The sequence below is a fragment of the Gallinula chloropus genome (assembly GCF_964237585.1).
Source record: "Gallinula chloropus genome assembly, chromosome: 22".
Classification (NCBI taxonomy): domain Eukaryota; kingdom Metazoa; phylum Chordata; class Aves; order Gruiformes; family Rallidae; genus Gallinula; species Gallinula chloropus.
In genome coordinates this window covers 7,453,646-7,514,593 of record NC_140107.1, presented here as the reverse complement: position 1 = coordinate 7,514,593, position 60,948 = coordinate 7,453,646, and the positions used below count along the sequence as shown (strand labels likewise).

General features: G+C 60.4%; 5 protein-coding genes across 6 annotated transcripts; 2 read left to right on the top strand and 3 right to left on the bottom strand.

Moving 5' to 3' along the window:
• The first annotated feature begins 994 nt into the window (after window positions 1-994).
• Window positions 995-5,891, top strand: SYTL1 (synaptotagmin like 1). Of its 2 annotated transcripts, none has more exons than XM_084274209.1 (15): window positions 995-1,046; window positions 1,974-2,221; window positions 2,538-2,683; window positions 2,767-2,875; window positions 3,174-3,213; window positions 3,498-3,597; window positions 3,687-3,793; window positions 4,025-4,147; window positions 4,242-4,408; window positions 4,486-4,588; window positions 4,695-4,856; window positions 4,941-5,019; window positions 5,108-5,207; window positions 5,306-5,511; window positions 5,667-5,891. In XM_084274209.1, exons 2-15 carry the CDS (start codon window positions 1,974-1,976, stop codon window positions 5,804-5,806), a joined length of 1,830 nt encoding a protein of 609 aa, XP_084130335.1. In that variant the 5' UTR covers window positions 995-1,046; the 3' UTR covers window positions 5,807-5,891. The 2 variants fall into 2 exon arrangements, with proteins under 2 accessions (XP_084130335.1, XP_084130334.1); XM_084274208.1 differs by having other exon boundaries at window positions 1,010-1,046; window positions 1,925-2,221.
• A 270-nt stretch (window positions 5,892-6,161) lies between these two features.
• MAP3K6 (mitogen-activated protein kinase kinase kinase 6) lies at window positions 6,162-14,404 on the bottom strand (the record flags this gene model as incomplete). Its single annotated transcript, XM_084274144.1, has 27 exons — window positions 6,162-6,240; window positions 6,342-6,418; window positions 6,515-6,761; window positions 6,879-7,116; window positions 7,309-7,414; window positions 7,518-7,703; window positions 7,914-8,079; window positions 8,362-8,524; window positions 8,600-8,780; window positions 8,875-9,032; window positions 9,178-9,283; window positions 9,445-9,581; window positions 9,687-9,814; window positions 9,891-10,024; window positions 10,114-10,198; window positions 10,462-10,566; window positions 10,679-10,728; window positions 10,801-10,908; window positions 11,069-11,219; window positions 11,399-11,558; window positions 11,674-11,786; window positions 11,888-12,058; window positions 12,185-12,291; window positions 12,501-12,669; window positions 12,773-12,960; window positions 13,594-13,733; window positions 14,125-14,404. 27 exons carry the CDS (start codon window positions 14,402-14,404, stop codon window positions 6,162-6,164), a joined length of 3,933 nt encoding a protein of 1,310 aa, XP_084130270.1.
• A 3,291-nt stretch (window positions 14,405-17,695) lies between these two features.
• On the bottom strand, window positions 17,696-21,254 carry CD164L2 (CD164 molecule like 2; the record flags this gene model as incomplete). Its single annotated transcript, XM_084274220.1, has 5 exons — window positions 17,696-17,868; window positions 18,549-18,614; window positions 18,793-18,870; window positions 19,313-19,417; window positions 21,170-21,254. 5 exons carry the CDS (start codon window positions 21,252-21,254, stop codon window positions 17,696-17,698), a joined length of 507 nt encoding a protein of 168 aa, XP_084130346.1.
• A 2,235-nt stretch (window positions 21,255-23,489) lies between these two features.
• Window positions 23,490-24,476, top strand: GPR3 (G protein-coupled receptor 3; the record flags this gene model as incomplete). Its single annotated transcript, XM_084274213.1, has 1 exon — window positions 23,490-24,476. The coding sequence occupies one exon, from the start codon at window positions 23,490-23,492 to the stop codon at window positions 24,474-24,476; it is 987 nt and encodes a 328-aa protein (XP_084130339.1).
• Window positions 24,477-33,978: 9,502 nt separating this feature from the next.
• Window positions 33,979-55,875, bottom strand: WASF2 (WASP family member 2). Its single transcript, XM_084274167.1, has 9 exons — window positions 55,810-55,875; window positions 46,102-46,255; window positions 42,116-42,250; window positions 41,460-41,613; window positions 40,238-40,355; window positions 39,043-39,173; window positions 37,404-37,559; window positions 35,165-35,688; window positions 33,979-34,708 (listed from the first exon to the last, which is right to left on the bottom strand). The coding sequence occupies exons 2-9, from the start codon at window positions 46,229-46,231 to the stop codon at window positions 34,551-34,553; spliced, it is 1,506 nt and encodes a 501-aa protein (XP_084130293.1). The 5' UTR covers window positions 46,232-46,255; window positions 55,810-55,875; the 3' UTR covers window positions 33,979-34,550.
• Window positions 55,876-60,948: the final 5,073 nt, after the last annotated feature.

The window sequence follows — 60,948 nt, the reverse complement described above, 5'->3', positions numbered from 1 at the left end:
GAGCATCCCTCGGGTTTGGGGTCCCCCCCTCCCCCGGGGGTGCTCCCCTTCCGCGCCACCCCTTTCTGGGGAGCCTGACGCCTCCCAGTTTAGCCCAGTTCAGCCCAGTTCAGTCCCGTCCGGCGGGTGCTGCCGGCTCCAGTCCCTGCTTTCCTTCGCGCCCGCGGCTCGCCCGGCCCGGCCCGGGGGAGGGGACCGGGGGCACCGGCTGCGCGAGGGTCCCGTGGGGCGCTGGGGGGGGGACACGAGTGACCCCCCCACACACAGTCTGGCCAGGTAAGGGCGGCCGTGGGACTGACCCCACCGCTCGCCCCGTGGCGGGGCTGGACCGGCACCCTGGGGCGGGAGGTGGGGAGGAGAAGGGGGGGGTTGGGGGGGGGTGGGTCCGGCTGCTCTCGCCCTGCTCAGGGGGCGCGGCCCCCCCCCAGCTCGGTCTGAGCCCCGCGGAGGGGGGGCGGGATGGGGTCTCGGGGACCCGAACTTCAGCGGTGGCTGTCACAGCCCCCTCGCTGTGCCGGTACCGGCCGGGGGGGGGGGTTGGTCGGGGTCTGAGGCCGCGGTGATGGGCTCCGGGACCCCCGGTGCTGGGGCGGGGGGGGCGCTGGGGGTGCAGCCCTGGGCTGTGGTGGGGCGCTTGGGACCTGCCGGTCCCCGGGGGGGCTGAGCCTGGGGGGGGTCTCAGGAGGGCTGAGCCTGGGTGGCTTTTGGGGGGAGAGGTGGGGGGGGTTGTTTCACACTCTCCGTCCCCCCACATCGTGGCGGGCACAAGGGAAGGGGGTGCCCCCCCCCCCCAGCTGTGCTTCACCGGGAGGTCCGACTGGTTTGACCGGTCTGCAGGGGTGGGGGGCAGGTGCCGCCCCCCCCCGCGGGACGGGGGGTGCGTGTTCCCCACCCACCTGCACCCACCTGCCGGGGTCCCCAGACCCGGGTGGCTTTTTTTGGGTGCCGGCTCTGTTCCGGGGTGCGGGGACACCCAGTAAACAGGATACGAGCCCGGCTGCGGCGGGGAGGCAGCGGCAGCAGCGTCCCAGACCCGGCGAGAGCCGGTACGTGTCTCCCGAGACCCCCCCGCCCCAGCCCCGGTGCAGCAGGGTGGGTGCAGGGTCTCCCTGGGTGGGATGCTGGGGGGTGCCCAGGTCGTACAGGGGGAGGTCCCTGGTGCTGGGGTTGAGGTTTCCACGGTGGGGTTGGCACCCATCCCATCTGCACCGTGGTCCCCAGGGGTGGGGGGATGTCTGAGATCCCCCCCTCCCCCGGAGCTGGGACACCCGTGGGGCTGGGGACAGGGTGACCCACAGGGCTGGAATAAGGGCACCTGTGTGTGGGGCTGGGCCAGGAGCCGGGTGTCCGAGCCCCATGGCCGTGCCAGGGTGTGGCTGTGCTGGTGCTCACGTCCCAGGGTGCTGGGGGTGCTGGGGGGGGCAGCAGGACTGATTCTGCCCCAGCACTGCTGCAATTTCCTGCCCTCAGCATCCTGGGCAGCGCTTTCCCAACACCGGGGCCAGGAAGGGCCCTGGTGAGGCAACACCGGGCAGTGGGGCAAGAACCCCCGCTGCACCCTGCGCCCTGGGAGCTGTGATGAGCTGAGTACGGTCTCAGCCTGGCTTGGTCTAAGCCCAACGAGGGGCCAGCCAAGCCCCCTTTTGCCGCCCATCTCGTGCCGTGGCAGCCGGTGGAGCCCGTGGGAAAGCAGGCAGGGGCAGAGCTGGCCCTGAGCAAACACCCTTTGCAAACAGGTCTGCGGGCAGGAACCCCGGCAGCAGCAGGGCTGGGCCTGGCACGGGGCCTGGCAGTGGGAGTGGCAGGGCTGCCAGCAGCCTGCCCTTGGTTTGCCCCTGCTGGGGGTCCCGGGGGTGTTTTGGGGTGCAGGGTGGCAGGGGTTGGGGGTGTGTGCTGAGCTTCCACTCTGTGTCTTTCTCTGCAGAGGGTCAGGATGAGTCCCAGCCCAAAGCAGCCCCGAGCTCTCTCTCCAGATGCTGGTGTCGCTGGTGCATGCCCGGCACGCTGAGCTCCCCCCTGCGCAGCACCCCGCTCCTCAGCACCCCCCCAGGCCAGCGCCCTGGGGTGCCCCTGCCGTGCCCCCCCACCCCACCATGGCGCTGGAGCCGGGGGCTGAAGCGCTGCTGGACCTGAGCTTCCTGACGGACGAGGAGCATCGCGCCATCGCCGAGGTGCTGCGCCGCGACTGGCAGCTGCGCCGCTGCGACGAGGGGCGCGTCAGGTGAGGAGGGGGGGTCCCCTGCTCAGCATCCCCACTGGTGACAGCGTAAACCCCTCAAAGGCAGCCAGCCCTGGGGACCTAACAGCCAGGCTGGGGGTCCCCTTTCCCCCAGGGAGGGGAGCTTGACCAGGGTGCAGCCCCACGGTGGGTCACCCATCACTGGGGGGTCCCACACCCCCTGGATGCAGCGGGTGGTGGTCCCTGTGCCGATCATGGTGGCTCCATCAACCGCTTGGGAAGGGAGATGGGGATGGTGTTGTGGGGGCTGGTGGCAGCCCTGGGGTGGGGGGACCCAGCACCACCCTCCCGCCACCAGCAAGCTCCGCAAGTCGGTGTCGGACCCGGCGCAGCTGCGGACCCTCACCGGGGACTGGTTCTGCGACGCCCGCGCCCAGCGCCACCGGCACCACCTGGGCTCCGACCTGGTCCGGGCCTCCATCCGCCGCAGGAGGCGGCCCCGGGGTAGGTGAGGGATGGGGATACGGGATGGGGGGAAGGACAGGGGGGGCTGGGGCTCAACCCGCTGAGGTCCCCGCTGTCCCCAGGAGCGGGGGACACGGAGTGCAGCCCCAGCCTGGGCGAGCTGGAGGCCATCGGTGAACCGCTGGCAGAGGAGAAGGAGGATGAGGATGGTGTGTCGGAGCCGGAGGAGAGGTGAGGGAGGGCGAAGGGGGGAGCGGGGGTCTCTCCTTGGTGTCTGGCTGAAGGTGGCACAGGCATGGAGGTGGGGAAGCCAGAGCAGAGCCTATGGTGCAGGGGAAGGCACAGCCAAAGCTGCACCGACCCAGTGTCTGTTCACGTCTGTCCACATCCTGGTGTCTGTCTGTCCACATCCTGGGGGTTCAGGATCCTGTCAGACCCCAGCTCTATAACCAGTGGGGATGGGGATGGGGGGAGGGCTCGTTAGCCTGCTGCTGAGTCCAGAGAAACTCGTTACTGTCTCTTCTCACAGCCCCGTGACGGAGGAGGCGCAGGCGGCCACAGAGCCCCAGGTTGGTGCCTGGTGGGGGGTTGAACCAGCACGACAGAGTCTGTGGCTGGGACCTGACACCCTGGTGATGGGCTGGGGCAGGGGGTTGGGGCCCTGGGTCACCCTCACTGCTGTGGCCCTGGAGCTGCAGCATCACCGTGATCCTGGACCCCACGGGATGGGGAGCGATGGGGGATGTCACGCAGGATGTTCCCCACCCTGTCCCCAAGGACCTCGAGGAGGCTGAGGGGAGTGGGGGGTGTCAGGGGTGCCCCTTTTCAGCCTTCCCCACCTGCCACCTCACAGCCCAGCCCCACGGCCCTGGCTCCAGAGGGGACCCCGGTGTCACAGCCCCTGCAGAGGGGTGACAGCCCTGCGAGGGAGCAGCACATCCCGGCCCAGCCTGGTAACCATGGGGGAGGGGGGCGGTGCTGTCAAGATTGGGGGGGTTCAGAGCCCCCCAGCACCGTTCACTAGCCTCCTCCTTCCCCCCAGCCCCCCATCATGCCCCCACTGTAGGGGGGAACCCCTTCAGCACATCCAGCACGGAGGAAGATGAGGAGGAGCCTGACTCGGCACACAGCGGCCCCGAGGCTGGGCAGGTTGTCTGGGGGGCTCTATGGGGCTGGGGAGGGGGTGTGGGTCTGTATGAGGCTGGGGGTGGGGGGGCTCTATGGGGCTGGGAGAGGCTGTATGGGCTGTGCACAGCCATCACAGCACATTCTGTGCCCAAGCACCCGGCACTTGCTGGGAGCTGGGTGCCCTCAGAAGCCCGGGATGGGGATGGGGGGGCTGGGTGGGGGTGCTGACCCCTTTTTGCTTTGCATTTCCAGGGCCCAGGACCCCCTGAGGTGGGTCAGGCATCCCCAGGCCGGAGGTCTCCACAGAACGGCCACACATCCCCCAGCAGCCAGCTGACCGCCAGCTCCTCCGTGTCCAGCCTCAGCTCCTCCACGGTACGGGGCCGGGTGGAGGGGGTGTGTGTATGTGTGTGTGGAGGGTGGGGGGGTCACCTCTGCAGCCCCCCTGACCCTGCCCCCTGCCCCGCAGCTGAGCGGCAGCCTGATGAGCCTGTACAGCGAGGGGGAGCTGGGCAGCGTGGCCGTGCGGGGCTGCGTCCAGTTCTCCCTGCGCTACGACCCGGCCAAGAAGGAGCTGCAGGTCCACGTGCTGCGGTGCCGCGAGCTGGCCGAGGCCAAGAAGCAGCGCTCGGACCCGTGAGTGTCCGTCCCACCCCCCCAGCAGCCGTGCCCAGGGGGGTACCTATGGCACCCACCCCGTTTTTGGGCTCCAGGTACATCAAGACCTACCTGCTGCCAGACAAGTCCAACCGCAGCAAGCGCAAGACCACGGTGCGCAAGAGGAGCTTGGACCCCATCTTCAACGAGACCCTCAAGGTTTGTAGCCCCGCTTTGGGGGGGATCCTCCTGCTTTGGGGGGTTTGGGGATGGGTGGGGTGGCCCCTCACTGTGCCCTCACCCCGGCTGTGACCCTCCCCACCAGTACAAGCTGGAGAAGAGGGACCTGCAGGGACGGACCCTGAACCTCTCGGTGTGGCACCATGACAGCCTGAGCAGGAACCTCTTCCTAGGGGAGGTGGAGATCGCGCTGGGCGCCTGGGACTGGGCCAACACACGCCCTGAGTGGTTCAGCCTCCAGCCCCGGGTGAGTCCCTGCCCCCCCCCCAGCCCACCCCATCCCCATCCCCAGCTCCCCCCCCGTAATCCCCCTGCCCCCCATCCGTTCCAGATGCCCATCTCCTCAGACGGCCTCGCCAGCCGGGGCAACCTCAACTTGGCACTGAAGTTCATCCCCAGCGGCTCAGAAGGTGAGAGGGGCCCATGGGCACTTGATGGGGGGGGAGCCGGGGGGGGTGTCTGGCATGTCAGGGTGCCCCTGACTCCTTTTCCCTGCAGGTGAGGGGCTGCCACCCACGGGCGAGCTGCACATCTGGGTGAAGGATGCTCAGAGCCTCATCCCTCTGCAGAGCGGCACCGTGGATGCCTTCGTGCAGTGGTAGGAAGGGGTGACAGCACCCTGGGGGAGGGGATGGGGGGGGGGGCACCCAGAGGAGCTGGTGTCCCACCACCCCCACCTCCCCCCCCCCTCCCCAGCTACGTGCTGCCGGATGACAGCAAGGCGAGCCGGCAGAAGACGCGGGTGGTGAAGAGGAGCCTCAACCCCCTCTTCAACCACACCATGGTGTACGACGGCTTCCAGGCCAAGGACCTGGCCGAGGCCTGTGCAGAGTTCACCCTCTGGCACCACGAAGCCTTCGCCAAGCGCCAGCTGGGCGGCATCCGGCTCAGCCTGGGCACAGGTGAGGAGGGGGCACCTGGGCACGGGGGCACCCCCCGAGCATCCCCCGAGCATCCCCCTTGCCCACCCAGAGTGCGGCAGGCACCCCTCCAGGGCTTGTAGTGGGGGTGACAGCAGGGGAGTGGCCAGAAGGGTGACAGGGTGGTCTCTCTGCAGGGAGCAGCTACGGGCTGCCGGTGGGCTGGATGGACTCGACGGCGGAGGAGCGGGGGGTGTGGGGGCGGCTGCTCCAGCAGCCCGGGCAGTGGGTGGAAGCGCTGCTGCCCCTAAGGACCAACCTGGTCCCGCGGGTGTAGCCCCCACACCCCACCCCCCCCCACCTCAGAGCATCACCTGGTGCCAGTGGGACTGTGGGACCTGGGGTGGGGGGGACAGGGCCGAGCCCAGAGCATCCGTGTGCAGGGCTGGGGTCTGTGCCCCCCTCCCCTTTCAGCAGCAATGAAGTGGCACTGGAGGGCACATTGGGCAGCTGTTTATTGCTCTGGGCACCGTACCCCAAACTTCTCCAGCCGGCACAGAGCTGGAGCCGCAGCATCTGCCCACTCCTGGCATGGGGCTGTGCCCTCCCTCACCATCCAGCCCCTGTGGAGGCAGCCCCAGGGGTGTGGGGCTGGGACCCCTGAGGCTATGGCACAGCCTTGGGGTAGGGGCTCACTCCACGTCCCCCTGGCCAAGGCTCCGACGATGCTCCAGGATGGCTGCCCAGAGCCGGTACGCTGGACCCCTCCTGCTGGGACATGGAGGGGTGAGAGGGAGGGCACCCAGCGCTGTGCCCCCCAGCACTGCTCCCCTGCCCTCCCCACCCAGGAGGGGCAGCCAGGGTGGGGGTACCTGATGCCCACGTAGAAGAGGTCGTCACGGGTGGCACAGCCCAGCAGGTCCCGCAGGGTGAAGTCATGGGCGAGGAGCTGTGGGAGGCAGCAGGGGTGTTTCGGGGGCAGTGCTGGGGTGGGGGGGGTGTGACCCCCATCCCTGCATAGCTCCGTGTGCCCCAGGGGCCTCACCGTGGCCGTGGTGGCTGGGTCTGTGCCGAGCCGCTGCAGCCACGCGAGGAGGAGGGGGTCAGCGTGTTCCTGGGGGGGCTGTGGTGAGAGAGCCTGCCCTGGGGTGCAGCACCCCGGGGGGACGTCCCTGTGCTCCCCACGGCGCTGGGGGCAGCTGGGGACTGGGCTGGCATCATCCCCCAAGTGAAGCCTCAACTGCACCAGCCGCTGCCACTCCTGCTCCTTCTCGGCCAGTTCCTGGAGCAGCCTGGGGAGAGCAGGGCACAGACTGGCATGGGGGGCACAGATGGGCATGGGGGGGGCACAGACTGGCACCCAGGGGCATGGACTGGCACGGGGGGTATAAGACCCACTGAAGCTCTACCTGCCCGTCTCCGTGCGGAGGTGGCAGAGCTCTGCCACCAGCACTGAGGATGCCTGCAGGGGTGGCACAGGGGTGCTGGGGCTGGTGCTGAGCCCCGAAGTGGTGCTGAGCCCCGAATTGGTGCTGTCCTGCTGGGTTTGGCTCCTGGGGAAGAACACCCTCAGCGGCACGGGGTTGTCCTCACCACTCCTGTCCTTGGTGCCATCGACCCCCAGGCATCCAGCCTGTGGTGCCAGGTCTGTGGGTGGTGGGCACAGCGAGGTGCCCGATGGCGTCAGACAAAACAGGGAGCTGGGCCCAGCCAGGGATGCCCCATTTTTCCCCCTCAGATCCCTTTCCCAGCCCCACAAAGTCCCCTAGCCCCCCTCTTTCCCCTGCCATGGTGGTGGGACCCATCTCTGCACCCTGGCCACCCCCTCGGTACACCCACCTCTCAGCAGCAGGGCGAGAGCCGCCTGCACCGCCTGGCTCACCGCGTCGTCCAGCGCGAACATCCAGTGGGGTTTGATGTGGTGCCGGCGCAGGACACCCCTCACCTGGCAGGACCACAGCCCCTGGGGCATCACAGCACCCCGACACGGCCCACCCAGCACCCCGACACGGCCCACCCAGCACCCCACCGCCCCGCCGGGCACTCACCGCTGCCTGGAAACCGAAGAGGGGAGCCTGGAGGTGGGGGAGGCCCAGCCCCTCCGCCTGCAGCTGGGTCTGCAGAGCCAGCAGGTCCTGGAGCAGCTGGTGCTGGCTGGGGCACTGGATGTAGCTCCGCAGGCAGCTCAGCAGCTGGGAGAGATGCTCCGGGCCCAACCTGGCACCTGCTGCGCTCTGGGTGGGCAGGGGGGGATGCTCAGGGGGTCCCCAGGGATGCTCGGGGGGTGCTTGGGGGATGCTCGGGGGGTCCCCAGGGATGCTCAGGGGGTGCTCAGGGGATGCTCGGGGGGTGCTTGGGGGATGCTCAGGGGGTGCCCCCATGCCAACCCCCTGCCCAGCTGCCAGGCAGCCCCCTACCCCTTATCCCAGGCGCCCAGCACCCACCTGGCTCTCCTCCAGGGCAGCGACGATGGCGGGTGCCTCGGCGCTGAGGACGCGGTGCAGCGTGGCGCGGCGCTTGCTGTCCTTGCGCAGCAGGAACCTGGTCCCACTGTCCTCGGGACAGGATGGGCACGGGCTGCGGTCGGAGCCGGCTGAGTCCTGGGCAGTGCTGGGGGGAGGTGGGAGGGTTGGCACTGCCCCTCCCAGCCCCAGCCTTGGGCATTTAGGAGCGTGGCCTTGGGGTGGACACGGCCATTGGGCTTGGCAGAGGGCAGGGGGGGTCTCCTGCAACGCCCCCCGTCTGTAATGGGGGGATGTGATGCCCTGGCACACTGTGGGCTGTGATGCTGGGACATGGCATCGTGGGAGGCAGAAGCTGAGCACACACACACACACACACACCCCGCCCCCTCCAGGGTCCCTCAGCCCCCCCATGCACAGGGTACCCTACCCCAAGCAGCTGTGGCTGGTGGCTGCATCGCTGGGGTGGCACAGGAGCAGGGGGCTGCCCTCTGTGCCCCTCACCGGGGTGTCCTGCCTGGCTGAGGTACCGCCCCTGCTCCCATCACTGCCCTCCTCATCCTCATCCTGCTGCCCCAGGCTGGGGGTATCGCCTGCCATGGGATGATGGAGATGGTTATTTAGCAGCTCGTGCCAGACCCCCCCCATCCCTGCACCCCCAGACTCACCCTGTACCTGGGGCAGGGCCCGGCTGCGGGACCCCCTGGTGCTGGTGAGGAAGGGGTCCCGCAGCAGCGCCGCTGCCGTCGCCCGCTGGGCTGGGTCAGCCTGGAAGCAGCGCAGGATGAAGGCCTTGGCCTGCTCCGACATGGACACGGGCACCTCCGGGTGCATCTTGAACATGCCCACCTGGGGAGGGGGAGCCACTCGTGGGGTGCGAAGGGGCTGGCAATGGGGGACCTGGGGACCCCCCCCCCCATCCCCTTCCCAAGCCCAGGGGTACCTTGAACATGGCAGCCTGGGGGCTGCCCAGCTCATAGAAGGGGGGCTTGCCCGTGGCCATCTCGATGATGGTGCAGCCCAAGGACCAGATATCAGCCGGCTTCCCATAGCCCCACGGCCCCTGGTCGATGATCTCCGGGGCCATGTACTGCAGGGTGCCTGGGGAGACAATGGGTGGGGAGAGAGGAGCCCATATCCAGCACCCAAACTGCCCTTGGGTGGGTTCTCCCCCTCAAGGTACAAGGTCCTCAGTGTCCCACCCCCCCCCCCGAGCTGGGGCAGCCCCGTCCCCGCTCGCCCTCACCCGTGAAGGTCTCTGCGCTGGGGCTGATGCCCGCCAGGCGCTTGGAGGTACCGAAGTCGGAGATCTTCAGCACCCCACTGTAGGTGTTGATGAGGACGTTGTCCCCCTGGGGTGGGCAGAGCACCCCAGAGTAAAACCCAGAGCTCATGTAGGGTGTTGGGCAGCACCCCAAGGGCTTTGGGTATGGAAGGGCTGCTCTGGGCTCCCCAGTGCTCCCTGAGATGGGGACGGGGGGGGTGTCAGGCTTTGTGCCTCCCCCATCCTCACCTTGATGTCTCGGTGCACGATGTGGTTGTCATGGAGGTAGCTGAGCCCGTTGAGGATCTGGCGGGTGTAGAAGATGATGGTGGGTTCGTTGTCCTTCAGTGGGCCCCACTTGGAGCGCAGCAGGGACGAGAGGCTCCCTGGAAAGAGAGAGAGAGAGAGAGAGAGAGACCCCCCATTTAGGCCACACGTGTGTCCATGTGCCCCCCTTTTTGCCCCCCAAACCCAGCCCCAGCACTGCCCACCTCCCGGCACCGCCTCCATGAAGATCTTGATGAAGCCGCCCTGGCTGAGGGAGCCCAGGTACTGCACGATGTTGCGGTGCCGCAGGCGCTTGTGCAAGGCGATCTCCTCGTGCAAGGGCTGTGAGAACCTGGGCAGCGGGATGCCAGGGTGAGGGGCTGCCCGGGGACCCAGCACCCTCCAGGCCTCCCCAGCACGGCACCCACCGCCTGTCCCGCTCCGGGATCTCCTTGATAGCGATGCGCACTTGGTTGCTGAGGCAGCGCCCGGCGTAGACCACCCCGTACGTGCCCTTGCCCAGGACCACCCGCTCGCCCGCCTCTGAGTACTCATACCTGTACTGCGGGCACAGAGGGGGGGTGGCAGTGATGGGGGGTGGCAGCCTGTGCCCCCCATGTCTCCCCGTCCTGCCCCCCGTCCCCCCCTTACCTCCAGGATGGGCTGTGTGGGGCTGGGCACCTCCTCACCACCCGCTGCCTGCTCGGCCAGGAGGGACTGGATCTGGTCACAGAACCTGCCAGTGGGACAAGAACAGCCCTGAGCCCCAGTGAGGATACTGGGGACACCACTGACACCCCCCTCCCCCAGCACAGAGGGGCTCCTGCTCCCCCTCCCAGCCTGTCACCCCCCTCCTCTGTGGGATGCAGCTGCAGAGGTTGGGAATTAAGGTAGAGAAGAAACAGCCCACACCGTGCATGCTCCCAGCCCTCCCTGGGGTCCCCCACACCTCCACCAGCAATGTGGGTGTCCCCATGCCCCCTCCTCCCTCTCACTCACCACTGGCAGTGCTGCTGGGAGGGGAAGTAGAGCTGGAAATCCTGGAAACCCTCCTCTGCGTGCAGCACGTAGAGGAAGCAGCCCCGCTCATCACACTTGCAGATGCTGGAGGGTGATGACCCCCCCCACCCCATCAGTGCTGGGGGCAGGGGGGGGGCTGTGGGCACACAGGGGGCACCCTGGGTCCTGGTGGCGAGGGGACAGGGGACACGCTCACCTCACCCCCCGGATGGCTGTGGCTGTGAAGGTCCAGCTCAACGGTGCTTTCTGCAGGGGAAGGGGCAGATGAGGAGGGGTCATCCCCCCCCCCCCCCCCAGCTCCCCCATCCCAGCCCCTACCTCCTCCGTGGGGCAGAGGAGGGCAAGCGACAGGGCGGGCTCCTCGGTGCCAGGGCGCAGCTCCAGCCACGCTGGCTGCAGGACCTTGCTGAGCTCCAGGACCAGGACCTGCACCAGTAGGACTGGGAATTGAGCCCCCCACACACCCCCAGCACCACCACCCCACCCTCCCACCCACCTGCTCAGTGCCCCCCCCCCCAAATCCCCAGTGAGCCTGGACAATTGGGTGATCCCCAGGGATTCCTGGGGGTCCTGTGGGGCCCCTCACCGGGCAGCGCAGCGTGGCACTGAAGGGCTGGCATGCCTTGAGGAGGAAGCCCAGCCAGAAATCAGCCAGCTTCTGCTGGGCAGAGGGGACCTGTGGGCTCCTCTGGAAGTGTTTGTAGAGCAGGAAGGTCTCCATCACTGACACCAGGTACCTGTGGGGACGTGGAAGGGTAAGAGAGGAGAGAGAGAGATGTCCCTATGTCCCCCCAGCACTCTCTACCCCCCCTAAAGCCCCCCTGGGGCACAGCCACTGAGCAGTGGAGACCCAGTCCAGCCCAGGTGGGCACACGCTGTGCTGTGCTGTGCTGTGCTGTGCTGTGCTGTGCTGTACCAGCCCGGGGCGTTGAGCTTGTAGAGCTTCTCGGAGGCCTGGGTGACTTTGCTGAGGTCGTTGGCCAGGATGCCAGCTCCGAGGCAGAATCCCACATCCCAGTAGTAGTGCAGCTCCCCTGGGCTGCCCTTGCGACCCTGCAGACAGCTCAGCTTCACCCCTGGACACAGGAGCAGGACCCCGTCACCTCTCCACCAGTAACCCCACACCCAGGGGGTGGCCTGATACCAACAGACCCCCCCCTTGCCTGGTCCCAACCCTCCGTGGGCACCCACCGATGTGCTGCAGCTGCTCTGAGGTCTCAAACCGATGCCCAGCAGCCACGAGCAGGACGGCAGCGTTGATGCCTGCGTGCAGGCTGGGCTCCAGCTCGAAGGCTTTGCTGTACCTGGGTAAAAACAGGTGGAGGGCACAGCCCACCCCCAAACCCCTCCAGCAGCAGGGGTGGGTGGGCAGGCAGGCGGCCCCCAGCCCTGTCCCCAGCCTCACCAGTAGAAAGCCCGATCCCTGGCCCCGGTGTCGGTGAGGCCGGAGCTGATGAACGTGTCCTTGTAGATGCGGCCACACAGGCAGAGGAGGTCGGGCGCAGCCCCCTCGCCGCGCTGCACCTCGGGCAGCAGCACCGACAGCGCCTTCTCCCGGTCCCCGGCGCGGTTACGCCTGGGCACGCACGGCCGGTGTGTGGTGAGCAGCAGGGTGGCATCACCCCCGGGCCCCCGGCCCAGCCGCATGGCGTGGGGATGCCGGGGTGTGTGTGTCCCTCCCCTGCACCCCGTCACCGCTCACCGGCTGAGGGCGAAGGCGTAGTGGAAGCGGACGTTGTGCTGCTCGCCCACCGCGCAGGTCGGCAGCGCCTGCAGGGTCTCCACCAGCGAGACGATGGCGTCGTAATCCTGGGGGGGACAGTGGTGGGGCTGAGCCGGCAGACACCCCCCCGGGGTGCCCATCCCTTGCTCCATGGGGTGATGCTCCCTCTGGACTCGCCAAACCCAGAGTGGGGGTGGTTGAAAGCTCCTCTGAGCAAGAGGCGGGTGCAGAGCACCCCCCTGGGATGCTGGTACCACCCCCAGGACCCCTGCCCACCCCCCCTCCCAGCCCTTACCTGCACATCGCGGTAGGAGAGGAGCAGGTTCACCACGATGTCCAGGCTGAGCAGCTCCAGGCTGTCCAGGCGCTGCTGGATGCGGGACAGCTCCCGGCTCAGCCGCTCCCCCCGGAGCGTTTCCCGTGCCCTCCGGATGTCCCGTCGGATCGTCTCCTGAAGGTACCCGCTGGGATGGGGGGCAGAGACCCCCGTGGGGCTTTAGACTGACTGCCAAGAGCTACCAGCCCACGGGGTCTCCGGGGGTGCCCGCAGCCGGAGGGCGGCAGTACCAGGAGTCCATGGGGATCCCCTCCAGCAGCTGGGCCAGCCGGGCTGCCAGCGGGGTGGAGCTGGTCTCCATCTCCAAGCTGGGCTGGGAAACCTCCGTCTGGCACTGCACGGCTGTGGTGTTGCAGCAGACAACCTTGTTCTGGGGGGTGACCGTGTAAGGGATGAAGGTGTAGCTGCTGCAGAGGCCCTGGGGGAGGGGAGGAGGGGTGAGAGGCTGTGCGGGTTGAGCTGAGAACCCCTCCACTCATGTCATGTGCCAGCCCCCTCTCCCCAGGGCCATGCTGCCGTGTTAACATAACCTTCCCATAGCCATTAGTAGGGAACAACAATCCTCTGGCTGCCATCATTACGCTCCAGAGTGAACACTCCTGGCTCTTTTCGAAACCAGTTCCCCCAGGCAGGGCTGCTTCTCCGAACCCAGCACAGGGAAGGCATCTCGGAATGGGAGCTCCTCTGAGTCACGGTGACTTCTGGGAATGGTTTGGATGTGCTCCCATGCACCCTTTTCCCCCTGAGCAGCAAGAATCCCTCTGGCTGGGCCACTCCATAGGGAAGGTTTTGCTTCCGAGGAATCTGCTTTCCCAGGGAAAGGCGCCTATTCCCAAATTCCCAGCCCAGCCCCCTGCACCCAGCTCTGGGGCTCACCAGGGTCCCCAGCCACCCCCTCCTCACCCCATCCAGGCACAAGGAAATTTCTACCAGAGCAGGATGTGACCGTGGGGACTCGGCTGGGCTGGGGCTGGAGATGCCCCTCCTGCCAGCACGGATGCTCCAGACCCTTGGGGCCATTCCCAGCTGGGGTGTCCCTGTCCCCACTGACCTGCAGCGCCTGGAGGGGGGGCAGGTCAGCCTGGCAGCACAGCAGGATGTTGTGGGGCATGTTGAAGCTCTCACGGATGCCCAGGTGGTAGAAGAGGGAGGGCTGGCACACGGAGTCACTCAGCTCCACCACGGCCACGTCTGCAGGCAGGATGGGGGGGATGCTCATGAGGCCAACACCAGGACCCCAATCCACAGGGCAGGGGAGTCAGCCACCCCACGGTGTGTGTGGGGGGGTCTGCATCCCCTAAGACAGGGGCACCCGAGTCCACAGTGGGGGCACCTGCCAGCCCCACACACAGCGGGCTGAACCCTGAGCAAACCCTCCACGGAAGCACACCCATTCCCAAATCCTCCCCCCCTTCCCCGTGTGTTTGACCCCGGGGATGAAGACACCCCAGCAAAGCTCCAGCCGCCCCGGCAAGCCAACAGGGGGGAGGCAGCAACGCAAACACCGACCCACCCGAGCGCCGGGAGGAGCGGGCGCAGGGGGTGGGGGGTGATGGGGATGCCGAGCGCGGCGCATCCTCACCTGCGTTGTAGAAGCGGTCCAGGGTGTGGGTGTCACCCAGCGCCAGGGTGCCGAAGGGCAGGGTGTGCAGGCGCGCCCGCAGCTCCCCGCACGCCTGGCGCAGGCTGCGCAGCGCGGGGCAGGCGGGGGGGTGCCGGTCCAGCACCAGGACAACGCTCAGCGCCCGGCGCCTGCTCGCCCGGCCCCGCGTCCCGCACACCGGGCGGCCCGTCGTGCCCGCCACCGCCAGCGGGTCCTGCCAGCAGCTCCCGGCAACCGGGGGTGTCCCCGGCGCCTCCATCGCCCCCTGCCCCGGGCTGCCCCGCACCACCGCGCCCTATTCCCTGCCGGGAGATCCCATCGCCCACACCTGGGCTGCCCGAATTAACCTTCCCCCCCCCCACCCACCCACCCCGGGATGTCCCGTTCCCACCGGGATCGCTCCTCCTCTCCTCTCCCCGGGCTGCTCCGCACCGGGGCTGCCTCAACCGGGCCCCGCTCCGCCCCGGGCACCGGGCGCCGCTTCCGCCTGTGCGGGCCCGTGAGTCAGCGGCGGCCCCGCCCGGCCCCCCCCCCTCCCCCGACGGGACGGGTCCGGTCCCGCTCCCCGGCGGGCACCGGTTGCAAAGGGCCGGTTGCGAAACGGGCACCAGCTCGGGAAGGGGAAGAAGGGGAAGGGAGGCCAGGGGGTGGGGGGGCCGGACCGATTCTGGTTCCTCTCCCGGTGCAAATAACGGCCCCGAAGTGGCCGGGGGTGGGGGCGGCAGCGGAGCAAGGCTGCGGCTCTGCGGGGGGGCAAAGACCCCCCCTCCCCCGTATCCCCATCGCATCCCACGGCCGGGGCGGGGAAGGGGCCCGTGGGGAGGAGACGGGTGGAAATAGGCCGGGGGGCGGAGGGGGGTGCGGGGGCCGTGCGGGCAGCGTTCCTGGCCGGGAAAGGCTCGGTCCGTGGTGGGGTGCTGGGCACAGCCCGGCGCAGCACCCTGGGCTGCGGTGCAGGCAGACAGACACGGGACAGACAGACAGACACCCTGCAGACACACACACGCTGGACAGACAGACAGACAGACAGACACCTTGCAGACAGACAGACTGTGCAGCCCGGTTCCCGCGGCAGGGCCGTGCCAGCCCGGGGCAGGGAGGTTCCCCCCACGCTCATCTGCAGTCATGGAGCCCAGCCCAGCAAAGCCCCCCCCCCATTCCCACGGCACCCCCCACCCCACCGCAGCACCCTGGGGCCAGGGACGGGACCGTGTCCCACGAGGGGTGAGATCCCTGCCACTGGAGGCTGTGGAGTGCAGGTGCTCCAACCTCCCCCGTGGCATCCCCCCTCCCCACACCGGTTCCCCTCCCTTGGTCACTGGGAGGACTGGAGTCACTCAAGACCACCCCCCAACACCATCCTGGGGCAGGACACAGCCCAGACCCCGCTGTGGGTGCCGGACCTGCCACCGGGGCTCTGGGGTGATGGGTGAGCACGACAGGACAGTGGGGAGAGGAGAAAACCCTTTATTTGGTCTGTGCAGCCCCGGGATCTGCCCAGTGTGGGGCTGGGGGCTCTGCCCGGCCTGGGGCTGGGGCTCTGCCCGGCCTGGGGCTGGGGGCTCTGCCCGGTGTGGGGCTGGGGGCTCTGCCCGGCCTGGGGCTGGGGGCTTGCCTGGCGAAGGACCACCCTGTGCTGGCTGCAGCCACGAGTCGGCCCAGGTCCTGGGTCCCCCAGGCTCCGGGCAGGCACAGCGGTGGGGAGCCCGAGGCTGGGATTCAGGGCTGGATGGGACCCCCATGCCCTGCTGCCCTCCTCCACCCCCCACTGTGCCCCCCCGGGGGGCAGCCAGAGGGTGCAACTGCGGCCACACAGGGTGCAACCCCCCTGAGCATCCCCAGGGAGAGGGTCTGGGCCTGGGTGCTGTCCCCCACCCTGGTCCCCCCAGGACAGAGAAGGCAGTCTAGGGCAGAGGCACCTTTGCATAGTCGTGGTGTGGGCAGGGGCCCTGTGGGGGGGTCCAGCAGCAGGCAGGGATGCCGGCGGCACTGGCTCTTCTCTGCCTTCCCTGGGGAGGACGAGGGCAGCATCTCCCCAGCCCCGGGCACGCAGCAGCCTCAGATCCTGGTGCAGCAGACAGAGAAGAGCGTGTAGCAGACAGGGCCCAGGGGGCTTTGTCCTGGGGGGGTCCAGCCCCCCCACAACTCCCAGGGAGCAGGGCATGGGGGGGGGACAGTGCCCAGGCCAGCCCCACGCCTGGGAAGAGGGGGATGGCAGCTATCACAGGGGGCACAGGCTGCATCCCCCACACCCCCCCCCCAGCTACATGACCCCCCCACGGACACGAGACAGACACCAACTCGCAGAGTTTAATTGGGGCAGCCCCAGGCTACAAGTCTCAGCCCACAGCACACAGCACACACCCCCACCCCCCCAAAACAACACACAGAAAGGGGGAAGGGGGGGCTGGGGACCCCCCACAAGGCAACACAGAGGCACAGCAAAAGCACACAGTGAGGCCCGGGCTCTGCTCCTCCGGCGGGTTTGGAGGGGCTGGGGGAGGAGCTGGGGGGTGGGCAGTGGGTGGGGGTGGTTGGAGCAAGGGGCTGGGTGCTCCAGCCAAAGTGCTGAAGGGAAAAGCACCTGAGAGCTTGTCAGGGAAAGAGGGGATCCCAAGCCCCCCCCTCAGTGAGCCCCAAGGCTGTGGGGAGGCAATGGGGCAGGGGGTGCAGTGGGGGGATCAGGGTGGGCAGGGGGGCTGCTGGGTGCTCTCTGACTGGGTCCAAGTTGGGCCCTGTAGGTCCCATCCTAACGTGGGTGCTGGGGAAGGGCAGGGGGTGGGGGTTGCTGCACAGGGCTGGGGGGTTTGGGACCCCTTACCCAGGGGGGCAGAAGGGGCACAGACGTGCTGAGGGGCTGCATCCCACCAGGGGCTGCGTGCATGAGAAGGGGGTGAGAGGGGACACCCCCTTCCCCTCCCCCACTAAAGACTCCCAGGGAAACAGCAAACCAGCCGGGACCCCCCCATGCAAACCAGGAGAGAGGGACCACTCCGTCCCCCCAGGAGGGGTGAGGGGGGGTCATGCTCTGGGGGGGCAGAGGGGCAGCCCCCTCCCCATCTCCGCCGGCACCCAGCACCTACTGGTTGTCCTCTCTGGCAGCGTGCAAGGAAAGAGAGACAGGGCACAGCCCCCCCAGTTAGACACAGCCCCCCCAGTTAGACACGGCCCCCCCACGGCACTGGGCAGAACAACAGGCTCAGCCTGGGGGATGGGTCTGGGGGGTGGGGGCATGTTCCCCCAAGGGCTCAGAGCCGGGATCAGACAGACAGAGGGTGTGTCAGGACAGTCAGACACTGGTGAGGGGATGGGCAGGGAGGGTGAGCCCCCCCCATCTCCCAAATCCTCCCCACGCCGGACAGGGGGGGGCACGAACGGAGACAACACAGAGCGGTGAGACAGGACAGACGGACCACAGACCCCACGGACCCCACGGACCCCAGGGACCCCACAGACCCCAGGGACCCCCAGTTTTGGCTTCAAGGGTGGGCTGGGCCCAGGCACGAGCTGGGATGGGTTGTGTGTGCCCCCCACCCAGGGCGCAGGAGCCTTACAGCGTTTGGTAGGCGCTGTCCTTCGACTTGATGAACTTGATGATGAAGAAGCCCACGGCCTGGACGCTCAGCACCAGCACGATGCCGCCGATGAAGCTGGCGGTGTCGAAGCCGGGCGGGTGGAACTCGGGGCTGCCCGTCAGCGGGGCGCTGGTGGTGGTGGTGGTCCCTAATAGCAGGGGGAAATGGGGTGGGGGGGTGTGTGGGGGGGTTATGGGTGCTGTTGGCATCCCCGGGGTACCGACGCCCTGTCATGGAGAGGGGATTTGGGGTCTGCGCAGCCCCCCAGCATCTGCACGGGGCTGGGATGTCCCCAGTGAGATGTGGGGATGGGCTTGACCCCTTCCCATGCCCCAGCAGCCTGCCCCACGTGGGAGAGGAGCCAGAGGAGACTGGATCCCTGGGGAATCAATAATTCAGAGGGCTCCAGGCTCTGGTTACCGGCTGTAATTAGCCCAGCGCTCTCCAGTTCCCACTTCCTGGAAGAGGCTTCTCTGCTCCCAGCCCCGGCTCCAGCCCCCGTGTGGATGGCTCTTCCCAGCAAGGATGGCAGCAGGGCTGGTTTCTGGGGAGCTGCAGGGAGCTATGACCCCCCCAGCTCCATCCCAGCCCACAGCAACGCTGCTCAGGGGAGGGGAGGGACAGGACACAGGACCCTGGGCATGGCCCCAGCCCCTCCTGGGGCACAGCCAGGGTTGAAGCTCCATGGGTGCTACCCCGAGGGGGGCTCTGCTCACCCCTCCCGAGGGGATGCCAAATGCAGAGGGGAGCAGCTTGTCCCATCCCCACCGGCCCCTTGGGCACCCCCTGACCCCCCCATCCCAACCCCCTGCCCCCCGACCCGCTCACTTGGGGAATGTGTGGCTGGCTCCTTGCTCTGGGAGTCTGGGGGCTCTTCAGTGGGGGGCTTCAGCGCTGCAGGAACAGAGCGGAGGGGGCAACAGGGGTGTCAAGGGACCATGCAGCCCCCACCCCACGTCCCTGGGGGACCAGGGGGTTGGATTTCACCCCAAACCCCCAGCAGCACCCCTGTCTGGGTCTGGGGGGGGGGGTGCTGGGGGAGACCTGCTGTCCGGGGTGGGGGGGGTGTTACCTCTGCACAGGGTGCTGGTGTTGTAGAGCGCGCAGGTCTCCCGCGGTGCAGCCCCTTTCTGCACACAGCGCCCTGTCTCTGTGGGAAGAGGGAGCAGGGGGGTTCCCAAGGGACCCTCCAGCCTACAGGAGCTCCCAGTGCCCCCGATGGCATTTGGGATGGTGAGGATGCCGTCCCAGGGGTGGGCATCCACCTGGAGCTGCACTCACACTGTCACAGAGGAGAGCCCCAGACACCGCTGGCTTTCTGCCATCCCCCCTCAGTGGGGGGCAAGCAGATGGTTCCCAGTGTTATCCCCAGCCCAGCACACCCCAAAATCCCCAGGTCTGCCCGCTGGGCTGGCACAGACCCCCTGCCTCCCCCTGGGATGGGTCAGGTGAGACAGACCCTGACCATGGAAAGCAGCTGGGACCAGGCACCCAAGGGTGCTGAGCTGCCCACACCATCCCAGCAGCAGCTCAGAGGCTGGGATAAACTCTGGCTGTGAGCACAAGGGGTCCTGCCCTGCTGCCCCTCTCACCTGGCTCCTTGGGGGTCCCACAGCCCACCCAGACGCAGCCAGTGGCATTGTGTGAGGTGGGGCTGGCTGTGCAGGTCTCACAGGACCTCAGCTCGCTGCACTCTCCTGCCAAAGGGGGGGAAAGGGTGAGATCCAGGCCAGCATCCCCCCCTCCCCATCAGCTGGGGCAGGGCTGGACCCTCTGCTCCAGGGAGGAGGACTCCTCAGGGTGCTGCAGGAGGGATGAAGGCCCCTCTTGCAGCACCAAGCCCAGGACCAGACCCATCCCAGCGAGGTGAGGGTGTGTTTGGAGCATCAGAGAGGGGATGTCCCACACCCCACAGCTCCCAGCACCCACAGCCACCCAGGACACACAGCACCCACCCCATCACCCACAGCGGTCCAACGCCCAGGGAGCTCCTGCCCAGCCCTGCATCTTTTGATGGAGCTTTAGAAGAGACACCCCAGCAGCACCAGCCTGGCAGCTCCCAGCAGCCCCATCAGGGTTATTCAAGCAGCATCATCCCTCTGCCCCCCAAAACCACCCTGCAGGACCCCCCCCCCCCAGCTCCCCATCGTCCCAGCCGTGCTGTGAGTCACCTGGGTGTTCACAGAGCTGCTCTGCCATCAGCTCTTTCCCCCCACACATGCTCATCATTAATTTACAGCGATGACTGTCAGCGAGGGCGGCTGCAGCGGGGAGCCAGGGCCAGGCCCTGCCTGCACCTCCCTGCGTCCCACGCCCCTGCCCGCCTTTGCACCATCCCAGGAAGGAGCCGGGAGCCATTCCCCACCCTGGATGTGTTTCCAGGCTCTCAGAGTACAAACAACCCCCACCCTGGGCTCGTGGGAGGGGGCTGGGTGCTGGTACCCCCCTTGGCTGACTCCCCAGGGGTCTCTGACCGGCTGTACCCCATCCCTGCCAGCAGCGCTTTGCAGGGGGGCTCCCTCCACACCACCTCCCTTTGGGGGGGGGCAGCTCCAGCCTTGGCCCCCACCCCAGCTTTTAGGGTCTACCTAGGCCATGCCAGGCTGATAAAAGAGGCCATTCCCTTCTCCCAGTGCCCTCCACAGTGAAAGCAAAGGGGGCAACTGGTGGCGTAAGGCATGAAGTGGGATGCTGCGGCCCCATTGCCATGGCTACGGCGTGGTGGGCATGCCACCGGCCCCCCCTCCCCTCCAGCATTTCGAGACCTGCCAGGAGCCAATGGGAAAGTAGGACTTTGTTCACAAGGGTTTCAGGCAGGTTTGTAATTTAAGTTATTTTTATCGCGTCAGGAACAGACGATGGAGCCCAGAGCTGCCACCTCCCGCTGCTGCCGGCAGGTGTGGGGAGGGAGGGGGAGATACAGGGGGGCAGCGGGGCCGGCTGAGGGCAGCCCCAGCCCCACGGGCGCTCTGGGAACACGAGTGGGTCCCGGTGGGACAGGTCAGGGTGGAAAAGTCTCCCGTGAGCAGGGGGGGGGGGGGGGATGGGAGGAGGGGAGCAGAAACGAGCCCGGGGTTTGCATAATTGATGCCCGGAGTTGCAGGCACCCCGGGTGGGGGGATGAAGGCTCCGCTGCCGCTCCCCCCCTCCCCTCCCCGGAAACTGCCACGAGATCCCCCCTGCTCTTCGGGGAGGAAGGGCCTGCACCCCGCCTGTCCCAGGGCACCTTCCTGGCGCTGGGGGGTGGGAGTAGGAGCCCCCCTCCTCCCAAACCGGGGCCAGCCGAAGGAGAGGGGCTCTCCCAGCCGAGGGGCTCCCGTGGGGCCGGCTGCGAGGGGCACCCCCGATAGAAAAGACCCTCCCAGAAAAGTTCAGCTGCCCCCAAGCCGCAAACTCCCCTCGCTCCCCTCTCCCTACACCCGCTCCCCACCCCAGCCCCCCGGCCGTACCTGCGCGGGTGGGTGCGGGCCCCTGCGCGCACAGGAGCGCGCAGAGCAGCGCGCAGCGCAGCGCCCCGGCGCACGGCGGGGCCATGGCCCGGGCCGGTTAGGCTCGGCTTAGCCAGGCTCGGCTCAGCCCGGCTTGGCTCGGCCCGGTCCCAGCGGGAGGTGTCGGTTGCGGCGCCGTGGAGCTCCCGGGAGAGCGGAGCGGAGCCGCGGGCACATGCGCGCCCGCGGGAGGCGGCCCCGGAGGCGGCGGGGGGGGGGGGGCGGGCAGGGCCGGCCCCGCCTCGTCCCGCCCCGCCCCGCCTCGTCCCGCCCCGGGGGGGCTCGGCCCGTGGGGGGGCATCACCCGCACCCCCTCCCGCCCGCACGCTGCCGTGGGCGTGGGGAAAGCGGGGCTGTCCCGGTCCCGAGGGGCTCCGGAGCGCCGGGACCTGCACCCCCCGCACCCAGCCCGCCCCGCACCCTGCGTCCCGCACACGCACCCCAAAGCCGCTCCGTCCCCTGGCCCGCACCCCCCCAAGCCCCGTGCCCGGGGCACCGGGACCCTCGGGGCTGCGGCGGGTCCCTCCGCCGGTGCCGTCCCCTCCCGAGACTGAGCCGTCGAGGCGGCGTTCAGCACCGCGAACAGCTCCCGCCGGGCCGGGCCGGGCCGAACCCAGCCCGGCCCCACCGAGCCCAGCCCGGCCCGGCCCCGCTAAACCCAGCCCAGCCCAGCCCGGCCCAGCCCGGCCCGGCCCGGCCCCTGTCCGTGCTCTGAGGAGGGAGCTGCCGTCGTAGCTGCCCCGGGGGCTCCCTACGCCGCGGGGTTCCGGCCCGGGCACCCCGTGACCCGCCGCGCTTTGGCCGCGGAGCCGGGACCGTCACCACTCGCCCCACCCCGTCGGGGACCGGTTACCGGGAAAGTTCCCGGGCATCGAGGGCACCGGCGCGGGGTGGGGGAGTCCCGGCAGGGTCCCGGGGGTGCGCACCACTCTTCCCTCCTCCTCCTCGCCCCGGCCCGGGGAGGAAGGCTCCCTGCCAGCCCTTCCCGCAGCCCCGGCCGGGCCTTCCCGGTTCTCCCGGCGATGAATTATTCAGCCCCGCTCGGGAAAGCGGGACCGGGGGCGGGGGGGGGGACGCGGAGCGGGGTCCGCACCCCGGCATGCGCGGGGGAGAGCCCGGCCTGGCCCACGCTGCCACCCCCGGGCGCCCCCTCACACCCCACGGGTGCCCCCAAACCTCTGCATCGGGGTGTAGGGGGGGGAGCCGGCGCCCCCCTCCCGGGCAGCGCGGCCCTGCGGGGGCTTTGCAGGGACGTACGGGGGGCGCGGGGCCGGGGGGTGCCGGGGGAGGCGGGGGCCGGGGAGGGGGTGTGTGTGTGCGGGGGGGGGGGGCCCGTTTTTATGAATGGGCAGCCCCAGCCCCGCCGCGATTACTATGCGGCGTGCGCGCGCCCGCGCTGCCTCGCGGGGCGCTGATTGGCTCCGGCGCGCCATTGACGTCACAGCGGTGAGATCGGGGCTTGGGGGGGGGCGGCGGCGGTGAGTCACCCCCCCCCCCACCCCCCCCATCCCCTCCGCACCCCCCGGCGGGGCTCGGCCACTATAACTCGGCGGCGCCCATGGCAGCGGCCCCCCAGCCGGGGAGCCCAGGGCCGAGCAGCGCGGCAGGTGAGTGTCGGGCACAGGGGGGGGGGCACGGGCACCAGGGGGGGTACATGGGCACCGGGGGGGGCACCGGCCAGGGGTGTGAGTCGGCTTCGGGGGGCCCAAGCGGAAGGGTTCCGCTGGGAAGGGGGGGAGAAGCCGTGCTGCCTCCCCGGGTGCCCCGGGAGGGGCAGGACTCCCTTTCCCCCTCCCCCAAAAGGCATGGGGGGATCCCCTCGGGTGGGGGGCGGATCGCGGGGCCGGGAGGGCACCTATCCCTCCCCGGAGGAGAGGGGCCGCCCCCTGCCTCTGTTGCTTGGGATCCCCTAAGTGTTGCCCCAAAGCCCCAGGGGGGGACCAGGGGGGGCTGGTGCTGCCCCCCTGTATTTATCCTCTGCACCAACTGCCGCAGCCAAGGCAGACAGGAGTGACCTGAGTGGGGCTGTGTCCCCTGTGTCGTCCCCCCCCAGCCACCTTTATTCTTTGCTTGAGGAACCCCCAAACCACCCTGTCAAGGAAAATCCCCTCAGAGCAGCCACCGCCCCCTCCCATGGGCAGCTTCGGGGGGGGGATGGGGGGGTGGGGGGGGAGTCAGGACTGTCCCTGGCTGGGTGACCTGGGCTGAGCCCCTGCTGAGGACAGTGGGTGCTGAGGGGGCTGCTCGTGCTTTCAGCTCCAGCAGATCGGTCTCCACCAGCATGATGGAGGAAGGGCCCCCCAACTCCAGCAAAGCCCAGACAGGCTGGTTCGCGGCCAGGAACGGCAGCGGCAGCTCCTTGGACCTGGAGTCTGTGGTGCGGCCCCTTCCCTTGAACCCGTGGGACGTCGCCCTCTGCATCTCCGGCACCATCATCTCCTGCGAGAACGCCATCGTGGTGGTGGTGATCTTCTACACCCCGGCTTTCCGGGCTCCCATGTTTCTCCTCATCGGCAGCTTGGCCACTGCCGACCTCCTGGCCGGGCTGGGGCTCATCCTGCATTTTGCCTTTGTCTACTTCATCCCCTCGGAGGCGGTCAGCCTGCTGACCATGGGGCTGCTGGTCACCTCCTTCACGGCCAGCGTCTGCAGCCTGCTGACCATCACCATCGACCGCTACCTGTCCCTCTACAACGCCCTGACCTACTACTCGGAGAGGACGGTCACCAGGACTTACATCATGTTGATCCTCACCTGGGGAGCCTCCATCTGCTACGGGCTCCTGCCCGTGATGGGCTGGAACTGCCTGAAGGAGCCCTCCTCCTGCAGCATCGTCAAGCCCCTGACCAAGAACCACCTCATCATCCTCTCCATCTCCTTCTTCATGGTCTTTGCGGTGATGCTCCAGCTCTACGTGCAGATCTGTAAGATCGTGTGCCGGCACGCCCACCAGATCGCCGTCCAGAGACATTTCCTGGCCAGTTCCCACTACGTCACCACCCGAAAAGGCATCGCCACCCTGGCCGTCATCCTGGGCACCTTCGCATCCTGCTGGCTGCCCTTCGCCATCTATTGCCTGCTGGGGGATTACAGCTACCCGGCCCTCTACACCTACGTCACCCTCCTTCCCGCCACCTACAACTCCATGATCAACCCCGTCATCTACGCCTTCCGGAACCAGGAGATCCAGAAAGTGCTGTGGGCCGTGTGCTGCGGGTGCTTCTCCTCCACCCTGCCCTTCCGCTCCCGCTCCCCCAGCGACGTCTGAGCCCCTCCAGCCTCTCCGCACCCATCGCTCCCCGATTGCGGGGGTGTGTGTGGGGGGGATTTTCTTCCCCCACCCCTTTTCCTCTCCCATTCCCAGAGACGCCGCAGGAGCTCTCAGGCAGCTCATCCCCAGCCCCTTCTGGGCACAGCCCCTTCTCCTCCTCGATTTTTCCACTTTTTGAATTTACAGTAGAGAAAAAGCATATTTTTTAACCATAAGATGATCTATATTTATGGGGGGGGGGGGGGAAATCCTCATATTTTCTTTAGAGCTATTTATGATGCTTTATTTTTCAGGGCGGGCGGTACCCGGGGCGGCCGCTCCCCTCTTGCCTTTTCTACAGCCGCGTTATTTACCTCAGAGAGTTCAATTCTATTTTGTATGTCTGGGGGGCGGTGGGGAGGGGGGGGGAGACTTGCCTGATGGAGGTGGGGGGGCTCCAGCCCCTCTCCCGGCTGCCCATCCGTGTGTTTGTCGCTGTGAAGTTGTTGTTTGCTGTGATTTGATGCCGCCCCCCGCCCGGCGCTGGGACTTGCTGCCCTCTAGTGCTGGCTGCCTTCGGGGGGGGGCGTGGGGGGGCGGCTGCAGGAGGCTCTGCACCCCCAAACCGAGCGGCTTCGGGGTCCTTTGGGTGCTGTGTCCCCCCCCACCTTCATGGCACCCAGGGTCCCCCCCCCCGCCAAAGCCTTTCTTTGCACTGGGACTGGATTTGCACTTTTGGGGTGGGGATGTGAGGAGACCCCCTTGGGAAAGGGGCCCCTCGGGGGGGTGGGGTGGGGGGGCTGCTTCTTGTTTACAACCACAGGGAGGGGAATAAAAGTAATTTGTGATACGAGGTGCAGCGGTTTGGTGCTGGGGGGGCTGGGTTGGGGTGATGGGTCCTAGTGGGGGGCTGGGAGGGAGCAGGCTGAGGGTCCCTGTGCCATCGCCCCGAGTCCAGGCAGGACCTTCTCCCCGCTGCGTCTCCCGTGCCCGGTTAAGAGATGCCAAGCGACAGCGCTGCCCCCACCCATCACATCCTGTTAGCAGGAGGCGGCCCCCCGGGGAGCGGCACCGAGGGCCCGATCATCCTCATCCTCATCCTCATCCTCATCCTCATCCTCGCAGCGGTCCAGCGCCCGGCGCAGGGGGGCTGCAGCCAGCCTGGTGCTGCCGCTGCTGCCTCTGTTACCGCACGATCGCAGGCAGCTGCCCGCATCCCGGCCCCTCTCCTGCTGAGGGGGACACGGGGGAGGGAGGGGGGGGCTCAGCCCGGGTCCCTTGTGCCGAGGTGCCCGTGCAGCAAGAGCCACTCTCCGGTAGGATGAGGGATGCCCATCGCTGCCCACGCTGCTTGCGAGCGGCGCTCAGCACAGGGAAGGCAGGGTTAATGACAGCAAAGCTAATTAGGGCAGCTCATCCCCTCCGGTAGCCGGGCTCGGTGCCCCCCAGAGCCCCCCGTGCCCCTGCCCAGCCCCGGTCAGGGAGCAGCAGGTTTCTCAGGGGCATTTGTGCATCCGCAGACGCGCCGGGATGTGGCAGAGCCGGGGCCGGGGAGCAGCCGGGGGCTGGGGAGCAGCCGGGGTCCGGCTGGGCGCTGCGGGTGCTGCAGGATGGTGCCGGTCCCGGGGGCTCCGATTCACCTTGGGCTGGGGGAGCCGGTGGCAGCCGGGGTGGGGGGGGATGGGGGAGGGGGGGGGGAGGGCTGGTGCTGTTTATTGCAAAGGAAATCAAGAGATTTCCTTCCGCTTCTGCCGAGCTCAGCGCTGGGTTACGGCAGCAGCTGCCGAGGGAAGATGGGGCTGGGAGGAGGCTGTAGGACTCATCTGCTTTCGGGGGGGCTTGGGCTCGGTGATGGGGACAGGGTTGGGGAGTCTGGGGATGCTCCTGCTCCTGCCAAGGGGGAAAGGAGCAAAGCTCAGGGCTTGGAGATGCCCATCATGCCCCGGGGTGGGCTGGAGACCCTCCACCCTGAAGAACCCTCCACCCCGTGCCCCCCCCAGCTGGCATTTTGGGGAGCCCTTGTACCCACCACCGTGGTTCCCCTGAGAGCATCACCCCTCACAGCCTCATCCCCCGTGGTGGCCATCGATGGGCATGGGGCTGCCCGGCATCCCATGTCCCAGCTGGGAGAGGCTCCTTCTGGCTCCTACCTGTGTCCGACTCCCTCCTGCCGGGATGGGCGAGGGGAGCTGGTGCTGGGCCAGGCCTGGGGCTCTCCTGGGACACCGAGTCATTCTGAGTTGTCCCTGGCTGGTCCGGGGAAGGGAGCAGGAGGCACTGGGCGATAACCAGCCCGCAGCAGGGCCCAGCCTGCTCCCTTTTTTGGTGGAGGAAGATGCAGAAAGCGGAGGTATGAAACCCAGTCAGATCCATCTGGGAAGATGCAGGAGCGCCCAGCAGCCACCCCCACGCTGCTGATGTGTGGGGGGACCGATGGCCCAACCGTGGGGATAAAACACAAGCCAAGGGGCTGTGAGCAGGATGATGGGGCCGTCACGCCCTGGCCCCAACTGTGCACACACATCTGGCAGTAACCAGCCCCCCCCAGACCCCCCTGCAGCTCCCAGCAGATGCTGTAAGCCCCTGGCAGTCTCCTTCCTTCAATCCCTGCCCCACTGCAGTGCAGGCAAGGAGCTCTGGGCAGGGGGCCCTGGGCAGGGCTCGCTCTGCTGTGGGCAGCCCCCAGCCCGGCTACAGCCCCAAGCACCAGCCCTGTGCCACCCTGCCAAGAGCAGCGATGCCAGGTAACCCTGGCAAAGCCAGGTGAGAGCCCTCCCTCCCCTCACCTCGGTGCCAAAACCCCGGGGCTTTGCCAGACAGGAGGTCGCTGGCGCCCCCCAAAACCTCCCACTGGTACCCCACACCCCGCACCCCACCTGGGGTAGAGCTGAGAGCTGTGGGGTTTGCTGCCTCTGGGGAGGGGTCCCAGCTCCCAGCAATGGACTGGGGCATCTGTAGTGGGTGCACCCCACATGGGTCATCGTGGCAGCAACGTGGGGCCGTCTGAGCCACCCTGGTTATTGGCCTGGGTTGAATGGGAAAGCTCAGCCCTGGCCTGGGGAGTTCTGTTTCCTTGGGAATGAAGGAAACGCAGCCCTGGAGGCACTTCCAGGAGCATCATCCCTGGGCACCCCTGGAGCTGCAGCTCTGGGAGGCATCAGCTGGCACATACTGGGTAGAAGACCCTGTCTGGATGTGCTGCCTGGGCTGGGAGGCAGCAAGGGGCAGGGTGGGGAGTGGGTGCTGGGCAGGGTGTGAAGTGGATCCATCTCCAGCACCCAGCAGCCTCCTCGTGTATTCCTGCAGCACTATGGGTTGCTGAGGGCAGCAGCTCCACGCCCCGAGCCCTCAGCTGCCTGGCTGGGGAATGGGGACCCCAGGGTGGCAGCACCCCCGTTCCACAGCTCGCAGAGGCCCGAGCTCAGCGCTGGCTCAGGGCTGGGGCTTTGTCTACCTCAGCCTGGCCCAGGGAGTGGAATTTGGCCCCGGCCGCAGCCCCAGCTCCGCGCCGGCTGCCTTAAGCCCTCCGCATGCAGGCGCTGGCCTTTGCGGGAGCGGCTGAGCCCGGCGCAGAGCTGCGGCCCTGCCAGACTGCAGAAACTTGAGCTCCAAATACATAATTCCTCTGGCACCCCGTGGTTATTTGTGAGCTGCTGTGAGCAGATGGAAGAGTTACAGATAAAGCCATCCGCAGCACGGGAGCCGATTGCCTTCCCCACACAACCGCGTAGGCAACAGCACAGGCAGGGAGGAGGGAAGAAGGGGAGGGGGGGGAGGAAGAGAGAAAAAGCCCAGGCAGAAAGAGAGCGCAGGAGAAGGAGTCAGCCATTTCTACAGGGGCTGAGCTGCCATCGCCGCACACCTACGTGCGAGGAACGGGGACTCTCTGCTGGCAGCGGGCCCTTCCCGGGGAGCTGGAAGGGGGTGATGCTCTCCCACCACCCATGGATGCTTGGCGAAGGCAGGCGGCGCGAGCCGGGGGTGACATTGGCACGGCAGAGCGCTGCCACACACCGGGAGAGCAGGCTGTTAACGCTGATCCGAGCTGGCAGCGCCTGCACTCGCTCGGGTCCCAGAGGGGGAATTAAGGGAGAGAGGCTGACGTCAGTGGTGGAAAGGACACGCAGCCCACTCGTCCAAGGCAGCCGGCAGCATCTTCTGGGTGTTGCTAACACCACCTTGAAGGAGAAAATTAAATAGGTCTTTGGAGATGGGGGGCTCCTGTGAAGCCAGAGCCCAGCCAGCTGCGGTGCCGAGCCCCGCGGAGGGACAGACGGACAAACACCTCAAAGGCTGGGACTGAGGCCAGAGCACTGAGGCACAGCAGCGCCTGGGGACTCTCTCACAGCTGCAGCAGCTCCTGGGTCAGGATCTGCAGCTCACAGAGAGGGCTGTGAGAGCGTGGGCACACAATCCATCCCACAGCTGGGCTCCTGCCCTAAACCCCAAGCTGGGTGCCGCAGCGGGGGCTCCTCGGTGCCAGGAGCTCTGCTGGGTGAAGTGTGGGGTGCTGCGATCACCTCGTGGGAGTGGGTAGGCTACCCAGGAAGGCAGATCTGGGACTGAGACCACCCCAGCTTTTCGGGGGTTAAACCAGCACACCAATGCCCAAAGCTGCCTTTAAAGGGCTGGCTGCAAAGAATGTGGGGCTACATGTACCCCAAAACACCAGAGGCACCACGGCTGCACCCACCCAGCCGAAGCACCAGCTGCTCCTCTCCAGTTTGAGCCAGGACAGGCAGCACCAGGGAGCGTGGAAGCCCAAGGGATCCATCCCTCCTTCCCCTGCCCTCTGTGCCCCAGCACGACTAAAGGGCTTGCTTGTTCAGAAGCTGGCAAGGCCAATTAATCTAATGAGGTTTTGCAGCCAGGGACCATTGTCAGCCAAGAAAGGCACAGCGCTGCAGAGCGAGCGCACGGGTGTCTCCTGGAAGCCAAGGGAATTTGGCAGAGCAAAGCTGGTGGTAAAAGCAGGGACGAGGAGCAGGAAGGACGGATCCTTTTGTTGCTCTCCACCAACCGGCAAGAAAATCCACCCGCACAACAGGCTCCTGTACCCAGCCCAGACAAGGCACCTGAAAAAAGGGCCCCGAGCCAGGGCTGCTGGGGCTGGGGCCAGGCAGATTAACTGCAGAAGGGACCTTGAGCTGCTGAAATGGAGGGAGAGGGGAAAAAAAAAAAAAAAAGAGGAAAAAAAACAAGAGAGAGAGAGGAAAAAAGGCAGAAACAGCCCCCTCCCACCCCAGCTGCAGCAGCTCTGCTCTTGCAAGATGGAGCATGGGCTCATTTCGTATGGCAGGGAGCACACGCGGAGGCTGGTAGCTCCTCCTGGATAGCGCTTCCCTGTGCCGCTCCCCACCGCAGGCAGCACTAACCCCCCCAGTAATCCTCAGCCCCCCTTGGCACCGCCGTGCTCCGGTACCAGGGGGTGTCTGTGGGACAGCTCGGAACCCACCGGCCTTCTCCAGCCCTCCCAGGGACAGGACTCAGCCTGGGCGGCCTCAGTGAGGTGTGAAATGCAGCCAGAGTCCCCAAATCAGCCCCTGGAGCCCCATGAGCCATGCCAAGGGCTGCCCGAGGTGTACTGGCACTGCCCCTGCTCCCAGGCACCACCAGAAGACAGGGCAGGGAAGCAGCAGCCTCCTGGTCCCGGGCAGCTGGTTTCCAGGTGCTAAGGAACCCAGCACAGCTCCCCAGCGTGCCCAGAGTGACACAGGCAGGCACTGAGGGACAGACAGACAGGTTGGATCCCGTTCATGAGGGACACACAGACAGGTTGGGTCCCGTTCATGAGGGACACACAGACAGGTTGGATCCCGTTCATGAGGGACACACAGACAGGTTGGGTCCCGTTCGTGAGGGACACACAGACAGACAGACAGACAGACAGGTTCAATCCCATTTACAGCTTTAAAAAAGGATCAAAAAATTTAATATTTTTTTTATCTGTATATTACAAAACCATTTGCAGTTGGGAGCTTTATCCAGAGGTTCCCGAGCTGATTAACCACCAACGGACAAAAGCAGCAGCAGGAAGGGCTGGCTTACACAGGGGCTGAGAGGGAGAAGCTCAGACAGACATCAGACAGGAGGCAGGGAGCCTGTGCCAGGCGCACGGGCACCGACACGGAGCCGGCTCCGCACCCCAGCAGCGTCTGGCTGCCCCTGTGGGTGTTGCAGGGGTGAGGAAACCAAACGAGTCCACTGTATTTCACTCATGAGGTCGGTTTGGTTCGGGTTTTACCTTTTGTTTTCCCCTCTGAGCAGAGTTTCAGCACTGAAACTCCTTTGGTCTGAAGCGAGGAACCCCCCCGCACCCTGAGAGCATCCCTCAGACACCACCCTGCCGACCCCCAGCCTGGCCAGGCCCCTCAGGGGCACTTCCCACCTCTCCTCCCACCGACACCTTCTGCTCAGCAATAAACCCCCCAGATACAAGCAGAATAATTACTCTTATAAATATATTTCTATCATGTAGGAAAATAAGGCACTTGAGGAGGGTTACAGCTCGTCTAATTCTATGACATTCTAATCAGGAAGAAAAATGGGTTAGTTTCTGAAATGAATTAAAATGAACGTTAATACAGTAATAAAAACATGGGATTCACTCCCTGCTTCAAGGCTTTGTTTGAAAAGGAGAGAAGAAAGCAGCTCCCACAGCCCCCCCGGCGATGAAAGCTGAGGGGGCACAGCCCCACGCCAGGCCTGGGCAGCCAGCTCCCCCCCGGAGCCACCCAGGGCAGGTACTTCCAGAAGAGGCACGTTAAATAACTTCATGGGCTGAAAAAAGGACTTCTTATTAATATCCTAGAGGATTCCTGTCCCTGAAACGAGACTCTGCAGAGTCCTTGGCCATCCGGGAGCTCTGGATGCCCCTTCCCTCCATGCAGGAGGTGCTGTGGGTCTGATAAGGAGAGGAGAGAGCGGTGAAGGTCACCGGCTGCGGCTCCAGGCTGAGCCCGGGGAGCCGGGACAAGGCTGTCCCTGCGAGCACGGGAAGGGGGGCGGCGGGGGAGAGGCTGCCGGGAGCAGCAGCCAAGCACCACGGGCGAGGACACCGGGAGAATGTTTAACCAGGAAGGCGGAGGGGAAGGGGAAGGCAGGGGCAGCCTGCCCAAACCTGCCCGCCCTGAGCAAGCGGCTCCTGGGGGGCTGAAATGGCCTCTCAGGCTCCACACGGGGCGGGATGAAGTGGGGACACAGGGAGGCCCCAGCTGCCAGCTCTGGCTTTTGGCTTTGCAAAACACTTGGGGTTCACCCTGTGCTGGTCGGCCCAGCCTCACGCTGGGAGGACAGGGAGGAAGGGGAAAGCTACCAGTGACAAAGATGGCACGGGACCCAGCACAGGCCCTCGCTCTACGTGGGGCGGCAGCTCTGCAGTCAGGGCACAGCTGCTCCCTCTCACAGGGGGTGGTTTTGGCACCTCTCCTCTCCCCAGTTCAGTGACTCGGTGGCCCCGTGCTCAGGGCCAGGCGCTGCGCAGCAGTCCTTCCTCAGGGCTCACACCACTACTCTGTGCCATCAAAGGAGATTAAAAAAAAACCTCAAACCAACCTCAAAAACTCAACCCAAACCTTTCCTACCTGCTCACAACCCCCCTGGCTTTGGATCCCGCAGCTTCCTGACTCGGGGAAGCGAGTGGGAGCAGAGGGTGGATGCAGCAGGCGTGCACGGACAACGCCGCGTCCCTCCCGCTGCCAGGAGGCCCGGAGCAGGCGGAGGAGCCCAATCCACCCACAAGCCATGCCGACCACCCACACGGCATCCTTGTGCAACAGGCAGGGCCCCAGGCACGGCCCTGCCCCCTGGCACCCCTCTGGGTCACCAGGAATATGGCACTTGTCTGGGTGTCACGGGACAGGAACACTCGCTCTCCCGTTCCTAACAGGGGCCCAGACTGGTTCAGGCAATTTAAAATTAACCCAGGTTTGGCATTTCAAGCCCCTCACATCCCTGTGTGGTAACGCTGTCAGCCTGGCTTAGCTTTAAGGGCTCTTTTCCCCAGGAACACGGCTCCCAGAGCAGCCGGAGGAGGATGCTGACAGCGCAGGAGAACAGGAGGCAGCAGCTCCCCTCCAGCCCCATTCCCCGGGTTGCAGCAACCATCACACTGCATTTCCAAGCCCTCGGCCCCATGACGGCTTGCTGGCACTCGAGGGGTTTGTTTCCTCTTCCAGAGCCTGGAGCTAGTGCTGCTCAGATGTTCCCAGCCCATCGGGATGCCTCCCTGTCTACACCCTCTGCATCCCACCTCACAGACACAAGAACATCGGATGGCGTGGGGTAAAGCCCCCCCTGGGTCACACCAGATCTCAGCTTGACCCACACCCCAGGAAAACCTATCTCCAGGCCCTTACCCACTCTGGCAAAGATTAAAAAGGCACATGCACACACAGAGAATCAGCAAGAGCTCCACAGCAAACCACTGCCATGAACCAAACCCCAGGAGCAGCCCAGCAGCCTGGGGCTGGGCACAGCATCCCGGGTACCGGCTGCACCCCGGGCATCAGCTGCATCCCTAAAGGAGACACACCAGGGAAGAACAAAGAGGCACAGGCTGGCAAAATACTTCACCATAGGAAAGGCAAAGAGGTTGGAGAGTCAGGTCTCAGCGGGACGTGCAGCTGGTCCCATCTCCAAAAGGCTTTGGAATTGCTTCTTGCACGACCCCGAGAGTCATGGCCAAGCTCAGACACACACATGCAGCACGGGGGATGAGGGGGGGGGGAATTTCTTTCTAGATTTTCAAGATATGCTTATATACTATGTAAGGGAATATGGGACAGCAGTAAAACCTAGGTCAGGTAGTTCAAGTTCCCCCCCCACACCAGTACTGTGTCTGTAGTGAGCAGCCCAGGGTTAGTGAGGAGAAAAAAAACCGTTCTCTTAAAATTAAACTAATGAATTATAACACCAAAGTTACAGGGAAAGGAGGAGGTTAGGGCTGGTGGAACAGACGGGCAGTTCAGTACACACACGAGATCTTTTTAGGCACACAGACTCCCCTCCTGAGGTGGAAGGGAAGAGAAAGTGAAGGTAACACCAGCATTCTCTGCTGCTCAGGTCCCTGTGCAAAAAGTATGGTCACCCAGCTAGAAAAGCACCTCTGCAAACTGAGGGCAGCGCTGCCCTGAACAGGCCAAAGTCCAGAGAACCCCCACACACCATCCCCCTGCTCTAGGCACCTTTTTTTTTTTAAAAGAAAAACCAAAACCCCACACTCTGAGCATGAACAGGAGGCCTGGGCTGAGAGGAGCTGTGCCACCACACAGCGCTGCCTGTGGGGCCATGGCTCTAGCAGCAGAAAGCTGAGCAACTGCCCCGCTCTGGCTGCGCATCCCTTTGTGCAAGTCTCCTCCACAGCCTGGGCAAAACAAGTCCAGGCCATGTGAGAGGAAGGTAAAGGCAGCTTTTAAAAGAATAAAAACCCCCCAAACCCCAAAGCAACTCCCCCCTCCTCACACTGCACCCAGCACACGCCAGGGCTCCAGAGCCAGGAGCTGGAAATAACACTGGGGGAGGGTCAGGAGGGGGATGAATTGCACACTATTGCCAAAACCCTGATGGTGTGACAGTGGGATGCGGCAGAGAACAGACATTTAAAGCCCATTTTCTTGCAGCACTGAAAGTATTCACTGGAAAGGAAGAGCCATCAGATCAACTGTCTGCTGTTGCAAGGAGAAAACTAGCTGAAAACGTCCTTCATCTGAAAGGCCACGCGGCTGCAACAGGATCATCCATCTTTACTTTCAAAATCCCTCAGGATGGAGGGTTTATGTGTGCTCTGCCTGGTGGCATCCAGGATCTGGAGGTTTAGCTCTCTTTTAAATAAGCAACCGTTACACCCCCTCCAGCTAAATCCCAGCACCACATCCTCAGCGTCCACGAGGACAGCTTCTGGAAAGGCAGAGCACAGAGCCCTGCCAAAGCCAGAGGGGAGGGAGAGGGGAGATATGCTGCTGGTTGTCTGGAAACCCTTGGCACATCTTTGGTTACGGGATGAAAGAGGAAGTGGTGGAAGGTTTGGCCACCTGATTCTTTTAAGAAGACACGAACCCAGGAGAGAAGGGGAAGGAGGGGATGGGACCATGGTTAATCCGACCATTCGTCCTCATCGAACTCCGAAGAGTCGTCCTCGGAGTCGCTGTACTCCACAGCGATGCGGCGGGACAGGATGGTGGCCACATCGTTGCCCACAACATCCCGCTTCTCCTGTTCCCGCTGCTCCTCCACCTTGCGGAGCTGGAAGCCTGTTGGGAAGAAGGCAACGGAGGGGATCATGTGAAGGCTCTGGTTACACTGACACCTCCAAAGCTGCCATCCCTTTTCACACAGCCTTCCGAGCAAGGCAGCCTGTCCTCTGCAGCAAGCACTGGATACACTGGGATAACACTGGTGGTGAAGGACAGCAGAGACAGGCTGGCTGGGCAGGTGGGATGGGGATCAAATCACTTCCATGCTCCTCAATCCCTTGCAAACTCGGAGCACATCAACCCCAGCACTGCCATCCCCAAAGGTGCAGGTGGAGGCACAGAACCCAGTGAGGTTGGCATCAGGGCGGGCAGACAAGGGGGAATGGCAAGGGATGGGCCTCAAGCAGCAAGGCAGCCCCAGCACTGCTCCTGAGATGGCTCCCCAGTGCTCCCACCTGGCTACCATGGGGTTTTCCAGAGGGAAACAGAGTTGGTATTGAATCAAAACCTTACCTTGGCGAATAGCTGAAAGGAGATCACTCCTGGCATCGCTAACCGCAGGCAAGGATGACTTGGGCTTGGAGCCGGAGGTGTCGGAGGGAGGAGGAGGAGGTGGAGGCCCATCCAGGCCACCAGAAGACAGAGGCGGTGGGCCAGGAGGCGGTGGGGGTGGAGGGGGAGGCGGCGCGCTCCCGCTGCCCGACTGCGGCAGCGGAGGTGGGAGCACGCTGGCATATTCGACTGCCGGAGGCGGCGGTGGTGGTGGTGGGGCAGCAAACTCGGGGTGAGGAGGGAAAGAAGGGGGTGAGGGTGGTGGGGGGGTTCCCGGGGACGGGAAGCCCATAGGAGGTGGTGGAGGGGGGCTGCCTCCCATCGGCGGCGGTGGTGGTGGCGGCGGCGCCGGAGGGGGAGCGAAGCCCGGCCGGGCTGCGGAGGGGGATCCGATCGGAGGAGCTGGTGGTGGGTGACTCGGGCTGACCAGGCTGGATCGTTTGGTCCCTCCAGAACCAGAACCTCTTTGGTTGTCTGCAGGATAGCTGGTGCAACAGAAGGAGAGAGAAACAGGGCTGTGAGGCCAGATGAGACTGTACAATCTCAGTGTTAATGCAAATCACGAGTGCCTGTTGCAGCCCAGACAGGAATGGAAGTCCCAGCTCCAACTGGTGCTCCACCAGCCCTCGCTGCCAGGCTTTAGCTCCCTCTCCCAGGCTTTAGCTCCCTCTCCCAGGCTTTAGCTCCCTCGCAGTGTTTCTTTTGGCCTGCACCACCAGAACAAAGGAAGGCTTCTGAGGACTGGCAGGAAAGCTCTCACTCATCCCATCTCTAGGCTGACAAGAACAGGAGGCATCTCACCTCCCTGCCAGAGGCCCAGCGTCACGTCTGAGCTCGGAGCAGCCTCCTGGCTTAAGAGCTCCTGCAGCCAGGCAAGGCCCTGCCCCTGTGCACTGAGGTCAGGCGTGTGACACGCCAGGCAGGGATGTCTTGCCGTGATAAATCACACCAGGACTGGCGGTGGTGCCAGGAAAGCATATGCTGGGAACACCTGCTGGGAACAGATCTCCTCACCGGATTCCGCGGCTCAGAGCCGGGGCGCAGCAGCCACGACTCATAGTTTGTGAAGAGGAGACGTGGAAACCCAACGTGCTCTGAAGGAACACCCTGGGAGTGGCCGCCTCTCCCATGTATGGGGGGAACACTACTGCCCATAAGAACTGTAACAGCCTAAGTAGGAGTACAAAGGGAGCCCTGAACTGACATCTCCTTCCACGCTCAGACAGAGAAATAAGGCACATTTGCCACAAAAACGTCACAGTTTTTAACAGTGCACAGAGCTGATCCAAGACAGACTCCTGGAGATCAAAACCAGCTCCCAGGGCTCTTTAAAAACAACCACCAAAACAAAACCAGCGAGGGCAGCTCTCTGTGGCGAGGCAGAGATCTGAGCAGCTGCACAAGGCAGCGTAAGCTCCCTCTGAAAGCTCGTTTCTGCTCTGCCCTGAGGAGCAGGCTGCAGAGCGGAGTGCTTGGTCTCTGACACATCACAAGAGCCTTTTCTGCAGTATTGCTGCCTTTGGAGAAGATGGAGACGAGCTAACGCAGTCCTGCCCATCAGACACACTTCCTCCTGTTACTCCTGGCTCTGTTTCACTGCCTTTAAAAAAAATAAGCTACTCTCTCATTTCACCTTCTGTGTCTGCAGCCACCACCAGACCACAGTTCTCCTTTCCAGAGGTGACTGGAAGCCACCATCTCATCCGACACAGAGCAGCTGCCCCGAGCTCGCACTCAAGGCTCTGGGAAGGAGTCAGCTGGTGTGCTCCAGTCTTTTAAATTTAACTACATCTCCATCTTCAGCACCCACGTCGGGCGTTTGTTCCAAGAGCACAAGGCAAAGAGTAGGAAAAGCAGGAGGAAGGAGCCGTTCTGCACACAGCTCCATCGTGTTACACACTCTGGAACAACAGGCAACGGATTCAGACCGTGAACTGGGAGCCCTCTCTTCTAAGAGGTGAAGCTGGGCTGTTCTGGTTCTCCCCACTGTCCCCTTCCCTATGGAATGATGAGAGTGACTGGGATTTATGGCGAGCGGTGCAGCCTGTGCCTGCAGCCACACCTCCCCTCCAGACAGCAGCGTTCTGGTTCCTGCACGAGGCCCGTTAGGAAGTTGTGCTGAACTATCTCAGCCTGTCTCATGTCATCCTTTTACACCACCTACTACTCCTGGGTGACAGAAGGGATCCCGTAGGCTTACCTAAATTCCACCGGGGGTGGAGGCAGGCTGTCATCTGGGAACGAAGGAGGTGGTGGCACAATAGAGTCAGTCTGCGGCGGCGGCGGGTAGCAGTTCACCTCCATGCTGTCGTTGGAGCCGATGCTGCCGTTCTGATACACCATGTTAGAGGGGTACCTGAGCGAGAGGCAGGACAAGCGACTCATTTAAAGAGTTCAAGGCAACATCTAAAGCTTATTCTTCCCCTCACTCACAAGAGCTTTGCCTCCTGGAAGGGTGACAGCAAACAACTGTGTGGCAGTGATATTAACCAGGAGGACGGATCAGCCCGCAAGGTCTAGAAACGAGGTTTTCCAGCAGGAACGGCTTTTCCCAGCACAGTAGGACCTGCCTTTAGGTAGGACCTTATCAACCACCACAACAGGGGACACAGAACAAAGCCTTAAGGCAATATTTGTATTAAAAATAAAGAAAAAGAGAAGAGGTCTCTTCTCAAAGCAGGGCAGCTGCATCAGCTTGCTCTGCCGAATTCTTTGGCTAGAACCTGCCCAGGTGCTCCCACGGCTGTTTATCTTACCACAGCCCAGAGCAGCACATGGATCTATGTTAACAAACAAGAAAACACCAAAATAATAATAATAATAAAAAATTCTTAATATTTGATTATAGGAAAAAGCCACTTGGAAGAGTGCTTCAGCCAACACGGGCTTGAAGGAGTCCCAGCTACACTGGGTCTCGTCAGCGGCAAAGAAGAAGAGGAGGTACTCAAAGACTCCAAAAATAAGCTTGAGAAGAGACTATCAAAAAGAATCCAGGAGACCGTGATGCCATTAAACTCCTGTATCCAGAGCTGAAATCAATTCCCAGCCAGCTCCTTTCACTGCAGGGTGGTGGAACCCCCCCCAGCCTGGAGGGCTCTGGACCTCAGGTGGATTCGCATCCACGAGCACGCTCGTGTGAGGAGAGAGGAGCGAGGAAACGGTGCTGTTGTGCTGTGTGATTCCTCTGCTAGGAACCGAACCTGCTCCCCTATTAAACTAAAAGCAAGTTTTATTTTTAGCTGGAGAGTGTGATTTAAAGAGAGATTTTTTTCCTATATGAAAGGAAGCTGCGAGGCCGGAGCGAGCGAGCAGTGCATTGTGGGGAATTCGGGCTGCTTCCAGCCTGGCTGGTGTCAAAAGTTAAATGAATTCCCAAGCCAGAAGCGCTAAAGAGAGATCTGTAGCTTGAAATACTTGGATGGGGACTGCCCCCGCTTCAACTTGAGGGTGTGAAGAGCCGTTTGTGAAGTGTAACAAAGCACTGGCACAATACGGCCACGATGCCGCCCCGCTCCTCCCTGTGATGAGAAGGGCACGGCCATGGGGCAGGGAGCCAAAGCTCCCCACACCTCAGTGCCCATAGGACAGGCAGCCCAGAGCAGGCTTGCTGCAGAAGCTGTTCCTGCCACCTTGTTCAATCCCTGTAGCTCCCTGATTTATTTAGCAAATTTTAAATCAGCAGACGGATTTACTTTGGAGAATCTGATTAGTGGCTGTATCGATCCGCACTGTGCAGCAGATCTGGAGAGGCTGCAGAGCAGGGTGAACTGCATTACAATCAACACCACCCCCTCCCCTCCCCGCTCCCCGGAGCCAAACGGAGCCCCAGACTCGCTTACCCAGCAGGACCCTGTTTGTCCTTTGACTCAACAAACTCCTGTCCCATTTTCAGCTTCTCCCACTCTTCTTTCCGGGTTTTGATCTTCCGAGGGTTCACGTTTCCTCGGTTCGGATTCTCCTTCTTCTCTTTCTGAGGGAGGGGGAATAAACAGAAGCCTTGTTTTGCTTACTGCACAGGACAGACCTGTCACAGTCTCAAAGAGGGACGAGATCTTTAATTTGCAGCCTGACTGTCACAGCTCCAGCGATCTCCCCTGCAGAGAAGCTGAGGCACAGAGAGCATAAAACCCCAACCAAACCAACCCGCCCAGGACAGCATCCCATTTCCCCACACAGTCCAGACACGATGCCATCGGTACTCCCTGGATGACCCCCTCCAGGCAGAGGGAAAGCTCAGTGTCCCACTTCAGTGCTTTGGCCTCTGTGTCAAGGCTGCCACATCCCACTGTCACCTTGCTGGTTGCTTTGGGGTGCAACACACCCAGCTGCCTGCTAAGAACCTCAGCTAGCCTCACCCTCTGTACTCTCACATACCTTAAATCCCTTGTTATTCTGATTAAAAACCATGATCTGTTTTGATATTTAACATTCCAGTTGCTCAAGAGCTAAATAAAGTATGTTTAAACTGGATCTTTATGGTGCGAGTTCCAGTGCTGGTAAACAGGAGTCCAAATCCCCAGGCACCCAGACCAGGAACCCGACTGGGAATCTGGCTTTTCAGCTTCAAAGGCTCTGTTAAGCCTCCCACATGCCCCTAACCCAACGTCAGGGCCTGGATTTGCCCTCCAGGAGGGACATTTTCTCCTTCCTTTGTTCTTCCACAGTAGAAATCATTACAAGAGGCTGTGGTGCTGGGGCAGTGGGGTCGGTAAGGGAGTGCAGGGCAGACCCTGACACGAGTCCCTCCCCTGCTGACTGCGCCAGCGCCACGTTTGAGGACTACAAATAAAGCTGTTATGCCCACACAACGATGGTGGCATTGGGAAAAACAGATTAAGGGTATCTCTGCTTGCTTTCTTTTAATTAACAATGGGAGTAAACCAGATGAAGACTTCACTGAATTAATCCCTAAAGAGTTTTAAGAGAGCAAACCTGAATTTTGGATTATCAGCTCTGGAGTCCAAGATTCATTAACACCTCCCACCTCCCATTCTTCCCTGACATGCCTCTGTTGGCAGAGATCTGTTTCCTCACCCTATGTTTCCGCTTCTCTTTCATAATATCCTTGGTGTCCTGCAGCATTTTTTCTTTCCAAAGGTCAAAGAAATATGAGGGATCCGTGTAGAATTTAAGCGCCGCTTTGCCATCATCCCTAGAACAGGGAGGGGGATAAATCCAAGCAAACCACACAAACAAGGACCAAGTCTCATGATGCCCAAAGAAAACACAAGGCACAACCTCAGCTGACAGTTTAAAGTCTGCAGTGAGGAGTCAAACACACCATTTCAGGCCAGGCAGCAGACTCACAGCCTCACCCGTCCCAGCTCTCCCACTTCCCTCCCACAAACTGGCCATCACTCAGCACCTGAAGAGCTCAACAGCTCTGAACAATCACTGGGAGAGCAGCAGGTCTCTCACTTCAACTCCCACTTGTTTGTGCAGTATTTTTGGTCTGGGGATAAAAAAAACCAAACCCAAACCAACTTCTCCAGCCCAGGAACCCTAAATCAGACCAGCAGCGTCCTTGAAACCCATGAGTGAGCACACACACACACACACACACACACACACACACACTCACACACATTCTCCTCCTGCTTTGCAGTGCAGCTGCGTCTGGCAGAAGACAGCTGCCTCCAGCTATCTGTAATTACTTTTTACCTGTTCAAAAGATATTTATGGATGTGGGCTAAGTCTCTGTATTCTGACCCCCTTTACTTTACCACCTACAAGATGAAATCAGAGCAGGGCTGCTCAGGAGAGCTGCTCACAGAGGCAGCGTAGGTCACATCAGGTGCCTCAGACCAGGCACAGAAGGCCAAGGAAATCATCTCCAGCCCTACAGGAGCCTGCTGCACCCACAGGGTGAGAGCTGCTTGCAGATGTATGCTCTGCAGTTTGCTCTGCAGCTTTCTGGAGAGGAGCCACAGGGCTACAGAGAAGCACAAGAACAATGCATCATCTGCACAACACCTAGCACCAGCCAAGCCCTGCCCCAAGGCAGGCATTAAAGCCACACCAGGGATCCAAATAGATCATTTTTTAGCTACACTCGTTTGTACAGCCCCAAAAGCAAAGTTCCCTGTCATCCAGAGGATGGAGGTTTCCCTGTGGATCTCCCTTTGGCAACTCAATTTCCCATTGGAAATGGCTACTTTGGTACAGCACAGGATGGGAGATGAGCTCCTCAGCATGCTGAGAGGAGAGGAACTCCTCTGCAAGGGAACCAGGGGCTCAGGACGTGCTGCAGCTATACCTGTACGGCGAGAGAATGTTGAGGGGTGGAGGAGCATTGCAGGTCCTGTAGGTTTCAAGGACAGGCACCGGGAGAGAATCTCTGTCAAAGAGCTTCTGGTCCTGAGTTGTGGAGCTTTTGAAGGCCTTCCTGCTGTTAATGCCTTGCAGGGAGACTGGGAGAAAGAGGAGAGAGCGCAAGTGAAGAGCAGCTTGACCCAGGCCAATGACACTGGAGATCAAGTAGCGAACATCTGATTTCAGTTGGAGTTCTTGGCACGCTTAACACTTCTTAAGGTCAGGTTCCTTTTCCCACAGACCTCCTGGGAAACCCAGCAAGTCTCAGATCAGGCCAAGCCAAGATCTGCTGCTGTGCAGGCACAGCTCTCCCAGAGTTGCCAGTGTGGTTCTGAACCCCTGTGACCAAGGCTCAAGCAGCACATCGCTACCAAACTGCTCCAAACTGAGTTTCCACACGCAGACTTGCTAACGAGCAAATCCAGACTCGGTCAGAAAGGCAACCCACAGGAGCAGCACACTGCTTCCTCAGGAGAGGAGGAAATGGTCCTCTTGGTCCAAGAGAAACCCTTCCAACACCCATCATTTGATGGCTGTGAACCAGCCCTGCTGACTCAGTGAGAACCTTAACCACGCCTGGCCTCTGCTCCACTCCATTACCTTCTTCCTCTTTGGGATCCAGTTGAGTGACTTTGACTTGCAAGCGGTCAACTCTCTCCACCAGAATGCTCACCCGAGAGGCAAAGGTGTTGGCTTGAGTAAACAACTCTCCAAATATGTCCTCTGCAAATTTACCTGGAAGAATAAAGCGTCCATGTTACCCCCCTGAGCCACATCAGAGCACATTCAGGCTCCCAGCTGGGTCTCTTGAAGACAGAACAAAGGAAGGAAGAAGGAACCATGTTTCTTTTAAACTTTGTCAGGGTTGAATTGAGCATCCTGGAAGAAAATCTGTTCCACCAAAACCTGACATTTCCAAGGGATCTTCAAGCACCAGAGAAACAATCGAGACAAACTTTCAAGTCGTTATTAAAGGAACAAAACACAGAGGGCTGACAACACTGTGCTGCTCTGGAGCTGGACGGGTCTGTAGGTCCTTTAAGATTCTCTGCTGGTCTGTTTATTAGACAAGCAAATACAGTTAGATTTTTATTGCTCTGGAGAATCTCAAAGGCTCCCAGTCTCCAGCAGGCCTGCCTCCAGGGTAACTGGCATGTATTTACAAGCTCAAAGTACTCTGGAACTAGAGAGCAGACCCAGCCCTTGATCCCAACGCCCGAGCCGTAACCAGAGACGAAAGCACTGACCCTTTTGTTCCTTCAGGTGGCACTGTCTGAAAAATTGATGCATTCACGTTTATTCTAAATCAAAACCAAAGGGGAACTTCTCAAACAGGGATACTCTCTCTGTAGCAGCTTGGGTTGCCCAGTGGGCTGCTGTGACAACCACCATCCATCGGCTTGGGCTGCGAGAAGGCCTAGGGGCTTGGAGCAGGGGCTCGCTGCACCGCTCACCAGCGTTAGCACAAAGATGCCCCTTGTCCTTAGGAGTTTAACATCTACATGTACAACAAGAGCTGACCACAGGTAGGCAGAGGAGGGGGAACTGGAAGAAAACCAACAGCTTACACCGAGCACTGCCTTTTTGTTCTGCTCTCAGCCATAACTCGAGACAGGAGCCCCAACCACGCCGAGGACAAGGCTGATCAGAACAGACTTGGCACCAGGAGCAGACACAGGCCCGTGGAGCTCCCACTGATGGGAAACATTTCCAGCCACGGCTGTTGAGTACAAGGCTGCTCCCAATAAGCAGTCTGGTTCTGAAGCGCATCATCATATGGTCAACAGTTTGTTCTGGAATCTGTTACTCCTGGAGATCCACCCCAGCACTGGGGAAAGGATAACCAGTTGGGAGCCTAACTTCAAGAGCAGTTTTGCAAAGTCTGGTTGTCTGCAGTGAGTCACACCGAGGAGGACAAGCCCGCCTTGAACAAAGCAGCACCAGGGCATCCCCACAGCCCAGCTGCACAAATCCTTCCCACTACCTAACCTGAGCTATCAGCCACTTGTGCACACTCCCATGCACCCCTCCTTACACTGCCACGCACGGGGAACCAGCCAGGTTCACAACCAGCCACCTCTACACCTTTTGGTGGCAAGGCCAGCTTGAAGTGGTCATAGAAAGTAAATGGTAGAAGGTAACCTCAACTGAGCTCCCCATTCTACCCTCCTAGACAGGCTCCACACATGCTCTGTTAACAAGCCCAACCAGCTTCCCCCAAACACATGAGAAGGGTTTTCCTTCTGGAGACCCAAGGGCCAGGTAGCTCTTGCTACAGCCAGGTTTGGTGAAGCACTCTGTGTCCCACACCAGCGCTCCTGCTTGACCAAGGGGGTGAACATTTATCCACAGGATAACAGGACGTCTCCCAGCAACAGCCCAAAAGAAGAAGAGTTGTAATTTGGTTTCTGCTTCAATGAGAACTGAAAATGGTTCACAGATTTCACAAGGAACTGCAACAAGCACTAGGGAAAACCCCAAAGCCTTCGGTCTGCAGTGAGTTTCAAGCATAACATAACCCATAAGCAACACTGGAGGGAGAGGGAGGGATGAGGGTCTGTCCTGCCTTGCCTAAGTGCATCAGCACAGAGCTCTCAGCCAGCCTCTCACTCACTGTGCCCTGTATCTCACCGACACTTTGAGATGGGGTAAGGCAGAGATTAATTTTTTGGTTTAGTTCCTTTGACTGCAGAAGTGCAGCTCCCAATCAGCATTCCCTCTGCCGTGTGCTGGCAGGAGGACAGCCCCGTGATTTAACAGGTCTTTCCATCTCCAGCCTGTGGATTCTCTAAAACCCCACAGAACGCACAGCTACTCACACCAAATGCTACCAGCTGCGACAGTAACGCAGGGGAAACTCGCTGGAATATGGAAGTTTGACAGGATTTATGTTTGCATCTTTGTAAAGAGGCTGTGGTGCACCAGGCATGGCTGATTATTCCCTTGACAGGGCTGTCACAGCCCACTGAACCTGCCTTACATTCCCATGATGTCCCACGTACAGGGAAGGAGTGGGTTTCATTTCAGGAGAGAAGGGAGAGGGCAGCAGGACCTTGGTCATTTGGGGGCAAGAGCTCTGCAGCAGTTAGTCTAAATATCACTGTGCTTAAACCACTGCTGAGCCTGGGGGAGCAGGTAGGAGATGGTGTGTTCCTCCCCACCTGCCTCACTCCCCCCTCGGACAGATAAGCATGGAAGTGTCAGCAGGAGCCAGCTCTCCCGAGCTTTCCCTCCAGTGCTCTCCTCCAGGTACCCCACTGGTCCAGCAGCAGCACCTCCTTCTCCCCACATCCCTCAGCCAGGCTCCACGGGTACCTTCCCAATAAAGAAGCCGGGATGTGATTTGGCTTCCAGTGCTTCACCCTCTCCGGGAAGGCAGAAGCAGAGAAGCTTTGAACATCTGAGCTGCACAAGGAAGGTCTGACCCTGATGGATCTCACCAGAGCTCCATCACACCAACCCACCACGTGCCTTTGGCCTGGGCTGAGCTGTCCCTGCAGCTGAGACCCGCACAGCATCACTGCCTTCCTCCCCATTTCACATGCACGAAGATGGATTCACTCACACTCCACGACCATCTTGGCTGCAAGACCCACCAAATGAACAGCAAGGGCCAGTTGAAGTGAGCAGGGAGACTGGTCTTGCCTGTGCAGTGACATTTCTATAGTCCAACAGAACACGGTGCCGACTGGCAGCAAACACAGGCCCAGATCTCAGCAGCAGCCACGGGTTCTGCTGCTGGAAGGAGCCTGCTCCCAAACTCCCTGCCACATGCCTGCTATGGTGGAGGAGAAGGGGCTGGCTCTGCAGAGCGAGCAGGAGCGCTTACATACGCCATGGAGAAGCTAAACAATCTAATAATTCGATTATCAAAGTCTTGCTACAAGGGCAGAGGTGGCTAATCAGAATCCAGAGCGTTCCCACAGACTAGGGAGCCACCCCAGAGACACCACAATTAACTCTTCATTTCTCCTGTGGCACGCAGGCCCAAGCTCTCCTCCCAGCCCTTACAGGGCCACCGGTCAGCCCACTGGAGAGCTGAGGGCGGCACGGCTACAGCTCCAGCGAGCAGCCCCAAACCCCCCACACTCCTGAGGCAACACTCGGCTCAGACTGGGGACTTGGGGTCTCACAACACCACAAACAGGGGGGGCAACCAGGCGGCTTCTGCCTCTGCGCTTTAATTACCCTTCATTAAGAACAAGACTGCCGACACAGTGTGGATTCAGCCCAGTCAAGCTCCATTTAGTGGCGCGTGCAATCACAGGCACATTCTCCAGCACAAGATCCTGGCTGCTCCCATTTTACAAGCCTGAGTTGTGCTCCATCCTTCCATCTGCAGCTCTGCTGCAGCCTCTCGCACACGCACACACCGCCGCCGCCGCCCCCCTCCCCATTTTCTCTTAGATGGGAAGGCAGTGGGACCAGGGATATGAAATTAGCATCAGATTTCTTTAGGAAAACATTTTAGCATTACCCAGGGAAGGCAGATGGGGGAGAAATAGGAACACGAGAGTAGAAAGGGAGCTAAATAAAGAGCACTAGCGACTCCTGAGGGCAACGCGCAGGCTCGCCATGGTACTCACTCAGGCTGCCCAGCTGTCGAATGACATTTGCCAGGGTGATGTTGGTCATGCATTCCAGCTCGCTTCGAACGCTAGGCAACGTCTGACGGCACAGGTGCCTTGGCTCAATGTTCCTCGTTACTAACGGCATGGTGGACCTGCTTCAGGCACTGTTCTGAAAGATGAAAAACAACCCAAAAAAGAAACAGGAAAGGATTACTCAACCGCAAATTCCAGGCACACCAGAGCCATGGTGTTCGTTTTTCCTGCTCTCAAATGGCTTTATTTATAAGGCTCCTCTCTCCCCCCCTCCCCACCCTTACAAAACCGGTTCATCAGAAATAAAGATCCTGCTGTTCTGTGACTTGTGGTGACAGCAAAGCCCCAACAGCTCAGGTGCAGAGGTGACAGCAGAACCCACCCCCCCCCAGCTCAGGTACAGAGGTGACAGCAGAGCCCCCCCCCAGCTCAGGTACAGAGGCAGCAATGGAAAGCTACACATCCTCGCCCACACGCGAGGTGCTGCTGGCACCACTGCAGCCGCTGCTCCTTCCTCCCCATCCACCGCCGCGGAGCAGGCTCCTTCCTCCCACGCTCACGCACGGCGTCTCCGGCGAGTCTTACAAGCCTCTCTCTTCAGAAAGGTTTTAAACTTGCAATCGAGAGGTTTCCTTAAACCCAGGGGATGCAGACAGGAGATGTTTAAAACAAATAAAAGACCAAACAAACCAAGGACTTGGAAGCCCAGGGTGCCCCAGCAGCCCAGGCATGCGTGGTGCCTCTCCTGTGAACAACAGGAAGCGCTTGCAGCTGACCAGGAAACTTTCTGGTGACTGTTCCTTATCCTGCAGGCTGCACCCCTCTTCCCTTGGGAAATTCCCCCGGGGAAGAGGTTTACACTGGGCCATTGTTTCCCTGCTGTAGGAGTTTAAAGTCGAGGGAGCTCTAATCAGGATGCAGGGCTAGAGCCTGCTCAGAAAGGAGTCAAGATGGATTGTACAGCAGTGGGGACAAACTTCCAGTTCTTTCTTTTAAAAAAAACAAGAAAGGAAAGAAGCGTGTGGAAGTTGTGCTCTGGACAGAAAAGGCTTTTATCTGCAGGGCACTGCCTTGAACTGATAAAATATCTCCTTTGCTAAGAGGCTGAAACGTTGGAGCAACTAACTGCTCAGAGCATCTGCCTCCCAGGGAGGAGGAATGGGCGTAAACAGAGCCTCAGACCAGGAGCGTGGTGTATCCCTGAAATCTTTAAGAGTAGGTGAAAGCAAATACATCCCAACTTCTTGATTAATTTAGCAGGGGAAAGAATCACTTTTCTAGGTCAGCTGAGGAACAACCCAAGAGAAGCAGGCAGCTCCCATGTGATGGGCATGCTGATCTGCTGGGGCTGGGTGTAAAAATAAAACAGGAAGCTAACAGCTTGGGGAACATGGCTTCCTGTCACCAAAAGCAAAAACCCAAGAACCATAAAAAATCAGCTGTTTGCTCTTGACTTTGAGCCACCCTTTGATAGTCTCTGTGGCAGCTGGCAGCTTATCTTTGAGGTCCAGGAGTCCTTCCTGGATGCTTTTCTATCAGGGTGTTAAGAGGAAGAAGTGGGCATTATCCCTCCTAATTACCTCACAAGCCAGATTTTGAATTGCTAAATTCGACCCATTAAGGCAGAGGAGCTGGAGAGCCCAGCACACCGGGCACACACACCGGGCACACACGTGGATCTCTCCCAGACACGCAGGGGCTGGCTGGCTGCTGCCATTTCGCGGCGAGGGATGTGCCAGCTGGGAAAGGTCCCCAAAACCCAGCGTGCTGGGGAAGAGGGGAGCAAGATCTGCATCCACACAAACGAGAGCAGAGACCCTCTGCAGACCCAGCCCCGTGCTGCTCTCCAGCGTGCCTGGGCGCTGCAGCAGCCACCAGGCTATTTACAGAGCAGGGTGAAGCGGGAAGGACTCTGCCCTTCTCCTCCCAGCACCCCGGGTTTATGGATTACAGCCCCAGCCCTACAATCCTTTGTCAGCTTTAGCGCTTTACGCCAGACAAACTTTCCCAGCTCCCCCCAGACTGCAGTCTGCACCAACAAGCAGCTCTCATAAACAAGGCAGCATTTGCAGGCTGCCTGCATCCAGCTTCTCCCCCGTGCTTCCCCAGGGCTCGGCCCGGGAGCGCCCGCGGTGGGATCTGCAGAGCCAGCGTGGACAGCCCATCCACCAACACCCGGCTGGAAACCTTCCCAGGCATGGGACAGGCAGAAGGAAAACAGCAAGGAGGAAAAACAAAGAGGGGAGAGGAGATGTGAGAATGTATGTATAGAGACAAAACCAACCCCAAAACGCCGGGAGCACCCATCTCTGCAGGCGTGGGGAGAGCAGGGCAGAGCATGGAGCAGTGCCCCCCAACACCCACAGATCAACAAAGGCTCGGGGCATGCTGCCTGAACACAGCCCCCTCCCCTGAAGGCACACTCTCTGGAGCAAAGAGCAAGGAGCAGTGCCTAAAGTCACTTTTTTTAAAGACCAGCCACAGCAGCATGGCACACGTACGCTGCGAATTTGCACCAGTGCAAGACAGCAGCAGCAGCAAGGGCTAAGAAAAACACTCCCTTTATAGCCCAGCTCATCCTTGCCAGCCACCCCCACCCTCCCAGCACCGCCTGCCACACTCCACTGCAGAACCCAGAGTTTCGCCCTCGTGATGGCTACGACAGCCCTCCTCAGAGTACAGCCACACCAGCAGCATCCCCGCTTCCCCAGGCGACAGGGACAGCTCAGCTGCCCCAACACCGCTCAGGATCCGGGAGCAGCAAGCTAAGAGGTTAACCCTGTGGAGTGCAAGGCAGGGAGGGGAGGATGGGCTACAGCCAAGCACCCTTCTGCTCTCCCAGCAGCGAGCGGCCTCTGGGATAAGAGGCATCTCAAGGCAGCATTTCCTCTCCTGGGAGCGGAAGGCCGGGGCGTTTCAAGGCTTCAGATGGTTTCCGTCGGGTGGAGGCAGATAGGAAATCTGGGAGCTGAGCAGAGCCTGGCGCAGGCATTAGTGGGAAGAGCGGTCGATGCCCCCACAAGGAGGCACGTCACCCTCAGACCTTGTTTTTCCCCCCGTGAGCCTTGGGAGGGTGGGTACAGAGATAACAGCTAATGGGCTCTGTAAAGCCTTCATGCCTCCTGAGTAGGTGGGACAAAGATGAATGGTCTGGACTGGAAAATAAGCTGTGTATTTCGAAAGCTGCAGTCAGGTGGGGCAGAAAATAAAGTGTGGAGAAAGGAGAAGGTATGAGAGCTGAGGGAGGAGGAGGAGGAGGAGGAGGAGGCACAGCCAGCGCTGGAGACAGCACGAGGCATACAGCTGGGGGCAGGGGAGAGACACAGTACATGAAACACAGGAGGGACAGGCCTAAGAGAAGCTGTCCAGGAGGCTCCTGCCTTTATTCTTCAGCAGAGTCCTTAGGAAGCTGAGGGTCAGCACGCTACCAGCACGGGCCATCCCCAACCGCTCTCCTTTCAGTGGCAGGACATGACAGCACAGCAGTTTCCAGCCCAGCCAGCCAGCCTGGTCATCAGGCATTAGTCACTGTCACCTCCCTACCGCAGGCCATATATTAGAACGAAACCCTGCCACTCAGAAGCAAGTTAAATGAATGGCCAGACCAAAAATCCTTATCTTTCAGGCAAAGATAAGCACTTCCTCTTGCTTAGTACTGTTGAAAACTGGGTTTGTTCCAGTACTGGACTTTGGGGTGCACGTACTGGGTTTAGGAGGCTGCAGGACTGGCACACTGTGGGCACAGAGGACCTGCCCCGATCCCACTGTAAGGGGAGAGCAGAGGGAGCACGTTAAAAGTAAAGGGAAACTGCCTGTAAGAAACAGAAAGCTGTCTGCAACAGATTCCTAATGAATATGGAAAGAAAAAGGCAGGCACCAAATTGAAACACAGCGCTAGCTATGTGAGGAGGGAAGTGATCTCTGCTGGGTGGGAGCACCGCTGGTTGGGAGAGCTGGAGCCGAGGGTGTGCCAAAGCCAGGTTCACAATCCTCATCCTCCCAGCTGCCACGCTCCACACCTCCCTACAGACAAGAAGCCAGGGCTTTTCTTACAGTAACAAATGCTTTGTCTCTCCCACTGGACTGGGAACCTTCCTACCTGCTCACAGCAAGTGTTTCCTCCAAGCCAGGACTTGAACAGAAGGCGGCTCCGAGCCTTGTGTGGGCAGCGGTGAAGCACCAAGCCACCCGCAAAGCCCAGCTTCGCCCCGCAGCTCTTTCCCCCCTGGCCTCCCCACAGCTGCAGCTGCCCCACCTCCAGGCAGGCATTGCCAGGATTCCTCATAGTTTCCCCTCTCCTGAAATGCTTACACAGGCACTGCCGAGCCCCGGCCCGCTCCACAGCCCCGTGCCAGCCCAGAAAGAGTTGTGCTGAGCACAACAAAAGCCCTGGAAGCTGAGCTCACCGCTCCTACATTCCTACCGAGCTTCCAGCCACAACTGGCACCTCTTTCCCAGGATTCACCAGGGCTCACGTCCAGCATCACCCTTCCCCTCTGGTGCTCGCTCACCACACATGCAGTGGTCTCCAGCACCTTGGATTTCTCCAGGAGAGCAGGGTCTAGAGCTTCTCCACATGGCCACTGATCCGACACCCCGCTCTCTCCATAACAAGCTCCCCCCTCAAACGCCTTGTTCACCAATTTTTAAGTGGATTCTGGCAATTATTTCTGTAAATCCCCTTGGGGCACTGGGAAACAAGCATGGCACAACACTGGCTGTAGAGAGGGTAAAGAGAAACCCCAACTTGCCAGGTTTGCCTTTCCAAACCCAGCGCTGCGAGCAAAGCACAAGGTGATATCAAGATGAGGAGGTAAATTCAAGATGAGGAGGTAAATCCAAGATGAGCTGCTCTGCTGCTCAGAGGTTTCTTATCAGTGAGCCATCGACTGCTCTCCCCATGAGCTCTGCAGAGAGCAGATCACTCTGGAATCCCAGGCCTGGATGAGAATCAAGTACAATCGGTTTGCTTCAAGCCAGCCCCACCAGTCTATAACCCCCTCGCACACAGCCACGTCTTATTGACTGTTTGTAATAAACAGGGCTGGCACAGTGAAATTGGACAATTGTTACCAACAATAAGGGAGCCAGACTGTGAGTACAGGCACGGGGGAGCAACGTGGGGACGGTTTAGGATGGAGTGTTTGCTTTCCAACGTGAGCTCTGCCACCTGAAAACAGCAACGTGGAGCAAATACCCCTGAACCAGCAGTTTGGGGCTGTGCAGAGCACAGCACTGCAGAGCCAGGAAGGAACCTGCCCCAGGTTCCCTGTGCAGCCAGCGGATCAGAGGAGAAAGCAGGATGGCACGGTGAGAGGCACACACACACAAAGAGCTGTAAAGAACAGGCAAGTTGGAGGGAGAGATCTGGCAGGGTTCTTCTGCCTGGTATCTGACCAGCTAGCATAGCATTACTGGGAGTCACCTGGGTAATTCCCCACTCAATGTGACACACAACCTCTTAGATCAGGGACCATCTGCAAATAAATCTGGACCCCAGCAGTGAGATCATCTGTCATGGTGTCTGGTGTAGCACAAAGCACCTAAGGAGGACAGAGCACATTGCTGGGGAAGGAGAGGGAAATTGGGCTTGATTTTCAAGTACGTCAGGGTGACCAATCACCCTGCCCTCAGCAGGGCTCACAAAATCCTCTGCCTGGACACAAACAAGCAGCACAGCCAAGGAGACCAAGGCTTGAGCTCAGCGCCTGGGAGAGCTGCCTTTAGGAGTACCCATCGGGGGATTAGACACACCAGCAGGTTTGGGAATGAGGGAGGAAGGAGATAATCAGATCTGAAATTCCCATCAGTATGAAATGAGACTTAACTCAGTAGCTTGCCAACGCAGACTGACTGTTCTTTCTAATGTCTGTGACAACTCTGCTTCAAATTTCAAGCTTCTCTCAGCAGTAACTACTCCCCCATGTAGCTGTAATGGCCAGAAAGAGACTGGCTTTTATGTAACCCCAAAAGACTAGCAGAAAGGGAAGCAGCAGCCACACACACACACCGAGAACTGAGGGGGAGAGGGAAAAAAAAAATCAGCAGAAGGCTCTGCTGAGTGCTCAGGGCTATATCCACACTCACAATGCAGCCACGGAGAAGTGGGATGCAGCAATCAGGAATGCTACAGTTCCACACTCGGAGAGAGACCCAGCAATCAGTGCTGCATCCGAGCAATAGGGAGTGAAATTATAGAGCAAACTGCCATGTGATGCCACAAACTCCTCCATCCCGCCAGCTGTAACAAGTATTCATTCCCAAAGCCGCGTCACGGGCTCATCTGTCATTAACAGCCCAGCCTGCCAGCAGATGAGCAGGAGTCAGCAGTGAAGGGCAGCTGCGGGGCTGCTCTCCTTTCACAGGGCTCCAGTCTCCCCCAAAACCCACGGGGGGAGGGAGATGCATGGGTAAAGCCCCCCCGGGCACCAGGGAAAAGCACTGCCCACCACCTCTGACCACCCCCTAAGAGGGAAAGCACAGGCTGTGCTTTCACCCTGCACAAAAGCCTTCCTGAAGCAGGATGTACAGCAAACACGGGGCCTTTGGGAGACCCCGCTCAGCCGAGCCCAACACACACACCCCCCAACACCCCTCGGTGTATCAACAACCCACTGCAGGAGCCACCTCGAGAGCTCTGCTGGTGTGATGTGCCAGCATTACAACAACAGTGTGGGGCAACAATGGCGTGGGGGGGCAACAACAGCACAGGGACAGAGGAGCACTGCACATTGCCACAGCGACGTGCTGACACTGTGCAGTGCCAGCCCCAACCTCGCAGGAGAACGAAGCACCGTACAGCACACAGAGTCCTGGAGACAACACACACCCAGCTCAGCTCCCGGAGTGAAAAATCCTCTGTGTTCCCCCCCATCCCTCCCCTCCAGTCTGCTGGCTCTGGAAAATGCAAAAGAGCCTCAGAAAACCATTTTCTGTGGGTTTTTTTTTTTTTTTGTCTGGCTCGTGCATTATCGTCATCATTTACTGCCCTCGAGGGGATTGCACAGGTGTGACTGGAAATTTGGCTCTTCCTCTGAAACTTTTGTTATCAGCTTTGCTGAAGATGATCTTGCTGGAAGAAATGCCAGCCCTCTCTCCTGGAAAGGGACCCGCTGGAAGCTGCTGGCAGAAACCAAGCTGGGGGTGGAAGGATGGGGGTGTCACCAACGGGGAACAGACAGATCCTCCGAGCTTCTGTTGGAGTGTGAATGCAGCCAGCAGATTCACCTAGACCGTTTGTGGGGCTCTTTAATTCCTAAACCCCACACCATTGCCCTAATTAATGTTTCCATTCATTTAGCTGCAAAACAAGTTAAACAAAGAGGGTCACCTGGTGTTCCTATCAATGCCTGACTAGGATAAAGGCAGAACAAATGCATTTAAATAAAACTCTAGAAGAGATATGACAAGAGAAAGGCAGTTTAGCTCAATTAAAGAGAGCTGTCACAGGGATTTGATTCTCAGAATACAGAACTATTGATTAAACAGGAATTAAAGCTCCGAAACAGAAAGGTTTCAAGGTCTTTGCTGTGAGGATATACATCAGGAGAGAGGCAGGGCTCCTTCAGCGCTACAAGAGCTCTGGCTTTGTTGCTTCCTAGGAAACAGGAACAGCAAAGGGAGCAGAATGCTTTCTGTTAAACCTGTGAATAATTTTGGCAAGGATACAAGGTCAGTGACAACACAGCGTAGTAACATGAGCGTCAGGCAACAGGTAAAGCTTTGGCCAACCAGGCTGCAGAGAACCCACCACAGGCTCTCAGGCATTTTGGGAGCACAGGGGGGGAGGTTGGTCAGTGGTCGGCAGGAGGGCTCTGCCAACAGCCTGTCTGAGCCCAAACCCCTGTGCAAAGCCAATGAGACCATTCAACAAGTCACCTCAACCTACCCAGGAGGTGACGAGTCCCTCGAGCAGTCACAGCAACCCAACTGGGATGGCTACTAAGCCAGGATCACTACGCTGCCCCAAAAGCCAGTCCTCAAAGGTCAAGCTTGAGGAGCTTTCCTTGGCAACGTCACCCATTTGTTTCCATCCTGAATCCAGGCAAAATGAGCTCTGGGTAAAACCAGAACACCTCATCATCCAAGCCTCAAAGTCTGAATCCACTTCAGAAGGTCTTCACTAGGAGAGATGCGATTTAGGTGGCAACACAAGCAGCATCGTTCCCCCCCAGCTTCAGCTGGAGGTCCCTGAGCCAGGTGCCCGAGCCCCATGTGGTCACCGCAGGGATGCAGGATTGAGGGATGCAGGATTGAGGGATGCAGGATTGAGGGATGCAGGATTGAGGGATGCAGGATTGAGGGATGCAGGATTGAGGGATGCAGGATTGAGGGATGCAGGATTGAGGGATGCAGGGATGCCTGCACAGAGCCACAGCCCGGCTCCTGGGGCTGCTAAAGCCAACGCGGCTGAATCGCTCATCCCCAGGCTGAATTACTGCTAATGAGGAGAGCATGTTTTCTTCCTCTCCTTCGCCCCAGCCTCCTCCAGCAAGAGGCAAGGCTGGTGCCTGTTAGCACTAACAAAGCGCTCGCGCAGAGCGCAACTCTCACAATACATCAGCACATTTTCATTCTAGGGCAGCACTCAGTAATTAATATGGAAAGAGAGGGTGTGGGGGGTGTTTTTTTCCCCCCCCAAACGACTTATTCCTCAAGTCTGAACATATTTTAACCTTCCTTTCCAGCAGATAAACTGTCTCATTTGCAGCTAAGCTCAGCCTCCCCTCCTTTAACACACACTAAACTATTTTGATTAATGAAAGAGTAGGAACAAACCAGTTCCAAGTGTTTTCTATACAGCTCAACTGCTCTTTCAGTTTCAACTCACGCCTAGATAATTATATCACAGCTCTGAGTGCCCCCACCCTTCTGCTGCACTTGGGGAATACTGGAAAGATAAGTCTTTTCTTAATTATTAAATGTAAATAGCTCATTAAATATAATCCAATTACTTTAATTGTAAGAAAAAGGAAGTAATTACAATATGTACATGTATTCTTGCCTGAACAGTTTTAATATCTTAAATGAATCTTTGCAGCATTAATATTTTAAGTTAACCTTTGACACAAGGGGGGAAAAAAAAGCCACTGACTCCCTGATAGTCTCCAGAAGTGCTGAATCTGCTGGGATTTCTGTCACAAAAAAACCAGGAGAACAGCCTGGAGCATCTAAATTAAAGTGGTTTATGAACAGCATCTTAACAGAGTCAAAACAACACACAGGTTTTCTGTTGCAGAGGGGAAAACCCACCCAAAAAACCACCCGAAGTCACACACGATGCCACACCAAGGCCCTGAACATGCTGTTTGGGTCTCAGGAGTCAAGTGAGGTGGGTCCTGCTCTGAGCTCAGGAGAACAGCACTAAAAGCCACCAGGTCTCTGGGATTTTCCAGGCAGTTCTCTCTCCCTACACCTTGTCCTGCCTAAGGGTGGGAAGGGGAACCCAGGCTGGGGGAGAAGGGCCCTGCCAAATGTCTAGGCTAACCCAGACCTTCCGCAGAGGTGCCCAGCAAGACAACCCTGCAGAAACACTGCCTCTGGTTTCTGTTCACACACAAGCCATCTGCACAGCGCTGGGGCACGGCGCGTGATCCCGGGCTGCCGTGGGGATTGGCAGGCAGAGCTGCAGGAAGCTGCAAGCAGCGCTCTTCTGGTTTTGCTCAGCAGCATGACAATCCCTGGACTCACTTTCTCCATCCCTGCAGCCAGCGGGACCCAACACCCTTCCAGGCAGACTGCAGCAAGGCCCCACTGTTTCAATCAGCCCCCCGGTCTGACAGCGCAGGGTCAGGTTTCAGCTTGGACGTGGTGACAGCTGCCTGTGTAATCTCCTCGGGACAGTCAGAAAAATACTCTTTTTCAGCTGTAGTAGTTTCCATTTTGCATGTTCCCAGCCCAGCAGTGATCTCACCTTATGTAATCTGCAGTGCGAACTCCAGGCTCTGGACCATCCAAACCCACGTCAGAGCGCTTGACACCAGCACTTATTGACCGATCTTTTGGGGAGGAGAGAGATTAGACCGTATTAGGGATGCTCAAGATGCAAGTCCTTCTATCAAAGCTCACCACAAGGTCCATAATAAGCCGCTTTATGGAAACCTCTCATGTGAAGCCAGACCCTAGACATAACCCTCCTCGATGCAACATTGAATTCTCAACAGCAACCAAAAGGCTGTTCTGTATAAGTTAATTACAGGCAGTTTTAATTTGGCCTCTGAAAGGGAAGCGGCCGGTTGTTTCCCGCTGCCCTAGACAGAAGGTAAAGGTTCTCCACAAGCTGTGTTGATCATCAACCCCCTGCGCAGGATGGGCCAGCAGCTGCTGGTGCTGAAAGAACAGGATCTGGGTGTGTGCACCCTTCTCCATCGCTTTTTGCTTTGCAGCTGCAAGGCCAAGCCCATGAGAGCGTGTGTGCTTCATACGAGCCTCTGTGTGCTCCCCATGCCAGCCCATGTGCTTCATATGAATCTGTGTGTGCTCCCCACTCCAGCCCATGTGCTTCATATGAGCCCAGGTGCACCCCATGCCAGCCCGTGTGCCTCCTGTGAGCCCGTGTGCCCCATGCCAGCCCATGTGCTTCATATGAGCCTGTGTGTGCTCTCCATGCCAGCCCAGGGGTGTGCCACACCAGCCCAGGTGCCTTCTGTGAGCCTGTGTGCTCCCTATGCCAGCCCAGGTGCCTTCTGTGAGCCTGTGTGCTCCCCATGCCAGCCCAGGTGCCTCCTGTGAGCCCGTGTGTGCCTCACGCCAGACCGTGTGCTTCACACAAGCCTGTGTGTGCTCCTCATGCCACCCCATGTGTGCTCCCCACACCAGCCTGGGTGCTTCATATGAGCCTGTGTGTGCCCCACGCCAGACTGGGTGGGTGCTTCACACAAGCCTGCGTGCTCCCCACACCAGCCTGGGTGCTTCCTATGAGCCTGTGTGTGCCCCACGCCAGACATGGGTGGGTGCTTCACACAAGCCTGCGTGCTCCCCACACGCCAGCCCCGGTGCTCTTCCTCGCCCAGCACAAAGGCAGGGTGCCTGAAAGGGAACTCTCTTCCGCTCTGGCAAACACTCAGCGAACTCTCTGCTGGGCTAAGGGGTGGTCGGGGAACTTTCACCCATCCATTCAGCCAGGGCCGCTGTTCCCCCTCCCTCCCAATTAAAGCCCATTTCTTGCACTCCATGCATGAAGCGTGGCTGCACCAATACATCAGATATTGTGGCTGATAGGCTCCTCTGAATGCCACTTCAAGCCCTCCAGCGCCGAGCCGCCTGAAAGCAAAGCATCACTCATTCTTTGAGCCACAGAAAGGACTTTGGCTGTACAGGGAGTCGGAGGAAGGAGTAGGAAAAGGGCACAGCCAGTGAAAGAGGAAATGAGAAATTAAAACCACATTCAATCTTATTAGCAGCAATACAATAGGTCAAGGGAGGGCTCTGCAAAACTCCACAGCATGGGAACAATCTATGCCCTGTGTGATCAGTGACGCTGGCCCATGGGCTGGTACGGGGACAGCGGGGACTCTCAGCGGCTGTTTGGGAGGGGTCATGGCCAGAGGTGCCACCTCCACGCCTCGCAGGACAGCACTCTTAGGAGAATGGGAACAGGAGGAATATTCCCCCCTCCTCCTTTTCCATAGGAAACATTTTCTCTCTCTAGGGATTTCCAGCATCTTATAGGCGAAGCCCCTTTGAAGTGCCGCAGAGTGGCATCGCTCATCATTCCAGTAATGACAGTAAATAAGCTCCAGTATTTTGTTGATCCTTTTCCTTTTGCTTTACAAACAAAAGGTCAGAGTCATTAGCCCAGTTTTACGAGCGGGGAGAAATGGAGGCTCTGAAGAGGCAGGCTGCTCTGTAGCATCATCACAAACACCAGCCAGCAAACGAGACCAGAAACCCTAAACCACAGGACTCAAGAATAGCCACGCTGCATCACCTGGCCTCCGGACAGACCAGCCTCCTCCATCCCTCAGTGGCCAGAGATCAGATGTATGAAGAGCATGAGAGCAAGGCAAGCACCAAGGCTCTCCCTGCTGTCCTTCTCCAAGCTGCAGCATCGCACCATGCCCTAACACCACGTGGAAGCAACCACCACCACTGAATCAGCCCTTTCGGATTCCGCTTCCATAAACCGGTCTCATCTCTCTCTGAACTCATCCAAGCAGTGGGCATCCATGAAATCCTGGGGCACTGAGTCCCAGGTGAAGAGACCCTTCCTTTCATGCCCTTCTCTTTACAATTAGGAGATGTGAATCTCAGATCCACACACGCCTGTTCCTAGAGCAGTTGTTCAAATAAACACATCACCATTCCTATTGAGCAATCACCTTCTGAGAAGGAAGTTATCTGGCTGCATCGGACAAGACAAGAGCAGCTCTTGATTCTTACTGAGCCCTTCCAGCACAGACCAAAACAATAAACTCCTGGGTTAGGTCTGAGTTACAGCAGCACTAAGAAGTAGTTGTTTTTAGGGGACAGCTCTTTGCATGTCACCCATCCCATTCTCAACCGTGCTCCAGTTTCACCAGTAACGCAGCGGAACCCAAACCTCCCAGACAACAGATCTGGGAGCAGCTTCCCTACAGCAGCACAGCAACAGGCTCTGTGCAGAGACTGTAGCCCTCAAGAACGGGTGTTGCTTCACAGGTATCCCTGTTCTCCTTCTCTTGGCATCACCAGCACCTATGCCCAGAGCAGGGCTGGGATGCTGCTCTGTGAGAGGAGCCAGCCGGAGGGACGGAGAGGGACAATCCTGGTCCTTGGCATTTTCTCCATCAAAGCCCCCAGCAGATGCACACTCGAGATATATCTGCACCCCAGCACTTCTCCTGCAGGAATACAGCACCAGAAAGCTCTGCTGCGATGTCAGGAATTAGGGTAGGATCTGGAGGAAGCATTTCTGCAGCGCAGGCAAGCTCGGGATGGAGAATGCCATCACCACCTCACACAGTGCTGCTTGCTCGACAAAACAACATGGAAGTTCATGTTTCGGTTCTTCTGGGAAGGGACCTCCCCCTCCTGCCTCCCAGGCAGGGGAGAAAAATAACCCTGCAGACCTCCAGCTGGAAGAAACAAACCATATATATACCCCAGGAATCAGGCCTGGAGCTGGTAACCTTCGGCAGAAACTCCTTCAGCAGGCATGGCCTCTGCAGCAAAGCAGAGTGGCACCCAGGGGAGCCTCCCTGCCCCAAAAAGAACACCCCCCCCCCCCATGTCTTTTACTGCACCGAGCTGCAGAAGCACAGAGGAAATAAATGTCACTGGGGTGGTTCTGTTCTGAGCAGTCATCTGTGTACTACCCAGAAGCCATTTCCAGGGGCCTTTTTTTAAATGCAGCGTTTATAAATACCCAAAGTATTTAAATAAAGGCTGATCCACAGTAACTAAGGGCCTGGTCTCACACATATTTACCCTCACACAGTGATAATAAACACTGAAAGATATGATTTCTTACTACAGATCCCATCAGAGCGTTGCTGGAACAGTGAAACACCCTGAGATTGGGAGCAGAGCTGGTTTCGCTCTCCCAGGTTTCCACACAGGGAACCGATGTCACCTGGTTTGTCCTCTGTGTGTTCTGCACTTCAGAAAACAGATTATGGAACAAGCTCCACGCTGTGTGTCCCACACAGGCCCGTTCTGGGTACTGTGACCCTCAGGAGCAGTTTTCAGTGGTGTCCTGGGACAGCAGGGAATCCCCACACCACACACACCAGCACAAGCACTGCCCAATCCCTCCCCTGGTCTGTGACTGACTCATGTGGCACACGTATCCCGATGAGCAAGGGCCAAGCCTTCCTGAGCAGGGCCAGGACAGACACCTCACCTTCAAAGTCAATAAACATTTGGGGTCCAGAAAGCCCAGGGAGAGAAACTACCTAGAAGGATTACACTTGTTGAAATCATCTTTACTACAGCCTGTCAAAGAAAACTACCCTGGTTTTGTGGAGGGGTTAATCCTAACAACCTCCTTTGTTCTCCTATCACCACAGAAAAAATTGAATTAAATATAAAAAGCAACCCCAAGCAGGAGATGGATTGGCTTCTGTAACTGCATGCACATGAGGCAATGACTGAAGTTTTAACCCCTCCACCCACGCCCCATGATTATCTCAGCTTTGTGAATGAAATCAACTTTTCCTAGGCCAGCCCTGAAGAATGAGATACACTGAAAGCACGCTGAGGAACTGGGTTGGCAGTTATCAGAAAGGTCGTGTTCTTTGTAATGAATCACTGCTCACAAATACCTCCTGAGCCGTAACTCAACAACACGCCGTTTCTCTTCAGTGTGTCACACTGTTCACAAGGAAGTGAGGTTCACACTCTGTCCAAGAGAGCTTCACTGTTAGGTCCTTACAGCCCCAGCAGAGATACCTCTACAGACAGGAGGGCTGCAGCTCCAGCTCTACGCTCACCTCACAACCCCCCATTGCAGGTGAGTCCTGTATGAGATAGAGGAGCCAGAGACACACCATCCCTCAGCCTCTGCCTGCACCTGACTTCCTAAACCCCTTGCACAGGTTTGTTCAGAAAGCAGACAGGACAGGAGCTAGAGGGGGAAACAGGGCTGACCCTGCAGCCCGAGCCCAGGCAGTAGCTTTTACCCCCTTACAGCCCAGCAAAGCTTCACCCAGCTTCAACCAGGCAGCACGGGGAGCTGGCAAACCCCACACCTCACCCCGAGGAGAAGGAGGCTTCTAACCACACAGAAATCCATGCTCTGCAAGGCAGACATCCTGCCTTTGATCCCCATCATCACCAACCCACCCAGGGACAACTCTGACAACTGGGGCTCGGCCAAAGGTCGGGGCCAGGCAGGCCTCTGCAGCTCGG

What these genes read in the sequence shown, in the direction of transcription:
- SYTL1 (XM_084274209.1), top strand. Translation starts at nt 1,974, where the DNA reads ATGCTGGTGTCGCTGGTGCATGCCCGGCACGCTGAGCTCCCCCCTGCG. An exon ending in GCACATCCCGGCCCAGCCTG is followed by an intron (nt 3,598 to 3,686) that starts GTAACCATGGGG and finishes CCTTCCCCCCAG; the next exon opens with CCCCCCATCATGCCCCCACT. An exon ending in TCTTCAACGAGACCCTCAAG is followed by an intron (nt 4,589 to 4,694) that starts GTTTGTAGCCCC and finishes CCTCCCCACCAG; the next exon opens with TACAAGCTGGAGAAGAGGGA.
- WASF2 (XM_084274167.1), bottom strand. Translation starts at nt 46,231, where the DNA reads ATGCCGTTAGTAACGAGGAACATTGAGCCAAGGCACCTGTGCCGTCAG. An exon ending in AAGAGAAGCGGAAACATAGG is followed by an intron (nt 39,174 to 40,237) that starts GTGAGGAAACAG and finishes CCCCTCCCTCAG; the next exon opens with AAAGAGAAGAAGGAGAATCC. An exon ending in GACAAACAGGGTCCTGCTGG is followed by an intron (nt 37,560 to 39,042) that starts GTAAGCGAGTCT and finishes CCTCTCGCTCAG; the next exon opens with GTACCCCTCTAACATGGTGT.